This window comes from Amblyomma mixtum, chromosome 3 (genome assembly GCF_055824585.1).
Source record: "Amblyomma mixtum isolate Tamu chromosome 3, ASM5582458v1, whole genome shotgun sequence".
In the NCBI taxonomy this organism is placed as follows: Eukaryota; Metazoa; Arthropoda; class Arachnida; order Ixodida; family Ixodidae; genus Amblyomma; species Amblyomma mixtum.
Window position 1 is genome coordinate 103,750,619 of NC_143014.1, and position 72,089 is coordinate 103,822,707.

At 48.8% G+C, this 72,089-nt stretch overlaps 3 protein-coding genes across 3 annotated transcripts in view; all 3 read left to right on the forward strand.

Annotated features, from left to right (window-relative positions):
* Positions 1-22,648: 22,648 nt before the first annotated feature.
* LOC149351222 (lewis-type alpha-(1,3)-fucosyltransferase-like) lies at positions 22,649-23,929 on the forward strand. The gene has a single exon (XM_089575596.1). The coding sequence runs from the start codon at positions 22,649-22,651 to the stop codon at positions 23,927-23,929; it is 1,281 nt and encodes a 426-aa protein (XP_089431722.1).
* A 17,242-nt stretch (positions 23,930-41,171) lies between these two features.
* On the forward strand, positions 41,172-44,177 carry LOC149351223 (uncharacterized). Its single transcript, XM_089575597.1, has 3 exons — positions 41,172-41,183; positions 42,783-43,762; positions 44,049-44,177. Exons 1-2 carry the CDS (start codon positions 41,172-41,174, stop codon positions 43,722-43,724), a joined length of 954 nt encoding a protein of 317 aa, XP_089431723.1. The 3' UTR covers positions 43,725-43,762; positions 44,049-44,177.
* A 27,230-nt stretch (positions 44,178-71,407) lies between these two features.
* Positions 71,408-72,089, forward strand: part of LOC149351224 (uncharacterized) — a 2,023-nt gene continuing 1,341 nt past the window's right edge. Inside the window, exon 1 of the mRNA XM_089575598.1 lies at positions 71,408-71,419. Coding sequence (XP_089431724.1) covers positions 71,408-71,419 — 12 coding nt within the window. The remainder of the gene's footprint in view (positions 71,420-72,089) is intronic.

Sequence of the window (72,089 nt, forward strand, 5' to 3'; positions counted from 1 at the left end):
TTGGCTGGTGGGCGACGGAGCGACAGCCAGCCGTCGTCGCCGCGCCGCCTCGGCGCATCGCTTACTTTTTCGCGTACATGGAGATCAGTCTTATGTTACAGCACCAAACAGCCCTCCCCAGGTTGACTGTAGAAATTCGTAACGCCCATCTTTATTTTTGTTTTTTGAAAGGAATCGTTTTTTTATAGGCACGAAATGGCCACACCATTCTGTCCAGCAGGGATTTCAAGAGTACTGACAACACTGGCTTCGTGAAAACGGCTCTAGCCGCTACGAAACTAAGCCTCACGCTGCGCGTAGGGGGTTATGAAAGAATCCAAGGAGGTGTATAATAAAAAAAAATATTATGCTTTTCTGTCCTTCGAACAGGAGCACTGTACCATGGCCATGGTAGTTATTTTCTTTTTAAATCATTTAATGACGTAGGTACCAATGTAGTAAACGAAAGCGCAATAAAAAACTGAACGGATAACAGCGCCGCGAAAACAGATGGACGACGGCATTGCCCACAGGTGACAAAGAAAAACTTGAGAAAGTTCAGTCCTTGGCGGCTCGATACGTACTTGGTAAGTCATGTGAACGCAACTTCAGTGCAACAATAGCAAAAAAAGTCCTTGTTTGGGAATCGCTAGAACAGCGGAGAACTAAGCAGAGGCTCAAACTCTTCCATAACATATACTACTCCCACATTGGCATTCCACGCGAAACATACATCTTCATACCACATTACGTATCCGCACGCCTTGACCATGATAAAAAAGTACGTGAATACAAGTGCAGGACGGCAGCATACAGCGACTCTTTTTTTCCGAAAACCATTCGTCAATGGAACCGTTTGCCGGCCGTTGTTACTTCCATCTCATCAAATGCATCCTTTTATACCGCTTTGAACAGCGTCACGTCATTTCATAGCTAGACGGTGCGTCGTTATCTGTGCGCTGCTTCTTCGTTTCGTGCGTTCCACTGTGTATACCTGTGTCTTCCTGTCAGTGCGCAGTATACCTGCGTGAAATATATGTTTGGAGTTTTTTTTTTTTTATGTCTACTGCGTTGGTGCTTTCTCCTAAAATGCACGTTTATTGGGTGAACAACACAGTTGACTTTCTTGTACCCAAATTCTGTACATAGATGCGCATTGCGTCAATTTTGTTCTTTGCTTACTTTCTGAATGCTTGGGCTGCTGTTTCTCTTTTTTTGTATTTACCTGCATTTATGTGCTGTGTTGCTGTATCAACCCCCCCACTGTAATGCCAAATGGCGCTGTGGGTAAAAGATAAATAAATAAACAAAAACAAACACGCTTTGCGCGCTTTGTGTGTGAGTGAATGCGCATTTTCACGCGCGCATTCACACGCACACGCCGAGTTTAGCTTCTTTTATCTTCCCCAATACATCAAGGGTAACCGCAACGAGTACAGTACCGCTCTGAATGAAGTCAACTCACCTTCTCCGATAACGCCGACGCAAGCTCAACAGAGGCGCAGTGAATCGCATGGTGCAATCCTTGTTACCGTCAGCTGCCTATATTTCTGACCCGAACTGACCAGAAGAAAGATAGAGGGCAGCTCCAGATCTTTCATGGCACCGTTTCGCTTCGATCTCGTTCTCACAGGGCTAAACACTTTGAACGTTCTGCCAACTCATTCTCAACACGAATCGTCCAGCTGCATCGTCGTTACGGAAGGCCTGTTTACACATAACGTATCCGTGATTCGGGTTCATCAGATATATCGACTGCGTTTATGCTTGCAGAAATCAACTTTGAGGTTGTGCTCGCATGAAGGCTGAATTAAGATGACTAAGGGAAGGAAAAATTCCTACACCTGCTGGGATGCTGGTAAGGTGACGTGGCACAATATAATACTGTGGTGTGCCAAGCACTGAAACCGTGATCAGAACGCCGTGTCTTCTTTTGTGTGCGCGTGTGCGCGTGTGCGTGTGCGCGTGTGTGCGCGTGCGCGCGCGTGCGTGCGTGCGTGCGTGCGTGCGTGCGTGCGTGCGTGCGTGCGTGCGTGCGTGCGTGCGCGACAAGCGATAAGTACATATAATAATGCTGTGAGCACTGCTGCGCACGTGCGGAGGGGAATGCATTTACGTCACACTCCATCAGAGCAGGAGCGTCCTGAAGGAGGGCGTATTGTACCAGAACGTGATTCACATATGACTGCAGCGGCTGAGGGACTAAACGCGGGTGGCAATCGAAGTAATTGAAGGTATGTGGCCTGCAGCATTGCATATTTGCAGCTCTAAAGTTGTCTGAGACACTCCTGAAGCTCTTTTAGTAGTTGAAATGTGTTCGCGAAACATTGCTTGTTTTCACGGGCTGTGATAGGAATATTCGCGTTACGCGCAACGACCGGCAAGCTTACAGTTTTCATTGAGGGCGAGCCCTAGTTCCTACCTTTCTTGCCACCTTTATTAGGACACTTCTGCTGTTTCATCAGCAGGCGCAGCTTTACTTCTCGGTGCTGTATGGAACAGCTACAGTCCAGCAGCCTTCAAGTTATTACCCTTGATATTGCATTGCAGGCAGCTTCCCGGTAGCTGCGCAGCAGGGGCCCCATGGACTGGCGGCGCATGGAGACACGGACTGGCATTGCGCTTCGAGTGGCCACAAAGACGTTTTACCGTTTGCCTTTCATTGTGCGGTTGCTGGTGGCCGGCTTCATCTTCATGGTACCTTTCTTCTTGGTATTATACTTGCCTCACATCAAAGAAACGTTCAAGTTCGCCATCCACTGGAGACCGTGGTATGAACGTCGCCTGCCGGATGTGTGCCCGCACGATGAGGTAGACAACCCTCGTATTCTTCTTTGGTCTGTGCCCACATTTGAGTGGGAAAAGAGCGAGTCGTTGCCGCTGCGAGCTGAGCGCGTACTGCAATCATGCCCACCTCGGAATGACAACAGGACTTGTTTTGTTACCAGGGAAAGAGACTACCTAAGACGGGCAGACGCCATCCTTTTTGATGCCGATAGCCTGAACTACTACGATTACCCAGTGTTTCGACACCGAGGGCAGGTCTGGGTTATCAGGACTCGAGGTGAACCTCCGCTGAACCCCTCACACGACCTGTTAAGTATGGCTGCGAAATTCAACTGGACAATGTCGTACAGCATCGACGCTGACGTCACCGTGCCGTACAGAATGTGGGCTCCGCCGCCGATGAGGTTCTCCTACGAAGGCCTCAACCAGGTCATCAGTAAAAAAGACAGTGCTGCCGTGTGGTTGGTCAGCGAATGCGAGGCCGACCGGATCGCATTCTCAAGAGTCGAGGTCATCAGGAACGACTTCGAATATGCGACTTTTGTCTCGAGTATCATGAACACCCGTATAATCAGCCACTGCGGTGGTGAACGGTGCAAAAACCGCCACGAGTGCTTGAAAAGTCTCGAAAACGAGTACTTCTTCCTGTTTGTCGTCGAGAGCTCCCCATGCTTTGAACACCCGCGTCAGATAATGTTCGATGCTCTCGAGTACTCCCTCATACCCATCTACTTTGGAAGCTCAAGCCTCGGAAACACGGTGCCACCGTCCTCGGTTGTTGACGCCACCGCGGCTGCTTCAGTGGCAGATGTCCTGAGCTCACTTCTTGACATTTACAGCAGTGCCGAGCGTTACCTAAATTACATGAAATGGAAAGAGAGGTACCGAATCGCCATGCCCATAAATGACCTTTGCGCAGTGTGCGACGCCCTCTACGAAAAGAGGAACCGGACCGCGAATGACGACGTCGTGCAATGGTGGAGAAGGGGTTCGAAGTGCAAGAAACTTCCCACTGATAGGGAGTATCCCTTTTTTAGTTGAGACTCGTCGCGACACATTTCTGCCAAAGGGATGGCGTGAAGTGAGTGGAACTGTGCATTGGAAAATGCTGCTTTTATTCTAGCCACAGTGGAACCAACATGAAAGGGCAGTTCCATAACGTATATGGGTTTTTCAACAGTATGGCGTAATGCTCGCGTAGGTGGTTTCTATGTATGTGCTGCCCTCTGCATGAGTTTATTGGTGTTCATATATGTACAACTCTTTTAGTGCTTATGGGACAATGTCTTATCCCAATCTCCATTTGACAATTGCTTCTGTGTGCCGCAATAAAAGCAATGTCATCCGACTTAATAGTATTATGTGCTATACAATGGAATTAGCGTATTTCGGTATTTCCTTCGCGACCCGATGAAACGGGCCCCGCAGAAAAGGGGGAAGGTATACACTACACCGGTGCGCGACGCCACACCCTTTACTTTTCTTGGCCTCTTTCATCCTTTGAATGGCTGGGCATACCTGTCTTAGCTTGATGGGGGCTGAGACAAAAACACTAGCACTAGATAGAAACAGTTCACAGCATTGTTTCATCAGGCACGTGTACTTTCCAACCACAAGGACCAGCAACGCGGGAAGTGGCTGAGGCTTTTCCATATCGCAGAGCAGAAGTGCATCAGCAAAACGTCGGTTTTTCGAAGTGATAGGAAAATCTTTGAGAACGTTTGAATGTCGCGCGCATCATTGAGTGGTTTTTATTGTTTTTATTGCTGTGTTTTATCTGTATCATCACTATTCATGTCCTTGAGTGTTCCTTTATGTAGGAAGTTTTTAGCAAATAAACCCCGTAGTTGTGAGTCAGCGCTTGTCTTGTCTTTTTCTTTCTCTGGTCCCTTGTCTTTTGCGCTGTTTACAATGAATCTTTTCTGTTCACCAACGGCATCCATTGTCGATGTAACGCGGGGCCGGCGGGAAAGTGTGAACAAATAAACATCGCATCCGCATTCTTACGTCGGCATAAAATTTTGCGCGTACGCACTGAACTCATAGTTTTCATGTATTTTTGTTGGCTATGGCCGCAGCCCGCGATAAATCTCAGCTATCTGGAGGAAATTGACGTTGCGTGCAGCATTGCAGCTTTTGTTGTACAGACGCAAAAAACGCTATTTAGAGTTAGCTAAGCAGCCGGATGTTGCTCCGCACGCCGAATGAACAGCCCAGAGGAGGATGGCAACATTAGGGTGTAGAGCGAAGTACAGATGTTTGAGAGTATTTCTCTCTCTCCTGCCCGCTTCTCGTAAAATAGTGTATAGGTCACTTGGGACGCAAGGCGACCAATCAGCTAGTCGCAGCCGACTCCGCGTTCCTGCGTTTTGGTTTGGTGGCTGTGATGCAGCGAACACGTGCGCAGATACTCCCTCCGGCATATTCATATGCACATTCACCGTTCACTTAACGACTAGATTTTGTCCCTCTAGGGCATAATTTTTTATTTGTGTCATTTTCATACTGGATGAGAGGAAATTTTCAGATCAACTGGCCGTGGAGAAGCAGGTCGACGACTGGCTAAGCGCCTAATTTAAAGCCTAAGTGGTGCTTCTTTTCTCAAGTCCGCTTTCGTATGGCTTTCATTGGCGTCTATATCTTCTGAGGCATTCTACTTGAGCTTGTGTTTATCAGAGACCGGTCCTCTGACTACTTCCGCAGAACGTTGTCGGTTGGGTATTGGTTGATTGTTCTTTACCCTACTTTGTGGACTGTGGACTTCTGGAGAAATACCTTGCGTTTAAACCTCTGCATTCGAGTAATTTTGCCAATAACGCTCGCGACATTACCGCGGTGATGAAGCAGCTGTTGCTGGCAACACTTGCACCCGTTTTCTATTTTAAAATTCACCTTAATAAGTTTAAAACTACCTAAAGAACTAGAATCCTACCATAATTTGCGGCGTTATTACTCGACCAGTGCGGTCAAAGCCTTCGACGAAACAGAGTCGATTGTCAGTAAAATATCCGTGCCATTGAAAAAGAGCACAGTAAAGACAGGAATAGCTTTTTGATCAGGTGACCCGGCAACATGACAGGAGGGTCGCAATGAGTTTCTCGGAGCAAAGCAAAAAAATAATGGCCGAGAGTACCCCGCATTTTTGATACACTCCAAAAGAGCGAGCGCGCAGCGGTGAGGCGCTGCTAAACCCTTCCTCCATCTTGTGTTTCTCCGAATATAATATTGCGCTTCTTATGAAGCATACGGTACTTTCGGCGTTGTTCTGAAGTCCGGAAACACGCTGTTGCTGCCCTGGGTTGAGGGCAGCGTCCGTGCGGTCAATAAGCAGTGTCTCTCTGCTTTCGTCTCAGAGTACAAGGGGAGGAAGAAACAAATCTGGGGACACCTAAGCTCCACCTTTAAGGGTATGACGCCTGAGCGTTAATGTGTCCCGACAGCGACTTCACTTGATCTCATAGCATATTACCCACTCACATGCTCTAATAATGTTACCAGATCACATGAGGCATGACTTTCATGTGACAAAAGCATACGGTCGTTCACGTACCCGCACCGCTCACCAACATTCACTATGCTACTCGCTTAATTACTACTATCTTTATAGTGCCTCTCTAATCACATATAGTCAGGAGCATACAGTCGTAAGCTATCACCTTATGTGAGAGACCACATGACATGCATATAAAACCCCGCTTTAACCAAGCCGCACTTCCGTGCCTGCGCGGCTTTGGGGTTGTGCGCCTGACTCACAGTCCGAACCTCAGGGGTGCGACTGTCCACTAATTACCCCCATTTCGATATCAGCGAAATTCATTTACTTTATATACTTACAACACATAATGACGTTTGAGACATGTTGCAACCTTGTAATCACAATTTATGTAATGTTTTAATCGTTTTTAAATCACGCCGCTCCTCGTGTGACATCAAAATTTTCGACCAAACCGAAGTTCCGCGACTCAGCAACACTGGACGTCTACTGGACGATGCCACCTTTTGCGCCAGACGGTACCCTCACACTGTGGCGTTAACACTGCACGTGCGTAGAAGCGCTAACGAAAGTGCCCACTGTTGACGATCCCTTGAGAGTGGCCCGTTCGGACGGTGTGATCAGGTTCTTAAAAGACAACCCTGAGAAGAGCTGCCGATAATTTTCGATTGACATCAAGCCTTTATACAGGGTGATAAAAATTAACATTTATGAATTTATTAAAATTAGACGCTGAGAGGTACGTAAAATACAGATGTGCACGCAAGTTATGCGACCACGGAAACACAAAGTTTGGTTTGGTTTATTGGGGTTTAACGTCCCAACGCGACTCAGGCTATGAGAGACGCCTTAGTGACGGTCTCCGGAAATTTCGACCAACTTGGGTTCTTTAACGTGCACTGACATCGCACAGTACACGGGCCTCTAGAATTTCGCCTCCATCGAAATTCGACCACCGCGGCCGGGAGAAACACAAAGTGAGCTTATAATTGTCATCGTCAGGCGCAGATTAACCAAAGTATATTAATGAACTTTTTAGCCCCTCTGGCTAGCGCCATTGTTTATATTGGAAACAAATAGAGGCTCTCGCATTTCTAGACTACTGTATTTGGTAGAATTCTCCTACAAACTCCTGTTCCCAGATAGTCGCCTCCAAAGTTTGAGCTGGTTTTGCATAATTCCGCTGATTTCTGGATAACGCAGTGTATCTTGCCGAAAGCCACTTACGCTGGCAGTATGCGCGCTGTGAGACCGAAAACCGTTAACAACGCCTTTCTGTGCCCACACTAAATTTATAAAGCAAGAAATAATCAAATTCTGCTTCATGAATGTTTTGAATATGTTCTGCGTGCAAGTAGCGACGAGCAATCTTTTGAAGCAAGCAGTGCGCTTGAAGGACGCTGGCAGCAGGCAGCATCACATGTCACCTGTGGTAGAATGCACACTGAAAAAGCGAACAAGAGCGGAGACAAGGAGTCCGGCAGGGCACAGAAGAAGGCCGTGGTCGTTCCCTTTTAAATGTGTATGATCGCGCATACCTTGAAGAAGGTTAGGAAGAGCGCTGATATCGAGATTTTTTTTTGGCACATAAAGAGCTCTGTCAGCTGCCCAGAACGGTCAAGACCGAAAGCGTTGAAAAAAGTTGCTGAGCAAAGAAACTCTGTCGTCGCCTCGTGACTTTTATAAAAGCTGTATTTTAGCCGATCCCGCTATCTCGTGGCGCTAGCTACATCGGGCAAACTTCTGGGTGCCTGAATTGATGCTCAAGTTTGCAAATAACAACATCCAGAGGTTTGGCAGAGCATCTCCACGCGCGTTGTCGAAACTGTGGTTGCCATCCCGCGTCGAGTGAATGTTGAGTTTTGCAAACCGTGGTGACAAGGTCATACGGGCGATCATAAAGCATTAACGCAAGAAAAAAGGGTTTACGTACGCGTTTCATTGTCGTCTTTATCTAGAGAAAAAAAAAGAAAATCCACTTTCTGAATGGTGAAATTAACTCAGATTTAGGGCCTCATGGTTTTTTGGCTTTTTTTTAGTGATATCGGCATCTGTTTATAAGCCATCCTAGAATGTGCTAGGTACGCCTTTCCTACAATGCGTTTCGTGTATACCCCTACTCCTGACGACGGGATAGACAAAGCGACAATGAACTGTTGCGATTGGGAGCCCTTCTGGAGAAAGCAGGTGCGTTGAAATTACAACTCTTCGTTGACGCGCGTCCCTGAAGACCTGTTTGTATATCAGTGTTTTCTATGCTTAAAACAAATACCGTTGCATTTCAGGGGACCACCAAGCAGGAAAAAATGTGGCGTTCGGAACACAGACTAGAAACTGAGCATGTCGAACTCTCTCGGCGCGCCTGTTCAGGAAAGCGGCCATCCCCCGCCGCGGTGGTTCATACGGCACTCGGCTGCTGGCCCGAAAGACGCGGGTTCGATCCCGGCCGCGGCGGCCGAATTTCGATGGAGGCGAAATTCTAGAGGCCGGCGTACTGTGCGATGTCAGTGCACGTTAAAGAACCCCAGGTGGTCGAAATTTCCGGAGCCCTTCACTACGGCGTCCCTCATAGCCTGAGTCGCTTTGGGAAGTTAAACCCCAATAAACCAAACCAAAGCGGCCATCAGTGCAATCTAACCAAAAGAGCGCCTCCGTTTACTTCTTGCAAATTATTCTGGCAGCGCTTACGGGAGGAGCGCAGTGAATGACCTGGAGAAAATGCGTCCATAATGAAACGCCGTGCAGCACAGGCTTGTTCCGGCACCGATAGGAATATTGGAAGATGGATGCATGGTATCGGCCTCTCCTTTAAATCGGGGCGGTGGTGGGAGTCATCTTGCCTAGCAAATTTAAGCGACGAATTATTCACGTAATGCTCACGCCCACGTGGCACCGTAGACAAGAGGGGAAATTTTTTTCTAACAGCGTCCTATTCTATGTTATCATGTTATCATTACGCCGAGTAGAGTGACGTGTTCAGTTCTAAAGGACTTTAAGCTGTTTCTAACACAGTCCTGTGGTATTTTTACATAGTTATTTTATATTTTTAAGCCTCGGCGTTAGTCTGATTCTTCCTTTGCTTTTTTTTTTAGTAGGGATCCCGTCTAGAGGCCGCCAGTCGAAAATACAAGTTACCAATGTGGCAAGGAGACGCGAGAGGGCGCAGCCTTTTTAAATGCGTTTACAAAGGCCGCTTTGTCTTACTTCAGGGCATTAATTAAGAGCAGTGCTGCCTTTGTCTAGCTAGCTAAAATCTGCTGGAGCCACTCTTACACGTATACAATGCCGCGCAGAATGTTAGCAGTGGTCGCTAAAAGCGGGAACGCTTGAGAACAAGACTACGTCTTTTCGACTGTCTTAGATACGTGCAGGGATCACATGTGCATCTGTGTGGGCCTCCAACATGCTAGCAATGCACCTAATTATTGTCCCGCATTTCCTTGAACAGGTCGGACAAATGCCGGCCGTGAACGAACAGGCGCAGTGACACAACCCGCAGGGTATCCTTGCGAAAATGGACTCACATGGCAAAAGGTTCATTCTGATTCGTCAGACAGCACGTGTTAATGTCTCGACGCGTGTGAAGCTGTTCATGCGACACACGCCAGAGCACAAGCTGCTCACTTTGACGTAAATATCGGCAGTTATCTATGGCATGAGGGATGTCTTTTCTTTGCTCCGCTATCTTTCAGCCACACCCATATTCCCTATTTCTAAAATTATGCCGCATCTTGCTTACTCAGCGTCAAAATTACCTAGTTGACCTCCCTTATTTGTATACCGCTTCCGTTGGGGAACGCAGAGATATGAACCTACCTTTTTCTTATTTACCGTGCTACGGTTGGCCCTACAGCCGAGCAGCCACCGACATTTTTTGTTAACGTGCGTCGCACGCTGGCGTCGTTGACTGCCAGCGTGCCCGATCTGGATGTTGATGAAACCCCGCCCTCCATGATGTGTGAGGCACTAACGGTCGCTCAATTGACCCGCGAACAACTCCAGAAAACGAGACGGGCGCGCTGGCGCTAACTGACCTCAGCTGCGCTTCCTGCAGATATCAGGGACTTTGGCTGGTTGCGAGGCTGGCGGGTCCTGCCCACAAGAGATCGCCTCGCGGCATGGGGCGTGGCACCCTCCCCCGATGCCCGCATGCGGTCTCTTAGAAACACTGCAGCACGCAATGTTCGACTGTGTAGTGGCGCGCAACTTTTGGGTACTAGTGTCACGCATGTTCGTAACCCGCCTGGAAGCGCGCACTAGTTCACGCGAAGTGTTTGTAAACATGGGCGTCCGGAGGGGGGGGGCAAGGGGGGGCGGCTGCACCCCCCTGGAAAATCACTCCCTCGAACCGTGAGTGATGGCCGCACGCCAGGGGCCGTGGTGGGCTCAGCCAAAAGGGTAAAAGCAGCTCCGCTTCCACGCTTTGGGTCACATCTGCGAAATGCCGCGTCCGGGCACGCGTCTTTATGCCGTTTTCAAACCACGCCATCGTTAGCTCTGTTGAAGGCCGACCTGTTGCAGACATACAGCGGCACCGGCGAGCATGTGTTTCAAGCCGTCTTGAAATGGGTGCCTGTTTCTTTGATCTCTAGACAGATAGCGACACGGAGGCAGACAGTGCACAGTGCATCTTGTTTTCGCCTTCGTTATGCCGGCCACCGATGAATTCTTCAGGAGGGAAAGACAAATCAGCCGTGTCCACCCCCGCTTTGTCGGGCTGCTCATGGGCAAGCGGGCGATCAGTTGGCGCCGCCGCCGCTCGCTGTGCCTCCGATCCACGGGAGAGCGCAGTGCGGTAGAAGCGCCGCTATCAGAATCTTCGGCAAAGGAGATTAGCATCTTTTGTTCACGGCGACGCAGTCTCCAGAGGCGCCCCCACACCAGCGTCCCTTGCGTCTTCTCCGAAAACCAGCGCCTTTGGTCAACGCAGCCCGATGGCGCCTGCCTGGCTCGCCTGTCACCTCTGGCTGGGCCTCAAATGACAACAGCGCCCGTGTACTGTGCGAGGTCAGTGCCCGGTAAAGAGACCCAGGTGGTCGACATTATCCGGAGCTCTGTACTACTCCGTTCCTCATAACCTGAGTCGTTTTGGGGCTCTGAACCCCATAAAAACACACAAAACAAATTTTCCTACCGGAGTGGCGAGTGTCCCTTCCCCTTGGAAGTCGCACGGAAGTAAGCCCTTGCACGTGTGCGCGCCTCTGTATTTGTGCTTCGGTGTTTTTAGTGGCCGTTTGTCAACGAAGCTGAGAATGTTGTGTTTCTACACCCCCCCCCCCCCTAACTCTCTTTGTGTGTTCCCGTCACACCTGTGTCCACTCGGACCACGTGGGCCCGATCATGCAGCTACCGTGAACATTCATCGAGGCCGACAACCCCGCGACGGCGGTGGGAGGTGGGATGCTTGGAATGCCCCTCCGAGCCTCAGCGGATTAGTGTAGCAGGAATGCAGGAGGTATTGTTCGAGCGACCACAGAGGAGGCGACGGGCCGGCGCCGGTCACGCTGGCGGATAATTGAATTCTGTGGCCCCGACTCGCGTTCTGGGCATTCGGCGGGGAAGCAAGTTCAGTCACCTGCTGGAAGACTTCGGGAGATTCCTTTCCCGCAGGGCTGGATGAGTCGGCATCTCCTCCTCTCATCGACCCAGCTGCGGGAGAGGGGAAAAGCTCGCACCTGCCCAGCCGTGGGTGGTAACAAGAACGTCCCCTTCGGTCCATCCGATTGGACAGTGCTCGTCGACCATTATTCCCCAGCCAGGGATCTGGGGAAACCGAACGATATTTAACTCGGCCGTGAGTGTGGCCGAGGGAAGCCTGCTAGCTCCAGTCGACTACGGTTGACGAAGACGTCGCCCTTCCACTGAGAGCCATTCTCAGTCCCGCTCTTGTAAATAATGTAAATATGTGAATACAGTTTTTTTTTCCTTCACTTCTCCTACTCCCCGTCTCCGGCCCACGTTTCCTTCCTCTTTCGGCAATGCGGAGGTGATCCTGGACCCGATGCCTGGTGGGACACGCTACTAGCACGGCAAAATATATCAAGAACAACCAAGACAGTGGACGAGAAAACTACGAGCGGCGAGCAGTGTGCGTGCGGTTGCTCGACTGTGCGGATGCGCGAGGAAGATGGAGCGAGGTGTATGAAGCTGCGAGCGTGCATTTATCTTGTAAATAAGTTTTCGTTGTATGTATAGACATCTTTTGTTTTCAACGTGCGCGTTCAACCGTTTTTCCAATCAATGTGTGTGACGAGTGTGCACCGAGAGCGTGTAATGAAGCACAGAAATGAATTTATCACCCGTGTAATCACGCAATTCGCCCAGAAAAATCCGTGGTGTCTACAGTTGCTGTTCAAGGAAGACTGACTGAGTGACTGTAGTTGCGTGTTTGTGACCATATTGTGCTGTGTGCTGGTCATCAATCCGGGTGAGTCGAGAACCCGTATGCAGCAATACTGAGCACTCTTCTCCACGAAGTGACAGTATATTTTGGATTTTTTATTAATTTTAATTGTTTCTTCGTTGATAAACTGCAATGTATCTCTCCTAGCCACACTTTAATTTGCTGTTTGTAATTTTTATTTCATGTGTGTATTTCACTTATTTTTTATTTATATATAAATAAATAAATTCATACCGCAAATAGTGCCTTTTTGCTACGAACATGCCCCCCCCCCCCCCTCCGGCGCCAACAACCAATGGGGCCCCCCCCTGCAAAAAATTCTGCGGACGCCCTTGTTTGTAAATATGCTCTTGTGTGTGTTCGTTGTGTGGCGGCAGCGTGGAGTGACTTCCTTGAATGAACGTCCGCAAAGTGCGATGTTTCCAATGTTGCAGCGCCCCCGCACGCGCCCCTTTGAGCAAGCATGCGTGGACGCACTGTCAATGAGCGAGGCTGAGTTTTTGCGCAAATGGTCGACATACTTCATCGTCCTGCGCGGCGGTCGAGTGTCAGCCTCATTACTGCCCTACTGACGTGCACAGTGCTGCGTCGCAGTGCATGGGCTTGAATGTATAGACCACTGAGTAGAGCTGTTTTTTTTTGCATTTTTGTATTTTTGTTGCCATAGAAAAAAATAAACTTCTCTTTCCACGGTTAAAAGCGCCATCATTCCCTTGGTTCAATCGAGTAGGTAAGGACGCATGAACAGGATTTTCATCTCTGTGATTATAAATGCATATCTTAGTTGCGAATAGCAATTAGTGATAAGCTGCTCGCCAATAGCGTGCCCCATGAGGAGACAAATGTTCTCTACGCGAGGCGATGTATGTGCAGACGTGCAGCCTTGTTGGTTTATTCCGATCGTTCAAGACTCACTGGTTCGTTCCATTCGGCTGTTCACCAGCCCAATTTCTTGTTCCCCCACGTATCATAGTATTAGGTTGACCACTGATTCGATTTCCAGCGTAGGTATTTTTACTCTTAGTGATAAAATTTGATGTCGATTCGTCGGTGGTTTTCTGCGCGTTTTTTTTTTTTTTTACTATGTTTTCTATCCATGGAAAAGTTCTGCAGTGCTCACTTCAATAATCTGGTCTTTCAAGCCTGCTGAACCTATTCTCCTCTGAGCACGAGCATACGTGTGGTGTGCTAGATCTTTCAATTAGCGACGCGCTCGTGTGGCTTCTTCCAGGTGTTTCTAGCAGCATGGACGCTCTATGTGAACGCATACTGGCCGCTGAAAAAATCGTTGCGGACATATTGCGAGGCCTTTGGGTACGCTTCGATGAGTGGAGGTGAGGCAGTCCGCATTTGTCGAAGTGCATTCAATTGCTCATGCTGCTCTGGTTTACCTTCGAAGTGCAGTGCTATGCGCGAGCAATTCCTGAGATTACCGTGGATTTCCTCAAGGACGCAGACGTGGAACATCCTCGGCCACCGAAAGTGTTGATATGGTGGGATCACATGTTGCCCTGGACCTTTCCGATGTTTTCAAACGGCGAGGGCATACTGACGTCACCATGTCCGCCCATCGGAGCCAATGACCGGCGCCAAAATCAGTCATGGGTCTTCTTTGCGGACGGTGCCTGTAGCAGACGGCGTCAATCTTCAACTGGACCATGGCGTTCAGGGAAGACGCCGACATTGTAGTCCCCTACAAAGCCTGGAAACCTGCATTCGGTATCCCAAATGTATCTAAACGAGTTGCAACCACCAGGGTGAAAACAAGGACAGCTGTCTGGATGATCAGTGAGTGCCAGAAACAGAAATTAGAAATTGGTGAAAACTCTTCGCTAGCCGGTAGTCCTTGGAGTGGCACGGGGCGTTTCATTAACACTGTCTTAGACCACATTGACGCTGACATCATTTTCGACTGCGGCCGCCGTTTATGCGCCTCGAGACACGAATGTCTGAACTTGCTGGAAAATGAGCACGATTTTGTATTCGTAATGGAATCGTCACCTTGCGTCGAGCATCCTGCTCAATTCATCTACGACTCGTTTTACTACGACATTATACCGGTGTTTTTCGGCGTGGGAGACTTCAGACATCCTTGCCGCCTCAAACTTTCATCGACACCTCGAAGCTGGAAGATCCTAGCGACGCCGTTGACGTACTAAGTAAAATTAGCGGTTCCCCACGAGCGTATGTTAATTTCATCACGCAGCGACAAGACTCTGTGTACATGATAGCAGTGAACAGTATGTGCGCCTTGTGCAATACTCTCTATGCGCCAACGAAAAAGCCCCCACATAACGATTCTTTATTGTGGTGGTGAAGCCGCTCGGACTGTTCAGCACACCGTATAGAGCAGTAGTCTGAAGCGTGAAGCACCGCACGTTTAGAATAAGCAACAAGGTCGTTCGCTAGGAAGAACTTATAGTGCTCGCTGTGACGATTACTATACGGCCAATTTCCCCACCGTTCACAACCGCGACTCTTCAAGTCGAAGCCCCGCTCGCACGCGACATGTATTTTTTTTTTCGCACTTTCGACGTTCCGGTTTGCCTTTGTTTTAGTGCTAATTAATTTTGTCCGCCTTCGTGTGCATGAAACATTGCACACGAAGTTTCCAATAAATTTGCAAAAGAAAAAATACCAAAGCGCAAGAGCATCTTCTTTTTTTTCCGCTGGTTAGTAAAGGGACCGATGCATAGGATGACATCCCCATTTCGATTAGCTTTCCCTTCCTCTGTTCTTCTTTGTCTCTGATTTTTGCGCGATCAATTATGCAGCGTTCGCTGAATCTGAGCATGACTACATATTTCGATACCGGAGGTATATTATTCACGTTTGCCTATCACGTGCTGGGATAAACTTTCATTTTCAGTTTTACTCAGTTCTTATCGTTTCACATGTTTTGGAGTACCTTACAGTTGTCATCTCGAAAATTCCGGTTGCCCATGGAGCACTTTCACAATGGTGCGTCATTACGCAAGTCTCCTTCGTCGCTCTCCACGCCTGTGCTTAAGAAGAGAACAGAGCCCGTATTCCAAGTTTCGCGGTTTTCGGAGCCGTCATTTTCAGCCACACCCGATTTGTCGAAACGCCGGAAGCGGACGTAAGTTCGGCTGCGAATGCAAGCGGCGGCAGGATGTCACGGCGCTCCAGTTGCCGCAGCGAAACGCCCAGCAGCACTAGTGACATTCGCCGATAAACGGAACACGACCAAGGAAAAATTCAGCCACATTAAACTTAGTTGCGCATCAGATGCCACAATAAAGAGGTAATCAAAAGCTGCTTCATTCACCTAGGGAACTTCAACAAATAAAAACAATATTTCAGGTGCTGTTTCTGCACCGTAAAGGTTGGAGGTGTACTCAAAAAGAAAATAATGTACGCAACAACGCATGGCTTTGCTGTGACGGATGACGGCCTTTGCAGCCGCCGATCGCCGATGGTAAATAATAGATAGCTAGCTTTTTCGCACAATACGGTGTTTTACATTTAGCTTCAGACGAAAAAGAAGCGGAGAGGATTTGTGGCGGGAACTCACTCGCTACACAATGCATGCACGCTCGCTGCCATGCTGGACCAGCAAGTCGCCGTGACGAATTGCCTGCCACAACATCGCTAAACGTAAGTTGCTGCTGTGATCAAAGCTCTGTCCAGACGGCAGTCAACGTTTTTCATTACTTTTATACAGGCACTGCAAGAACCACGAGAGGCCACTGTTAAGCTTTTCTTTTTCCTGCAGTAAATAAATAAAAGGGATGAGCTGTAAACTCGCTGCGTTTCTCTTCATGTGTGCGATGGGAGGCTTCGCAGAGGTTCAGAGCTTTCAGAGGTTCCTCCGCACGCCCGTGGACGCCTGAAAACTAACTTGCGAGCTAACTCGCGAGCCCATCGCAGAGCCACAGCACCACGGCACCGAGAACCGTAAGTGACGCCGAATAGCCACCTCTTGCATGTCAAACGCGTCGGCGTAGCGACGCGTCGCTCGCGACCGACCATCCACGTTATGAGCGAGTTCATGATATATCTTACACTGCACACGATCATGTTGCTTGGCGCTCCGACAGCTAATAGATAGGTCTAGAATAGCTAATACACGCGCGCGTTCAGTAAACACAAGCATTTCGCGGTACAATACGCTTTACGGCACATTGTTCAACGTACGTAAATGCAGACGTAACGATAACTTCGGTGATAGTTGCGCCACCTGGTTTACATGAAGTTAATCATTTCTGCAATAAATCGAGAGAGAGAGAGAGAGAGGGAAAGGCAGGGATGTTAACCAGAAAGGATACGCAATAAATCGATGTATCTCGTTAGGCCTAGGAGCTACTGAATCGTCCAACGAAATAAAAAACCATCACATTTGTTACAGGCAAATAAGACGAACCGAAACTCTTTATCAAATTTATAAACAGATGACATACGGAAAAATGCAGTAACACCGAAGAGTTCACTCCGAAGCCTGCGCACGCCATTTTGGCTATTTATCTCATTGAGGTCCTTCAATATCTGCTATAAGGACGTGTGCCAGGGGTGCGAAACTCCGGTTAGTTTCGGTTTCAACTACATCAGCGCACCTGGCGACTGGAGGTGAACTGATTCTTAAAACTGAAATTCCTGCTCACGCTCTTAGCGCGATAAGGCTGCGGCCATGGCTGAATTGTCTGAGTGACCGGGACAAGAAGCTGCTGTTTCTTCTTTGGCGTTGGTTCAAATCCCGCTCGGGGTTGAAGTTTTTCCTGCTGGATGCCGTTGTCATAACGACGATACGGTGCTCTAACTCGCTTCTCTCCAGCCGCTATCGCTATCTCTCCACCGCGACGGCCCAAAGGTTTCAATTGAGGCAGTGTATTTTCTTCTTTTGATCTACTGGCCGCACCGGCATTCTGCCCACGGAGGCCATCTGCAGCAAAACATTGATTGTACATGCAATAGTACATGCGTTATTTAAATCAGGAGCCTATTATCAGACACGTATGTTTTCATTTCGTCGATCGATCTGTATTTTTTGAAACCAAGATGCAAGTAAGGGCCAGTAAGCTGCACGATGGGGACATCATCAACCCCATTATCATAATCATCGTCATCAGCCTGACTACGCCCACTGCAGGGCAAAGGCCTCCCCCATGTCTTTCCAATTAACCCTGTCTTTTGCCAGCTGCGGCCCCCGTATCCGCACAAACTTCTTAATCTAATCCGCCCACCGAACTTTCTGCCGTCCCCTGCTACGTTTGCTTTCTCCTGGAATCCACTCCGTTACCCTTAAGGACCAGCGGTTATCTTGCCTTCGCATTACATGCCCTGCCCAAGCCCATTCCTTCCTCTTGATTTCAACTAAGATGTCATTAACCCGCGTTTGTTCCCGGGCTCAAACCGGGCTCAAACCAGCAGTGTGCCTGACCGCTCTGTGTTTGATGCATTGGCACTCACAAGAGACCTGTTCACATTTGCCAGCAGGACGGGCTTCAGCGGGTGCTTTGTTTCGCTTGATCAGGCGAAAGCATTCGATCGGGTGGAACACTCGTATCTGTTCGGAGTCCTTGAAGCCTTCGGATTCCCTCCGCAAATTGTCAGCAGGCTGCGCTTACTTTACGCAGACCTGAATGCTCGTCTCTCTGTAAACGGCCACCAGAGCGCTCCCTTCTCAGTCACCCGGGGCATAAGGCAAGGATGCCCTCTCTCCCCAACGTTCTTCGTGTTATGCCTGGATCCCCTCATCCGGCGCATTAACGACAGCCCATCCATACGCGGCTTCCCTCTGCCTGGCCAGGGCCAAATCAAAATTTCGGCCTACGCCGACGACGTGTCGCTTTTCCTCAAGGACGAGGATAGCTACGCAGCCTTTTCGCGGCTGTTTCTCGAGTACAGCGAGATATCGGGGGCCCTATTGAACAGGGGAAAAAGCAAGGCGCTAAGGTTTGGCACCTTCACACCGAACCTTGCGGGCGAGGTGGAGTGGGTGCAGGGAGTGAAAGTCCTGGGAGTAGTATTCCTCGCCAGCGGAGAAGTAGCCCGCGAAACCTGGACTAACCTCCGCACGAATGCTGAGAAACGCCTCTCGGTGGCGTCAACTTTCCGCCTTTCAATGGCAGAGCGCAGCTATGTAGTTAGGTCCACAATCCTAGCCGCATGTTTTTTTGTCGCCCGCGTCGCAAACCCACCGCGCACGTTTGCTCGCAGGCTAACCTCGGCCTGTGGCTCTTTCGTTTGGGCGGGTAAAACCGAACTTATGTCACCAATGTTCATGCGCCTTCCATCGTACATGGGTGGGTTTAGTATACCTTGCATCCGCACCATGTGTAATGTGCTCGCCTTGCGAGGAGTACGCGATCTTGTGCGCAACCCAGACTATCCCGGGAGAACACTCATCGCATACTTTCTGGGTACAGCGCGTAATGTGTTATTTACACAACACGCGGTTGGCCCTACAGCCGAGCAGCCGCCGGCATTCTTCGTTAATGTGCGTCGCACACTGGCGTCGTTGTCTGCCAGCGTGCCCGATCTGGATGTTGATGAAACCCCGCCCTCCAGGGTGTGTGAGGCACTAACGGTAGCAGAGCTCACCCGCGAACAACTCCAGAAAACGAGACGGGCGCGCTGGCGCCAACTGACCGCACCTGCACTTCCTGCAGATATCATGGACTTCGGCTGGTTGCGAGGCTGGCGGGTCCTGCCCACTAGAGACCGCCTTGCGGCTTGGGGCGTGGCGCCCTCCGCCTGATGCCCGCAATGCGGTCTCTTAGAAACATTGCGGCACGCTATGTTTGAGTGTGTAGTTGCGCGCACCTTTTGGATACTGGTGTCACGCATGTTTTTAACCCGCCTCGAAGCGCGCACTAGTTCACGCGAACTGTTCACAAATACGCTCTTGTGTGTCGGCATGTTCGTTATGTGGCGGCAGCGTGGAGCGGCTTCCTTAAATGGGCGTCCGCAAAGAGCAATGTTTCCGATGTTGCAGCGCCTCCGCACGCGCCTCTTTGAGCAAGCATGCGTGGACGCACTGTCAATGAGCGAGGCGGAGTTTTTGCGCAAGTGGTCGACATACTTCATCGTCCTGCGCGGCGGTCGAGTATCGGCTTTCTTATTGCCCTACTGACGTGCTGAGTGCAGCGGCACTGCGCATGTGCATGTGCCATCAGACCTTTGAGTTCAGCCGTTTTGTTTTGTACTTTTGTTGACATTATAAAAAATAAACTTCTCTTTCTACACCGAACTTTCTGCCGCACCCTGCTACGCTTGCCTTCTCTTAGAATCCACTCCGTTACCCTTAAGGACCAGCGGTTATCTTGCCTGTGCCAGCCGCGGCTACCTTATTCCCCCATAGCGACATAGTACAACCCACGTTCAACCGTTAACAGAAATTGCTTAATAATAGCAAGAAACATGTTAAGTATGACATTACAGAAAGAGCGATTTCGAAAACAGAACACTGTATAATGCTCACCGCTATATAGTCCGTAGAGAACGATATTGCAACACTTAAGCATGCATAATGCGCACATGAAATCTAGCGCCAATGCGTGTCACTTGCTTCGATACCGGTTGCAGGGAGCCCGCGCGACCAAAGGGACGAGACTGCCTCTTCTCTCGCCTTCCTAGTCGGCAATGTGCTGGCTGCTGCTTTTGCCGTCAAAAGCGATATCTGCGGTGGCGCCCGCGCGTGAGGCAGTGCGGCTGAGAGCTAAAAAAATATCTTAGCCATCGTGCTCTAAGATGCCGTCTATAATTATGAACCTGCGACTGCAGTAACTCCATGTGAATGTACTTGGCCTCTTATATTCATCAAAGTAAATTCATGCTCACAGAATGACACTACTTTCTGGGTAGAGTGTTACACCCCCCTCGAGGGAGTTTTTCACGTGTAGTCATCCCAACTTCGTAGCTACAGCCCGGCAGGCCGGAGCCACCTTCCGTTGCTGGCCGTATTTTCGTTTCTCTCAAAACGACACGATCCAAAGAAATGCTTCGAATGAAAAAGCCGTTGACGCTTCAAACATCTCCTATTGTCGAAAAGAGTCTGAAAATTTGAGCGTGTAACGTCGAACTCCCTATTTCACAAAAACAACATGAATGACTCAAAAACTCGTAAGAATTCGGGTACGCTCCGCGCTTCCATGCTCACGAAATTTCAGCCGCATTTTTCCAAAAAGCAAGAAACAAATTAGGAGGACGCTTAAGCTTAGACTTGAGAGGTAGACGCGATAGCGCTTTCTTCTCATTTTTCTATTTTATTTTTATTTCTCTTTTTTACTCATTCACACCATTTGTTTCAGTACAATGACGCACCATAAACCGCCTTTTCATTCCGCGAAATTTGTGACGCCAAAATAGCCTACTATTTGTTTTTCTCATACTTAAACATCTCTATACGTCCCAAGCACACGTTACTGAGTCATGTACACCATAACACGTTCACTGGTTGCCCCATTAAGGCTTCATCCAACGACCCTTCGCGGCCTTTTCATACACCAGGCCAGGCCACTAAGGCTCGTTGGATGAAGCGACTTTGAAACGGAGTGGCATTCTCTCCTGGTGAAGTGTCAGCCTTACCTCCCGTCCAGTGCTCTGTTACTCTGTTTTAAAAGGCGCACACGGGCGCCTTCTTGCTCTCCGCCTCCATCGAAACGCAGCCGCCGCGGTCGGGTTCAAACCCGGGCACTCCGGCTCGGTAGACGAACGCCTTAACCACTGAGCCACCGCGGAGGGTGATTAGTGATGGTTAATAGTGCGCACACTTTTTATTCACGCAACCTGCGGACACGTCCGGCGGGCGCCACTCATGAGCCAAGAAATGCTTTCGCATTAAAAACGCATGCGCGCACGTGACCAGCTTTACTTCTTTTTCCTTCAATTCTTTCTTCTTTCTACTTCCCCTTTCTTCTTTTCTTTCCCCAGCGAGTACAGTGGCGCTCTGAAAGCAGCGAAGTTAGCGAAGTCACCTTCTCCGATAATTTCGTAGGCGACACGCTTGCGCAAGTTCCACTGCGGCGCAACGACGCGCATGGTGCAGTCCTTGCGGCCACCAGCTGCCTATTTTTGGCTTTTTTATTTAAGCCCGCTAATCGGGCTGACCAGATAAGAGAGGCAGGGAGCAGCTTCAAATATTCCGCAGCAGCGCTTGGCATCGGACTCGTTCTCGCGATATTAAATCTTTGCTGCGGAATGATTCGCAGGCCGAATCATCCATCTTACACCTGTGTTATGGACGGCCCATTTACACATACTGTATCCCTTCAATCGTGTACTGATCAGATTTATTGACTCCTTTTATGCCTGCAGAAATTAACTTTACAGTTGTCGCATGAAGGCTGGATTAAGATGCCTAAGGAAAAGAAGGATTACAAAAACCTGCTGGCATGCAGGTGAGGTGACGTGACAGGAAATAGCACGCCGAGTGTCAAGCACTGATACAGTGATTATTACGTTTTTTTTTTGTTTTGTTTTTGTACCGAGTGATAACTACACCGAATATTGCGGTTACAATACTACGTATCGTGTGCGCGGGAAAAAGCATTTCCGTCACACTCTTTCAGAGAACGAACATCCTGTACGAGTGCGTGTTGTATCGCAGCGTGGTTCAGTGCGACGACTGCTGCTGCGCTGCAAATAAAGGCAGGAGGGGGTCAAATTGACTAAAGGTATGTTGCCCGTGCTATTCCATATTTCCAGCTCTCCAGCTTTCTGAGACACTCGCGCAACTCTTTCTTTAGTAGCCATACTGTGTTCGTGAAACACACCTTGTTTTCGCGGCCTGTGGTAGGAATGTTCGCGTTACGCGCAACGACCGGCCAGCTTATTGCATTCAACGGGGGTGACCCCTAGTTCCTCCCTTTCTTGGAACCTTGATTCGGACATTTCTACTGTTTCACCTGTCGCGAATCTTCACTTTTCGGTGCTGTATGGGACAGCTACAGTCTAGCAGCATTCAAGTGCTCTCCTGTGGTATTGTATTGCAGGCAGCTTCCAGATAGCCGCGCAGCAGGGGCCCCATGGATTGGCAGCGCAGGCTAGAGCGCCGGGACGTATTCTACTGGTTACACTTTGCTCTTCAGGTGGCTGAACAGTGGGCTTACCACGTGCTTTTCATTTCCCGGGTGCTCATGACCGGCTTCATTCCTTTCATACCTATCTTCATCGTGTTCTACTTGGAGGACGATGCAGAGACGTCCAAGTTCTACGCCCACTGGAGACCATGGTATGAACGTGACCAGCCCGGCGCCATTCTGGACGATGAAGTGTACAACCCTCGTATCCTTCTTTGGTCTGTGCCCACGCTTGAGTGGGAAAAGGACGAGCCGCAGCCGCTCCGCGGTGAGCGCGTACTGCACTGTCCTGCGTGGAATTACCACAGCACTTGTTTTGTCACCAGGGAGAGAGACTATTTGAGACGAGCCGACGCCATCCTTTTCGATTACGATAACCTGACCTACTACGATTACCCGGCGCTTCGACACCGAGGGCAAGTCTGGGTTATCAGGACTCGAGGTGAACCTCCGCGGAGCCCCTCGTACGGCCTGTTAACCATGGCCTCGAAGTTCAACTGGACAATGTCTTATCGCATCGACGCTGACGTCACCGTGCCGTACAGAATGTGGGCTCCGCCGCCGATGGGGTTCTCCTACGAAGGCCACAGCCAGATCATCAGTAAAAAAAACAGCTCTGCCGTGTGGTTGGTCAGCGAATGCGAGGCCGACCGGATCGCCGAGGCCGCAGCCTCGGGAGTAAATTGGATCAGGAACGACTTCGAATATGCCAATGTTGTCGCGAGTGCCACACACGCCCATATTATCAAAGAGTGCGGCGGTAAAGCGTGCAAAAATCGCCACGAGTGCTTGAAAAGTTTCCAAAATGAGTACTTCTTCTTGTTTGTCGTCGAGAGCTCTCCATGCTTTGAACACCCGCATCAGCTGATGTTCGACGCTCTCGAGTACTCCCTCATACCCATCTATTTTGGAAGCTCAAGCCTCGGAAGCACGGTCCCACCGTTCTCAGTTTTTGACGCCACCGCGGCTGCCTCAGTTTTAGATGCCCTGAGCTCACTTCTTGACATTTACAGCAGTAAGGAGCGTTACCTCGATTACATGAAATGGAAAGAGAGGTACCGAATCGCCGTGCCCATAAATGACCTGTGCGCAGTGTGTGACGCCCTCTACGAAAAGAGGAACCGGACCACGAACGACAACGTCGTGCAATGGTTGAGACGGGGTTCGGAGTGCAAGGAACTGCCCACTGGCAGGGACTATCCCCTTATCGCTGGGAACGAGTGGTAACACATTTCTACCAAAGGGACGACGTGAAGAGAGTGAAACCGTGCATTGAAAAATGTTACTTTTATTCTAGTCAACAGTGTAACCGACATGAAAGGACAATTCCACAACTCATCGGCATTTCGAAGGCGTAACGTCTTGCTGGGGAACGGCTTTGTATACGAGTACGCTGCTTTCTGCATTAGTTTATCGGTGGTTCTGTGCGTACAACTCTTTAGGTTCATAAGGAACAATGTCTTGTCCCAATCTCCATTTGTCAAGTGCTTCAGTATGCCGCAATAAAAGCCAGTTCCTCCAACTTTAAAACATTATTATTCGAAGTTCGTGCATGGCACTGGGCTGCTATCACTGCCGCGTGCTGGTTCTGCTAGTTCATAGCCGCCTAACGCGGGATGCGGTTGTCACTCTAATAGCACGCACCACGAAAAGGAAAAATTGGCTTTTCGTTTGCGACCAGTATTCCGTTCGAAGCCTTCACATCGGTGGGCGCGGCGGAAAGTTGCCATTCAACCTCCCACTCCCCAAGGCAAAATTTGTGCCAACACTTTCGGCACCGCCCTGTCATGGACAAGCTAACCTGAAATAAGAATCGACGACCGAAAACAAACGATGACTCGGGGCTGCCTTGAGAATGTCCCCCAAAGAAGAGAAACGGCGGCGTATTACTGCCTGTATTTCTTTTTGTGCAGAACGGCTCGGCGATGGCAGTCCTTGTCAATGCACATTTGCGAAACCATGTGACAGAAGCAGAGCATTTAAAAAAACCCGGCTATGGGTGGATTGAGACACATAGAAAGAGAAGTTTATTTTTTTCGAAAGGAACAAAAATACGAAACAAAACAGTTGAACTGAAGTCTGATCTTTCAAGCACATGCGCAGTGACGCAGCACTGAGCACGTCAGTATGGCAGTATGAAAGCCGACACTCGACCGCCGCGCAGGACGATAAAGTATGTCGACCATTTGCGCAAGAACTCAGCCTCGCTCATTGTCAGTGCGTCCACGCATGCTTGCTCAAAGAGGCGCGTGCGGAGGCGCTGCAACATTGGAAACATTGCTCTTTGCGGACGCCCATTTAAGGAAGCCGCTCCACGCTGCCGCCACAAAACGAACATGCCGACACACAAGAGCATATTTGTAAACAGTTCGCGTGAACTAGTGCGCGCTTCGAGGCGGGTTACGAACATTCGTGACACTAGTACCCAAAAGGTGCGCGCCACTACACAGTCGAACATTGCGTGCCGCAATGTTTCTAAGAGACCGCACTGCGGGCATCGGGCGGAGGGCGCCACGCCCCACGCCGCAAGGCGGTCTCTTGTGGGCAGGACCCGCCAGCCTCGCAGCCAGCCGAAGTCCCTGACATCTGCAGGAAGCGCAGCTGAGGTCAGTTGGCGCCAGCGTGCCCGTCTCGTGCCACCGTGGCAGTCAAGGCGAATCTGACCTCATGGTCCCACGTTCCCTTTTAGTAGCACTGATGTAGCGCACACTTCCGCACAGCCCCCGTAGCCGTATTCTTATCCACTTACACCGTTCACTCAAGGCGACCATGACGACTAGCTTGAGTCCCAGTTGTGTATAACTTTTATTTTTGTCACTATCAGGTAGAATGACGAGAAATTTTCGGATCAGCTGGCCCGGGAGAGGCAGGCCAGACTTGCCTGGCATTAAAAATTTAGGGGACAGCATTAATTTAGGGACAGCATTAATGCTGTCGCATTACGCGACAGCATTAATGGGTCCCTTCAGCAAACTCTGCGCATACAGACACGGACACTGAACAAGGACGAGGCGCACTTTATGCAGCTCGCGCGCCATCTGTTGGTGTAGCGGCGTACTCCAGATTGCGGGGGCTTTCCGGCCATTACATGATCACCGACCGAACGACAGAACTTCCCCTTCCCATGATGCATCACGAGCGACCTAGACATCATGGAAGTTTCCACGGGCACGCAAAATGTCTGACGCTGACTAGCATATTGCCAACCACATGACACATCAGACCGGAAGTGACGTCAGCTAAAATGACAGCCAAAACAGGAAGTGACGCGGTTCGGTTTAGAACGGCGCGCCTGTCTCCCAGAATTCTCGAATAAATGCGGGGCCGTTTGCGTTCGAACGTGCGTAAGATGTAGCACAAAAGTGATTACGGCCTGCACCTCTGGGGTACTCCGGATCCACACTGAGAAATCAAACCATGACGCGCAGATCGACTCCCGATTTTCTGTAAGTAGAAATCGTTTACTTTATAACGTTACATCGTTCGATAGCGTCCTCGATCACCTCGCACCGGGGTGGCCCCAAAACCATAGTGGTGTGCTTTCCACTGCGGGGTGGCGCACTGAGGAGGGTCAACATAGGTCAACATCGAGGACAAATTGCACCCCGTGGGTGTTTGCATGCAGCGCCACTTTGCCTCTGGCGGGCAAAGCGCGCGCATTCGATCGTCTGCAGGTACAGAGCTTCTGCGGCAAGTGCTCAGACTTCACAAACTGCGTGTTCCGACATACCTGTTTGCAAGCAAATACCAATGAATTTTATAACTGACGACAAGATACAACACATGGCGGTGCCAGTGGTTGAAATGAACGAAGTAATGGCGAGTAAGTATTCGCTTGTAACGTGGTAATAAGTGAATTGTCAGCAACACAGCGTGGTGCGCTTCCACGATCCGCTTGCTTCTGTTGCCTCTGGGACACGTATCACATCCAAACTGATGCTGTCCAAAAAGCTCGTACGGTCGATAATCTTGCTTACGGTGCTTTCCGCCACCCCAAATATGACGGCGACGGCTCCTTCGCTATAGTTTTGTTTCCCGCAAACCTGACAAAATAAAACCATTTGTCATGTACTCAACTAGAATTATTTATAAAGATATGGGCGCAAAGAACACACAAAACGGAAGAATGTGTTCTGCAGCCGTCTTCTGCGGATACGGGCTTTCTCCTTGGTGCTTGGAATAGTAAGCAGACTTTTCGTAATCGGCAATTAATTGAAAGGAGACGCTCCTGCTGGACGGAACACAGTCTATGTTCAGTAAAACATATGTGCCACTGAAAAAGAGCACAATAAAGACACGAGTCTCTTTTTAATAAGGTGACCAGGCAACATGACAGGATGGTCGCGATGAGTTTCTCGGAGCAAAGCAAAAAAATAATGACCGAGAGTATCCCGCATTTTTGATGCGCTCCAAAAGCGCGAAAGCGCAGCCCTCGCAATGTTCACAGGTGCAGCGATGCCGCTTCGGCTTGTTGAACCCTTCCTCCATCTGGTGTTTTTCGATCATAATATAACGCTTTTTATGAAACCCACTGCACTTTTACCGTCACTCTGAAGCGCAGAAACATCCTGTTGATGGCCTAAAGTGAGGGAAGCCTACGTGAATTCAACAAAGAGGGAGAAACATTGCGCAAAGCGCTAACCAAAATGCTCGCTCTTAACGGCCCCTAGCGAGCGAGTTCAGATTATAGGATCACGTTGTTAAAGAACAGCCTTGAGAAGAACTGCGAGTATTTCGGTTTGGTTTGGTTTTATGGGGTTTAACGTCCCAAAGCGACTAAGGCTATGAGAGAGTATTTCGGTTTGGTTTATCGGGGTTTAACGTCCCAAATCGACTTAGGCTATGAGGGACGCCGTAGTGAAGGGCTCCGGAAATTTCTACCACCTGGGGTTCTTTAACGTGCACTGACATCGCACAGCACACGGGCCTCTAGAATTTCGCCTTCATCGAAATTCAGCCGCCGCGACCGGGATCAAACCCGCGTCTTTCGGGTCAGCTGCCGAGCGCCGTAACCACTAAGCCACCGCGGCGGGGGCCAGTATTTTCGATTGACATTAAGCATATGTACAGGTTTCTTAAAATTAGGCGCTGAGAGTTACATGAAAGACAGCTCTGCACGCAAGTTATGCGGCCACGGCGACCCAAAGTGAGATTATAATTTCACCATCACGCACCACATTATCTAAAATATATTAACTTTTTAGCCTCTGGGGCTAGCGCCAATGTTTATATTGGAAACACAGAGGCGGTCGCATTTCTAGAGTTCTTCATATGGTAGAAACTTTTCTACAGCATAAGTGTTCTGAGATATTCGCCGCGAAAGTTTCCACTGATTTCGCGTAATTGCTCATGCAAGGTGATGGCAATGAACGCGAATCGCCCGTCCTGTGTGACGCAGATGTTGCGTCGGGCGTTTCTTCCATTTCGATAGCCGAAAGTGAAAGGAAAGCAGTTATCAGCTTCACCGGTCGCCGTTGGCACACGAAACGCCGCGTCACGCCGGGACGAGTTTCGAGCCGATCGTCGCAGCCTCGCATGCACAATTACACGGATTGGCCTGAAAAAATTTGAAGCGAATGTCTCGGAACATGCATGTGCCATGAGAATTTTACAAATTGATTTGTGTAGGAACACGACTGTTTTTGGTTTTCGTGTATAAACGTGCCCACTCACTGCAGTCACTAAAAGTTCATTATTCGATCTTAGTTCATTAGGTGCCTGACGGTGGCAATTATCATCTCACTTCGCGGCCCATTGGACGACACAGGACGCCTTTTTGGCTGGCGACCCATTTAGTGCTATTGCACCAAGATGCATCATTCGTGCACATGCACGTATCCCGGACAGGCTGCGTTGATGGCCGATTTGGCTGAACCACCGGGAAACGAAGCTACTGTTTTCGCCTCCAACGGTTCGAATCCCGCTCGGTTATGATGTTTTTATTTTTTCTTCTCGATATCGTTGCCATGACAATGACACGACGCTCCAGTTAGCTTTCCTTCTGACGCTATGGCAGCAATTGGCGCTGACGTCTGGATGGGCCCGCTTCTTACCCCCTGCCAACGCTTCGAGGCACTCAATTTTAATCAAAGTGCTATAGAAGTCAACATTCAGGATGGTTATGTCCCGTCTACTTAACCTGACAGGTCACGCTTTATTTTTTTTGCACTCGTGAAACGCTCCCCCTTCTCTTCATTCCACCCGTTCATTGTGCCATTTACATTTAGCTTATCAAAGACCAGTTTAACTTCCGTCCTTATGCTCGTTCTTCTGCTGATCTCAAAGTTTATTCCTTGTCATCCGATATTGAAAATCCGTTTTCTTTTAGTTTCGCACAAGCGTTCAGTATTGATACTTTATCGCGGTGGTTGAGCAACTGAACGAGCTGTTGCCTCCCTTTTACCAATTCTGTGACGCCTTCCTATATTGTTAACAGTTTATAGTCGAGAGTTTGGCGGAATACCGTCTGGCGAGGAGCGAACATAGCGTAAATAACAAACATACACTCGCCAACAAATTCTTCAAAAGGACACGACGTTTCGGGGCCCGTACGGGTCCCTTTGATCACATAGAGCGCTGCATGGAACGACAGTGGCTTATATACGGTTAAAATTTCCTAGTGAGCGATTGTACATTTCCCGCAAATTACCACGTATTCTGTTAAGAGCATGTTTTGTGCTATGTATATGGAATGATTCCAAAAGGAGGCGCGATGACAAGTTTTTCTCTGTGGCAATGATAGATGCTTCGTCCCAATCAATGGGGTGTCCTGTTGATGCGTTGTGTTCCGCCAAAGCATTAGATGTAGAGCAGCCGTTCATGACGTAATTCTGATGCTCTTTGAGCCTTCGTCTGAAATTTCCAGTTTCGCCGATGTAGGCAGCGTCACAGCCTTTACGTGGTATCTTGTAAACCACACCAGGGTATCTTGAGCGTTTTAGGCGGTCTTTAACTCGGGCCAGCTGCTGTTTTAACTTGCTGGTAGTCTGATGAGCAATTTGCACGTGCTATGACGTGCACATTGCTCATTAGGCTACCAGCAAACAGCAGCTTCACATTTAACTTCACATGTTTACATTTTGTTATAGATGTATGCATTTATAACGAAAGCTTCTATGAAGACGTGGAATCTAAAATGAACAAAGTAAAGTCGAAGTACACACTACTAATGGGCGAATTCATTGCGAAGGTAGACAAGAAGCAGGCCGGAGACCAGGCGGTAGGCGGCTATGGCATAGGCTCCAGGAATAACAGGAGGTAGTTATCAGTAGACTTCGCAGAGAGAATTAATTTATGGATAATGAATACCTTCTTCCGGAAACGAAATAGCAGGAAGAGCCCCTATGATGAGACTAAAAATGAAGTAGACTTCATACTATGCGCTCACCCTGGTATCGAGCAGGATGCGGAGGTCCTCAGAAAGGTGCGTTTTAGCGAACACAGAATGGTAAGGTCTGGAATTAGATTAGATCTGAAGAGGGAACGGAACAAATTAATGAAGCGGAAGCACATTAACTAGTTAGTGGTAAGAGGGAAAGTAGAGGAATTCAGGATATCGCCGCAGAACAGATATTCGGCTCTAACTGAGGAAAACGACCTTAATGTTCAAACAATAAACGATAATCTGGCTGCTATCATTACGGAGTGCTCAGTATACACGTAGGCGGTAGGATGGTTCAACAGGATACCGGTAAGCTACCTCAGGAGACGAAAGATCTGAGTAGGAAACGTCAAAGCATGAAAGCGTCCAACCCTACGGACAGAATAGCACTGGAAGAGCTAACAAAGTTAATAAATAAGCGCAAGGTAGCCGACATAAGGAATTTTAATATGGAGAGAATCGAGCATGCTCAAAAGAACGGAGGTAGCCTAAAAGCAGTGATGCGGAAACAAGGCGTAGCTAAAAACCAGATGTATGCTCTAAGAGACAAAGAAGGGAATTTCATTAACTATATGAATAAGATAGTTAAAGTAGCCTAAAAGTTCTACACAAACCTATACATTAGCTAATGCAATCATGACGTTAATGAGAGAGGCACTAGCGCACAGCAATGGGGCATTCCGCCAGTAACGAAGGAGGAAGTAAAGAATGCCTTATAAGAGCAATGCAAAGGGAGATAGCCGCTGGTGAAGATCAGGTAACAGCAGATCTCTTGAAGGACGGACGGGAGGTTGTGTTAGAAAAACTGGCAACCCTGTATACGCAATGCCTTATGACCTCGAGCGTACCAGAAACTTGGGAGAACGCTAACATCATCTTAATTCATAAGAAAGGAGACGTCAAGGACTTGAAAAATTACAGACCGATAAGTTTGCTGTCCGCTGCCTACAAGGTATTTACTAAGGTAATCGTGAATAGAATCAGGAAAATTTAGACTTAATTCAATGAAATGATCATGCAGGTTTTCGTAAAGGATACTTGCCAATAAACCATATTCACAATATCAATCAGTGATGGAGAAAAGCGCAGAATATGACCAACACCTATATACAGGTATAGCGTTCATTGATTACGAGAAAGCGTTTGACTCAGTGGAAACCTCAGCAGTCATGCAGGCATTGCGGAATCAGGCTGTAGGAGAGTCTTACGTGCAAATACTAGAAGATATCTATAACGACTCCACAGCTACCATAGTCCTTCATAAATTCAGCAATAAAATTCCAGTAAGGAAAGGTGTCAGGCAGGGAGACATGATTAATCGCCTCTTTACAGGTGTTCCGAGGCCTGGATTGGGAACAGTTGGGGATGAGAGTTAATGGAGGATACTTAAGTAATTTGCGATTCGCTGATGACATTGCCTTGCTAAGTCACTCAGGAGATGAGCTGCAAATCATGATAAATGAGTTAGACAGGTAGAGCAGAACGAGTGGTCTTAAAATTAACATGCAGAAAACCAAAGTAATGTTCAACAGTCTCACCAGGGAACAGCAGTTCACAGTTGGTAGCGAGGTGCTGGAAGTGGTAAGGGAATACGTCTACCTAAGGCAGGTGGTGGCCGCTGATCCGGATCATGAGAGGAAAATAACTAGAAGAATGAGAATTGGCAGTAGTAGCGGTACTAGTGGTGGACACTTGGTCGCTCGTAATGGCTTGCTCATAGCTAGCCCATATCCCATAGTCAAATATATATATACAAAAAAATAATCCACTGAAAATTACGCAAAGCAATGACAATCGCATTCAGAGAATTCCTTTTCAGCGTTTTCTGTGATTTTTCCAATTTTTTTTCGGTATTCCTTTAATGTCTCGATGCGGCTGACGGTGCCGAGCTGCGCATACGCTTGACCATAAATCGCGCATTTTTGGCGGAGTTTCGGCAGCATATGTTGAGCGCTAGCGAAAGGAGCTCGTTCTGCTGAAAACCCGGCGTCGTCCTGTATCAGTGAGAAGAAATCCCAGAAATTTCAAATGAAGCTGATGAATCAGGAGAGGGTCCAAATGAAGCCAAACTTGGCGAGGAGGTTCTTCTAATCGGGGCATTTCAGAACATAGAAGTAACTCATTAAAAGAAATTAGCCGCCACTTGGAGTAGAACCCAGGCGCTCTGGGTGCCAGGCAGGCACGCAAAGCGTAGGCCGCGGTTAGAGGGGCACCTAGTGAATGCAGTGTCGTGTGTATGACTTGGCAACGTATGTTTAAGATGTGTGTATGAGTATGTAGTGGCGTAGTATGTAGTGAAGTGTAACCTAGATAGTGATCGCGAGTGAGTACCATTAGGGGCACCGTCAGTGGGAGCACACTAATGCAACTTACGTGGAACGTGCCCATCCCGAAGGAATAAAAAGAGAAAAATAAAAGGAGAATGCGCTATCGCGTCTACTGTTAAGGCGAAGCTTAACCTCAACCCTAGTGCCACACCCACAATTCTTATATTTAGGATCTCACCGCATCTTCGTCATCAGGCGCCAAAATACTTCTCGCTCACCTCCTTTGAATACTGCTGCCGCAGTGGAAAGCAGCGACGTAAATTTTCGCTGGTGTTTTTTCTTACATTGCTTTCCGCGAATGGCGCATGAACATGACTTTTGCCTTTGGGGTGATAAATGGACATCATAGTGACGATTACCAATTTATGATAAGCTTCCGGCCAATAATGTGGCACATGAGGAAACAAAATCACCGAACGCAAGGCGATGCAAGCTCAGACGTACAGCCTTGCCGTCCGCTTCAGTCGTTCGAGGGCCGCAGGTTCGTTTCGCTCGCCGATTTAACAGCGCAACTATTCGTTCATCTCCCCCCCCCCCCCCCCCTTACGCGTAGCATTAGGCTGGCCATTGATCCCATTCGCAACTTACAGTGATACAATTTGCACGCCACTTCGCCGGCAGCACTCTGCGTGCAGAACTCGCCGGCAACGCTTTCGTTGTCGTTGTCTGCTTTGAATTATTCCTACCATGTGTTACGGCCTGCAGCGCTCACTTGAATGACCTGTCGTGTTTGCCTCCTGAATCTATTCTGCTCGGGGTACAATCCCGCTTGTTGCATGCCGACACTACCGTTTACTGAAATGCACTTGTGGTTTCTTTCAGGTGTCTCGCAGCATGGACTATCTGGGCGAGCGCGTGCAGGCTGCTCGAGAAATTGTTACAGACTCCTGTAACAGATTTTTGGCGCGCAATGACCGCTTGCGGCGATGCTGTGCGGGATTCTGCAGATTCGTTCTTTCTTTCTGGCACATCTGGTTATTCCTGCTCGGATTCTGCGTTTTGACCTATATGGTATGGAACTATGTAACTCCTTACATAGTTCAACCCTTCCCACATCTCAAGCCACAACAAGTGTTGATATGGTGGGCTCACACGTTGCAAATGACCGCTGCGAAGCTGCTCCGCAACGATCTACTGACGGCGGCATGCCGCGCTTCCGAGTACAAGACCTGCTATGTTTCAAAGGACCGCGGTTCCATAAACACAAGTGACGCTATCGTATTCGCCGCTCAGAACGTCAACTTGACGGACCTTCCGCACCACCGGAACCAAAACCAGTCGTGGGTCTTCTTGGTGGAGGGTCCCCCCCAGTGGCCTCCTTCCCAAGACCTCTTGGAGACGACGCCTCTGTTCAACTGGACCATGGCTTTAAGAGAAGACGCCGACATCGTAGTCCCTTACAAAGCCTGGAGCCACGTATCAAATAGGCCACATCTATCTCGTCAGGCTGTACCCCCGAAGCCAAAAGCCAACAAAACGAAAACAGCTGCCTGGATGCTCAGTGACTGCGAGCAACAGCAACTGAAAAACGCCAACAAATCTTCGCTAGCCGCCAGCCGTTGGAGAGGCACGGAAAGCTTCATTACAGAGGTGATGGAGGGTATTGATGTCCACCTCATTTCGGACTGCGGCCGTCGTTTATGTGCGTCAAGAGAAAAATGCCTGAGCTTGCTGGAAGATGAGTACATTTTTGTCATTGTGATGGAATCGTCACCTTGCTTCGAGCATCCTGCCGAACTAATCTACGACGCATTTGAATACGACATTGTACCCGTGTTTTTCGGCGTAGGAGACTTCACGCATCCCTTGCCGCCTGATAGTTTCATCGACACCTCTAAGCTAAGGCGTGCTGCAGAAGCCGTCAACTTCCTCAAAATGATGATCACTCACCCACGGGCGCACCTTTCTTTCTTGGCGCGCAGAAAACTCTTCATTCTCAGTCCAGCAGCGAACATGTGCGCCTTGTGCAGAGCCCTGCAAGCGCCGCCGAACAAGACCGTGCACGACGATTTTTTGCTTTGGTGGCGAAGCCGCTCGGTCTGTTCCCAGTACACCGCAACGCAGCTGCCTGACGCGGGCACCACTCAGTCCCCTGGTGCGAATAGCAGCGCGCATTTGTGATTCGTTTGCACCAAGCTTTGAGGCCGTTCACAAAAAAGTACTTCCGCTGCTGGCAGCGACATTCGCTTACTAGTGTTCGCTGCCGCGGGGTGCTCATGGTACTAGACATGCCTTTCCTTTTTTTCTCACGCTTGTGAAGTTCCTGTGATTTGCCTAGCCTGCTAAATCTGGGTGCCCTCTTATGCTGGAAATGTTTTATAGCTTTCAATAAACATGCAACAAGCTGCTGTTGAGTAAGTGAATATTTTATTCCCGTGTGAGCCTCTTTTTCCTGTCATTACGTTTGGATAAAAGTCATATCACATTGTCATCCAGATTAAGATTTTCATCCACAGCTTGCTTATTAGAGGCTTCGTAGACGAAGGCATATTCTTCACTGTTGCCTGTCACTAGCAGTAACCCTCAGCCGTCAGAGGTACCGGAACGTTTCGTTTCCAATATTTCCGAGCCTGCCAATAGTGCCATTTCAGAGCGGTGGCTCACTGTTGAAGCTTTTCCTTTCATTTGACCGCTTCTAGCCAACGACCTGTGCATAGTTGCGCTGTGACGTTCTCAGGCTGGCGCAACTTCAGTCGCTATCAGCCTATACGGCACTCCTGTGTGATGCAGATAGCTACGTTCACAACGTGGCGAATGATATGGTTAGAATAATGTTGCCTGCTTTGAAATAGTGCCGTTAATTATGTTGTCTAATTATAGTCGTTACCAGACAAGAGAAAGTACCTTTCCTTCGGTCGCAAATGATTGATATTGTCTGAAGATTTGCCATGGTCTCGCCATAGGAGGCCGCAGCTTGAAAGTATACTCTGACGAAGAGAAGATGAGTAACGTACAGAAAGAAGCACACAGTGAGCCTGAAGATAAGAAATTTCATAAAATAAAAAAGGACAAGAGGTGTAGAGCACGCACACGTGGCTGTGTATGCGACACCATTGTTATGCGGAAATTATAACATTGGATAAACGGGACAGTCCGTAAATCAACGCCAGTTGGACAACGCTTTGCAATCCACTGGTATGTCCGTGCCTGCACCGCCATATTTTCTAGCGATCGAATTTTGGCGAAGAACAAAATCGATCTGCCCAGCGGTTTTCTGGAGGCTATGGAAATCGCCGGAAGAGCGAACGGAGGCGTCAGTCCCGTAGCCGTAGCCAAGCAGGAAAGTCTTCTTTCTTAGCACGGGCGCAGCAAGCTGGGCATGTAGATAAGGCGATGTCGTCTACATCAAGATAATCAGCACCAAGAAGCGCAGTTCCTGGTCTATAAGGTGGACAAGGAGCGCAGCGTGGTGGCGGAACATTGCGAGACTTGCGACCGCATAAGTGACTTCGGCGGGTCAGTATCACTTTCTGCTTGTCGGTGTCGCGATCTCTTGTGTCATACTTTTTTTTTTCATTTTTTCTTCCTGGTGAGGGCGCAAGTGGCCGAGGCCCTCTTCTCAAAAACGCATGCGCAATTGGCAGTGTTCTTTTTTTTCGGCAGAAGAGCAGTAAGGCAGACAAGACCTGCAAAGCAGGATTTACATGTTTATTGTCGTTTATGGGCGAACGCCTCATGTTCCCTGGTAGTTTACCTAGTAACTTTGTAGGATTTAAAATTATAAAGTATTTTAGCGAATAAAAGCCAGTCTTTGGTAAACCGCCACAGTTTGCTGCTGCTTACTTGGGGGCCGTGCGGTCGGGAATAACCACCTCTTAATATGGAACGGAGCATACTTCACAGTGACGCAGGCGCTGTGGGTAACGTTGAATTCAATTAGAACTACAAAGCCAGACGACACAGACAGTGCTCAGGAAACGGAGTATCAGAAATAAAAGAGGTGAGCGTTAATTTGGGGTTGGGCACGGATTTACCTTATCCGTTTCCGTTCACTTGACGGCCGCGAAACTGCTTGCGTGTACACTTTGAAAGCTAGCGGATGGCCAGGCTTTTTCCCTTGCGGAGGGATACAACCGGCACGTTGCCTCGCACTTTCTTTTTTTCTTTTTTTGCATCGCTCTAATCTCTACTCTCGTTATTCACCGTCATTCACGATCGCATGTGGGAGGGAGGGGGTGGGGAGGGCACGCCGCTTGAACTGAGATAACAGTACCTATATCGATTTGCCTTCGCATGCAAGATACACAGCGCACACCGCGAGGGCGCTTGCGTGGGTCCATAAGACATGGCAGCGTAGATCACGGAGGCTGCGGCGCCACCGTCAACCTCTGACTCGCGGTACCGTGGCAATGTCTTGTCGGAGTTCTGTTGCCCTTAGCCTGCTGCCTGTGTATTCTCCGTTTCACGGTGAGCACTACTGGTGAGTAGTCAGAGTGTGATCTGTTGGTTTGATGGTCGCTATCCCCCCCCCCCCCCCCCCCCTCCCCTCGCCTAAACGAACCAGCGTCGCAGCGCTGGTTTTTACGGAAGCCCGTCTGGTTTCCTGTCTGTTCAAAAGAAGAGGTATTTCAGAGTCAAGAAAGCCCCCGAGCACAGCAAATAACGTCTGTTTCACATAGAAAGTGACCAATGGCACTCGCAAAAGAATTCACAAAAAGCAGAATAGCAGGAATAACTGCGATCAAGGCAAGAGCTACAGATACAGCAGCGATATGACATAAATTTAACGCTCCGTTTAGTGGATTGAGTCTTGCGCCAAAGCCTCACAGCTACAAAACAGCCCTGGTAACGTAATACATCAAGGCATTAAAATAAACGAACTCGATGTTGCTCAAACTTACGGATTCTCCCGAGACGACGCAAAATGCAGTGGCTATTTTAGTGATGCGAGTCCCAATTTGGAAGCGTAAATAATTGTTGAGTCACCCTGAGCAAAGCTCGCTTTAACGTCCTTGTGTAATCAAGTCTGAGCAAAGTTCGTGTTATATAGAAAAAAACAACAAATGAATCGGCATGCGCTTTAAGTCGTATGCGCAGAATTAGCCTCTCCTACCTCTACCTCTTACCACTTGCCTGAAATCTTCGGGCGAACAGTGGCTCGAGTTCCTGTCGGTGTTTTTGATGTCGCTAGTAAATGAGAATTTTAGCGCTGGCTTCGGGTGCAAGACACACGACGGGGGCCCCGAGGCGCGCGCGCGTTACGCCCGCCCCGCTCTTGCGAGGAATCGAACGTGACCGAGACGCGCTGATAACCGCATAACGAGGCTGGCTGGGCGAGCTTTCCGGCACGCAACCATCGCGGCGGAGCCGGAGTAGCAGCGCCGCCTTATACAAACTGCAGGCGCCGCACACCGCCAAAGCTTTCTGCTTTTCATTCTGCACATGGGCCGAAATTATGCCCTTCAGACAGATAGTGGCCAGCTGCAATCAGCAACCTATTCGGGAGCCCCATTAAAACTCGTTCCGGAGCTTCGCTACCGATCCGTATTTTCGCACGGCGACTTTTATAGGCGCGTCTATAAGCGTCGGTGCACGGCGTCGCGGGACGACGGGCGCCGCTGCGGGCTTTTCCGATCGGCGAGAGCGCGCGGCACGGCCAAAACTGTCGCTGCGTCAGGAGGCACAAACAACACACGGTGGAAAGCAAAATGGGTGCAAGAGGAAGGCCGCCCGTACGCACAGTCGAGATAATCTGCGCGCCGGGAGCTGCGCGAGTTTCCAAAACGAGACGTCCAGTCGCCGCCGGAACGGAGGAAAAAAACAAAATCGCCAACAGGAGGCGCGGCTCTTGGGTGACGCGTACGAGGGCTGCGCGCGAAAACAAAAAGAAGAAATGAAAAGTGTGCTGCAGGGCGAGATGACTAACGAGCAACCTCACGGTCTGTTCCGGACACGCTGCTGGCGTCGAGTCCATGGATAGTTAGCCTGCGAGGAGAGTGTTGCTAAGTGACAGGCGCGTAGCGAAGACGACGTGCTAACTCTCACGGTGGCCCACAGAAGGCGAGGAGCAACGGGTCTCTCCGTAGCCATGAGTAATGACTACCTTCAGATATGCCATTCAAACGCGCACTTTAGTCGACAGGGCCCTTTGTTCTGTAATTGGCCAGCACCAATTGTGACGGAGGAAACGCGCGTGCAATCCTGCCCGAGGTAACTGCGTGCGTGGCGGATATCGAGTCTCTTGGATACTGGGCAGAGTGCACAATAATATGGCGGATGTGCAACGTAGAAAGCACACGGAAGCCGAGACGAATTAAGCTGGATAGGTCCAAGAAGCACAGCGCTGGAAAGGCGTTGTTAATGATGCAACACAAAACTTTCTTTCGCCCGGAAATAAAACGACTCTTTAACCATTTTTTTTTTTCCTTGCGCTCACTTGCAAACATGATCTGGAGGGGATGCCGGTTTATGTCAGCTGCCTCGGCGCGTGGACCACTCCTAATGGCAGGATCGGCCATTAACACCGCGACAGACGGGCAGGGAATTTAAAACGGCGGTTTGAATATTCAGCCATCCCCCCTCGCCTCATCCCTCTTTATATTTTAAGGGCAGACAAGCCACTGTGGCTGTTTCAGCTGGCTGACCTGAAGCAACGACGCTATTCAAATGATTCGTTTTATTTTCGCGGCTTGGGGGGAAAACAAAAACCACAAAGCACTTACACTATCGCACGAAGTATGTGACAGCGACAAGAACCTGAACTCAAAGTCGCCTTCCCCTCCCAACCCACTGAAGGAGTGGCCACTCCAAGGCCCACTTAGATCTATTAGCTTATTCCCGCCCACCTCGTTCCCCTGCGCACTAAGATATCATTCTCACAGGTATTCGGGGTCACGTGACAGATTTCTGCGACGCTTCACAGCGCCGGTAAGGGAGCATTGCAGAAGCGGCATTAACAGTTGTTGCAGAAGAAAAAAAAAGGTCGCCGCGGTGGCTGAGTGGCTATGGAGCGTGGCGAAAGACGCAAGTTCGACACCGGCCGCGGCAGTCGCATTTCGACAGGCGCGAAATGCTAGAGGCCTGTCTACTGTGCGCTGTCAGAGCACGTTAAAGAGCCCCAAGTGGTCGAAATTATTCGGAGCCCTCCACTACGGCGTCCCTCATGGCTTGAGTCGCTTTCGAGTGTTAAACCGTATAAAACCACAAAAACAGAAACGAGGAGGTATGCGACGTTTAACGTGCCGCAGCTGCGCGTGGTCTGTGAGGAGCTCCGAAGTGGAGGCCTCCGGATTGATTTCGACCATCTGGGGTTCTTGAATTTAAGAGATGAATGTTATTGCCAGTTTGAACAAAACTTCCACCCGTACGCAGCTTGGATAAAAGGCGTGTCTGAGCGATAAGGCTGGATATTTTAAATTCCACGTCAGCCGGCTCGGGGAGGTGCCAAGTGAATTGAAGCGAGCATCTACTGTCAAATCACTAAATGGTGTCATGGAACATCGCGAACTTTTACGCGTTCACATGCCTTTTCTTTTCGTCATACTTTGGCGTATCTCCCTCTGTAAGATCTCTGCGCTCGACCGTCTTCCAACTGTCGGTAATGAAATGCTCATGCTACACGCACGTCAGTCCTGGAACATAACCGAATGTCCGTCTCTCTGTCTTTTTTTTTAATGACACTAGTTAATTGGTGAATGCGATTATCTTCTCAACCATTTTGATGACGTACTTCCCGCTTCTTTCTTTCCCTGGCTTCAGTGCTTCCGTAGAGTACTTGCGCTGTCATTGCCCGAACGAAGCACGCGTGCATGTATCGCGTTTTTCCTGATAGCTGCTTGCGGTTATCAACACGAATTCTGTGAGACGGTTTTCTTCTTTTAGTATTGAATAACTTCCAGTATAGCCCACAATACTGGTCTAGTTTCCTTCAGCTGCTGTGTGGCAGCTCGTGCAGTCGAGGGAAACTAAAGGGAAACAAGTAAGTGAAAGGCGGCTGCGAACTTTGATGCGAGAGCTACTGTCTGTTACTAAAGGAGGAACGCGCACGACGTGCATTGGACGAAAGAAAACAATCAAGTCTGCGCACGTGCCGACGAAGTGCCCGAGATACCCACGGCCGTCGATCGTGTACGTGTATACAAAATACTATCGCAAAGACAAAAGAGTCGGAAGAATAATGCTCGAGGCGTGCATGCCGCGCCACCGAGGAAGGCGCTGCGGAATTCGCCGGCGACCGCGGCGGCAACAATGGACGCCTCGCTTCCCCGTCTTAATTAGGCGCGCCTGCCGGGCGTGCGCCGTGCTCGTCCTCGGCCGCGCTGCGCCCCGATCGCGCTCAGGGAAAAAGGGGAAGAGGTGCCCGCGGAGCAGGCCGGCCCGAAACCAGGGCGTCGGACAGCTGTGGGCAGTGCGCGTAATGAACGCGCTGATAAGCCGTATTTTTACCATCGCCGGGACGACGAGCAGCAGCGGCGACGCGGCGCTCCTCCCCGTCGGCTCCGTCGGACTTCCGTGTGCAGGGGAAGCGAGAGAGAAAACTCGAGCCGGGAAAGAAAAAGTATCGCTGCTGCGACTGACGATTCGACGCGAAAGCGCGCCGACTCTCTCTTCTTTTTCTCAGCGCTCTTGGGCTGGCCCCTCCTCGTCTTGCTTTATCTGTCTTTTCTTGCTTGCGTGTGCGGTTCCGGCTAGGACAAAGCTGAGCAAGACTGGGTCGTCCGGCGTTATCCTCGATCGAGAGGCGATCCCTATAAAAATGCACCGCGCGGCGAGGTGTGGTCACACTTGGATTTGCCTCTTCCCACTGACCAGGATACCCAAGATGAACGCTCTTGTAAGTGCCACCCGCCGCTGCTATTCGCGGGGAGCCGCCGTCGACCAGCTCCCCGACTGCGGCACTTGCGGCGAGCGTCCCGATCCGCGCTGCGTGGGCACTAGTCGTGCTCGTTGTGGTGCTAGACTCAGCCCGTATAGGTAGCAGCCCTTTAGAGGCCCTAATCGCTTGTTAGGACTCTGGGCCTTGCCATTTATAGCTGTGTTAACTAGCACTATCGAGCGACAACACTCTGAAAACTACATGTGTAAAATTGAAGCAAATAGGCCTCTCTTCTTTTGCAGGATAAACTTGCTTCAAAGCATGCAATACCCGTTCAGTTGTAGAAAGATTCATGCACGTTCTGCTCGTCTCTGCTTGAATTATTTGTAACGAAGTGACGCTATCGTGACCTCGGACGCTCTCATTTGAGTCTCGAAACTCCATCGCAAGAGAAGATGGCCTCAGAACATCGAAGCGCGTGATTTCAGAGAATGACTCCATCGCAAGAGAAGATGGCCTCAGAACATCGAAGCGCGTGATTTCAGAGAATGTCAAATGATGATGAATCTTGTGGTGCTCCTTGTTCAACATCCCTTGCTCTCGCCTCAAGGCAAGCGATGTTCGACAAGGTAAATCACGGGACAGCATGTACGCTTCCCTGAAATGGACGTAGACTCCAGATAGCAGCGGAACGTTAAAAACCTCCACGTTTGCGCACTTTATATCCCAAGCGCGACATCTAGCTTCGTAGTTTCATATTAAATCTAGCGTGACTGCCATATTTCAATGACAACCAATCGAGGGATGCGAAAGTAATTTGAAAGCACGCGCTAGAAACAGAGTGCTCCAAGGCAAGGCCATCTGAGGCGCTCGTCTACAGTATAGAAGTTGTGATCTTCAGAGCAGCACAGCACCCACTGCTATATTTCAATCCGCATTCTCGGGAACCGCATGTTTTAGCTACACCGTGAAACACGTTCTCCTCAGGACCCGCCGCGGTGGCTCACTGGCTTTGGCGTTCGGCTGTTGATCCCAAGGTTGCGGGTTCAACCCCGGCCGTGGCGGCCGTATTTCGACGGAGGCGAAATACCAAAACCGTCTGTGTGCGCTGTGATGTCAGCGCACGTTAATGAACCCCAGGCGGTATAAATTAATCCAAAGCCTTCCACCATGGGGTACGTCATAGCCCACGTGGAGCTTCGGGACGTTAAACCCCACAATTTACATTTGCAAGTGCACCTCTTGCTATCCTCAAGAGACGTCAGATATCGCTCTGCATTTGGCTAGACAAATCAACAGTTCCTGGTTACAGAGCTTCAAGACGGAGCACTTCAAGATTAAGTTTCAGAACTGCAATGTCGAAGCATCAAAGCAAACGATGTCATGTTTACGAGCAGGACGTTGATATCACACGAACGCTACGAAAACCTGCTTTATAATCAGTTCTTTTCTTTTGCCTTTAACTTGATCCAAAGACCTTTCTGCTTTCCCTTCTTATGTAATGACCCTGAAAGCTGTAATAAATACGTGTAACGCATGCGTAAATGCACTGAAGCTAGTAATTCATCGCGGACGCACCGATTTGGTGGCTGAGCGCCTCTCTGCTCCTCTCTGCAGGTACTCGTCCTCGCGGCCACGGTGTCTCAGGCGCTAGCGGGCGGCTACGCCGGCGGCGCAGTGGGAGGAGGTGGCGCTGCCGGCAGCGCCGTGGTCGCCGGGGGCGCGGGCGTCGTGCACGGCGGCGGCGGTGGCGTGGGATTGGGACTCGGCGGCGGCGGCGCTGCCCTCGTGCCCGCCCATGTGGCCGCTGTGCCCCTTGGTGGCCACGGCCCTGTGGGCCACGTCAAAGTGGCTCCCGTCAAGACCGTATCTTACGTCAAGAAGCCCATTGTGAGCGTCAGCTACGTGACCAAGCCCGTGGTTAGCTACGTGAAGCAGCCAGTGACCACCGTGTCGCATACAGTCCAGCCTGTAGTCACGCTTAGCCACGCCGTGGTAGGAGACCTGGGCGGCCTTGGAGCTGGAGTCGGAGCTGGAGGCGGCCTTCTTGGCGCAGGCTTTGGTGGTGGCCTAGGAAGCCTCGGAGCCGTCGACGGTGGTGTCAGCGTTGTTAGCGGCTACGGCCTCGGAAATTACGGTCTGGGAGTCTACGGCGCTGGCACTGGCGGCGCTTACGGAGGCCTCGGATACGGAGGAGGCTATGGCGGCGGATACGGAGTTGGCCTCAAGGGCACTGTGGTTGCCACTGACGTCGGTGCACTTGGAGGTTACGGCGGCGGGCTCGGCTACGGAGGAGGCGTCACCTACGCTACAGGATTAGGCTACGGTGGTGGCTACGGCGGAGGCTACGGTGGAGGCTACGGTGGAGGCTACGGTGGAGGCTACGGAGGCGGCTATGGCACTAGCCTAGGAGTCGCTGGCTACGGCGTAAAGGGAGATCTCGGTGTAGGCGCTGTTGGTGTCGGACTTAAAGGCGGCTATGCACTGGGTGCGGGGTACGGGGGCGGACTGGCTGGTGTCGGGGTCGGAACAGGCTACGGAGGCGGCTACGGATGGTGAACTGCCGCACCCTCATCTCATCCTCACACGTCACACTAGTAAGTGATTGGCACTGACAGCAGGTGATCTATTTCACTGAGTCGCACTGCTAATTCCTTCGGTATACTGCTCCAGCTAGAGAATGCTGTCTGATTGGGCTCTGACTGGTGGAACAGTCGCAGCGATTAAATGTGAAGTAAACGAGAAACGAATAATCTAAATGCAATAATGTATATCCACTGTGCAATGCATAGTATTCCGCACAAATGCACAGTGCTTAGCGCCACAAAGGTAGCGTTGACTCTCCATTCGCTCATCCCTTCTGTCGCCTTCTCTTCGATACAGGTCCATCCTGGAAAGCAGCACGAGTCCTCAGGAGCCACATCACCACTGCCCACAATACGCGCCTCGTGCGCCGCCTGTACAGATTCGGGGTCATCGTCTATACCGAATAAACCAAGAGCGTTTTATGAACGAAGCGTGCCGCGTTTCTTGCTTGGGTAAAATCGACAATAGAGAACTCAGCAGGATGTAAATGGGCAGGCACAAAACTCGCACACCGATGCTGCCTCAAGAAATGTCCATTGCACTAAATCACTTTATGCAACACTTGGTCACTATATTTGAACGCTGGGAAAAAACAAGATCTCTAGGAGGTGCATTGCTTACACTGGGCGTTCCTGGCCAACGATACTTACACGAAGCCACATTTCCACTGCCCAATATAATAGCCGCAGCCCGTGAGGCTATTACTAGACACAGACAAAATCAGTGCATATATGGACTGGATCTGTCTCAATTTGGGACTGTGTCAAGCTTGGTTCGCGAGGGGAAGGTTACTTTCAAATTTTTCTGCGATAAGTTTGCCTCATACTGTAATGACGTCCGTTTAACCTTCAGCTTAGACATACCTTGTCTCCGTTGTATCAGCCATTTCTTCGTCTAATAAGGGCTCATAGCTTCATTCAACAATGAAACGTGCGTCCTTCAAAGAAGAAAAAATTGTTAAATGGGCTTGGCATTAGAAACGTTATAATTTCAGGGCAAATACGGGCACACAAGGCATCTACAGCTCAAGAGAATCATTTTAGAGATAGGCTTCCTGGCATAAAAGAACATTGCAGCACGAACTTTTTACCACACGTTATAACATCCAAACGCTTAACCAGTGGTAATCACTGGCCGATATACTTCTGCAGGAAAGTAGGTATCAGTTAATGTATTTCTTAAGGCGTTCGAGAAGACAGGCTATCATCATGGTAATTATAATTAGCCTTGCCGCAAGCCTATGATATGTGTCATGTCAACAAGATGCAGACCGAAGTGGCACGCATGGAAGCTCCCAGAACCTCGCTGGGACATTGTGGGGACCTGAAGAAACTTATCCGCTTGAAGTACTGCTATCACGGACATACGAAGCTTTCACGTACATTCCTATGCAAATGGCGGCTCGATCGCCACTGATAGCCGAATGAAAGCGAATAACATTACGAAAACGGAAACTGGTGCCAGCGAACAGCAGTAAAACGCATAAATCCATCAGCATAAACTGGGGTCAGCAACAACGCTCCAGGTTTCTAGAAAAAAAGAAACGTTTACGGTGGGTAATTTTAGCATAATAATTTTCAATAGCACCGTTCGCGCAAGTTCATTCTTCGGGACTCCTGCTGCCACTATGCATAACCGTGCTGTGTGTAAGGATCACGTTAGCACCAGTGTAGAACGCGCTATTTCTTCAGGTTCTGGGATTACCTCGGTGCCCGGTAAGTCACCAGGTTATTAAGATAGGTTCCTTGCAGCAGACTACAGCTCAAGCAGATACAGACAAACAGAAGTGGAACAGCTAAAAAACGCTGTGTGGTGTCCTTGCTCGCTTTTGCCCGTGATGAGAAGGCACAAACGTTTTCGAACAAAAACCAGCGTATGCTGTAAAACTAGTCCGCCAGGTAAAGCCCATAGTCCTGCAGCGTTTGCCAGTCTCTGCGCGCGCTAAAATGCGATACCGACCAGCCAATCAGTCAGTGCTTCTAATTCAGACAGCTTAACTGCATTATGAAACAGGCACGGCTATAGAGTAAGGTTATTGCAGAAACTGCAGCGCAGCTAACGTTACAGTTTCGAACAAAACTTCGTAGCTAACGTTACAAATGTCACATGGTGCGTCTCATGTCTGCGCAGACAAACTGGTGGTTTCCGCGTTTAGGTCCAAAACTGATGCATGACAAGAACTGTGCCGTGCGCATCGACAAAGATGTACTGAAAGGCGACTAAAACAGAAGCCCGATATCGCGTCCCAGGGATTCCGTTCCCACATGTGTTTGTAGTGTCCGCTAATGCATACTGCGAAGAAAAACGTCTCATTCCAAGTGCCGACAGGAAAAAAAAATAACACAAGCGTAAGTGTACCCGGTCTCCGCGTTTCCTCGCTTTTCTTGTTTCTGCACCGAGAACACGATACACATCTCAGTTACGCGCAAGGAGCCGACGGGCGTTGTCCGCTGTATACTGGCGAGCGTGTGTATAAATAGAAGTGGCGCGCTAACAGAGTGGACTTATGCGCGGGCCGCACGAAATGGGCGGCAAGATTAACGTGACATGAGCGAAAGAGAAAAGGCAGCGGCAACGGCACCACTGGCCCTCTCCTCCACCTCCTCCTCTTTATAAAGTCCTCGCGCACTCTGGCGCCTTCTCCGAACGGGCGGCCCATGAGAGAAATGCGCGGCGCCTAAAACGAGTCGACCGAACTGGCGCGCGTGAGAAAAGTCACTGCGTGCGCGCAGAATGCAGAAACCAGCGGCGCCCTCCCTGTAACTGGGGAAGCTCGAAAACTGTTTTTCCCTAGGGGCCCACCATTGAGTGCAGCCGGCGTTAGTGTAAAACTATTTTTAAGAAAGCGTGCAGGCCCCTCGGGTGCAATAGCGAGCCAAGCTCTGGCCCCACGCCGTTTGCATTTATCATCGCCTGCTAATCGACGATCGTCGCCGATCGAGGAAACGTTTACGGTTTGTTTGCATCGCCTCTTGGTCGATGGCTGGGAACGCCGTATTATTCCACGCGCGCGCAACACCCGCTGTACACTGCATATATGCGGGGAGAGCTCTGCGCACCTCCGTTTTTCCTTGCCAGGCATTAGAAAATGGCCGACCCATAATGGCAGCACTTCGGTGTCCAGAAGAGTTTATAGTCACGACGCTTCCATTACTAGGCAGCGCGTGTGCCACGCGCGCGGCCGGCGGCGATTTTATTGGCGCAAAAGTGAAACCAGCAGGAGTAGCGGAGCGGAAGAAATTACGAAGGCAATATTCGATTGTAGCTGCGTGCACGAAAAATTCCTACGCTCACAATTAGTAGGGAAAATATAGCGTTCGCTAAACAGTTCGGCAATTTCATCGGGAGATCAGGTACTTTTTAATTGAACCACCCATGGTTGCTACTTGTGCGAAGAAGCTGCCGAAGGAGGATCTAATGGCTGGACTGTTCAGCACAAAACCGTGCGGAACTTTCTATCCTTTATAGCCCACCCCTCTTTACATACACTGCAGCTCCCAGAACCAGTTTCGCCGGCACACGATCCCTATTTAAAGCGCAATGAAACTGGCGCTGAAATGAACTGACCTGCGACATCAGGTTTGCTTAGCTCGGTTATTTTTGGTCTTGTGAATCTCACTTTGTGTGCAGCAATGCCTTAGCAGCCCAAACCGCAGAAAAGTGCATTCATAGATTCGTTCATTTCGCTCTTAAATATGTCGTTTTTAGTGTTATGTTTATGTACACCAATGTTTTCCAACAACCAACATTTTTTTTTTTTTTTTTCAGTTTTGATAGGAGTTGCCACAGGAAAGTGGCAGCCCCTGACAGCAGATTTCCAACGAAAAAGAGCGACGGCCGTAGGTATTGAATATGATAAGTCGCGCGGGCTTGCTCCGGAGACTCAAAATGTGCAATTCTTGAAAACCAGTACTTCTTTTTTTGCTACATTTTAACGGTGTTTAAAAAGAAACTCAAGTACACTGCAAATTTCAGTAAAGCGGCTTAACACAATGGCTAAGTTCAAGATCTTTCAAAGCTCGAATTAACACTGCGCCTAGACAAAATGGCATTATTTTCAAAATCTCTCAAAATCTACAAGTGTTCACAGTAGTGGAGCTTCATTGCATAAATACTTGGCACGCGATTACGTTTCGCATTGCGCTTCTAATCTGTGGTTATTAATGCGAAAGCATTATATGGCTCATCAGTCAGAAAATTCGTATTTGACGAGAAACGGACCGAAACCCCCACGTGGCCTCATGGCGTCATCGGCAGTGTCTTCATCATCAGGAAAGAAAGAAAAATAAAATTTCTTCCTAAGTTGGTATCGAACCCAGTCCGGAGCGAACAGGTCAGCTTCGCCTGCCACTGCATTACAACACTACGCCACCTCCGCTCTTTTTTTTTCTTTATTGCCTGAGCGTATACATGCACACAACAGATGAAACAACTTCAACACAGTGAACTACGCCATCACCGCAGCACAACAGCCAGCGCCCTGAACTGCCAGTCTCTCGCGCTGGGATTGGGTGTAGTCGTCTTCCTAAACTTGCATTCGGGCGGCGCGAACACATCAGCTTCGCTGGCCACTGCATTAGAGTACTACACCCTCGCCGGAGCCGAACACCCCGCGTGCATTCTTCCGCGTTCACAGCACGTAAGTAGTCTTACGTGCCCTCCGTAATTTTGCAACCACTCAAAGAACAGCCTCAGATTTGTCAAGCTTGCTGTGTAATTTTTTTTTTATATCCAGACACACTGAGTGGGGCCTTTTTGAAGATGTAATTTAGAGGTGCTGTGAACGTTCATTGCTGTCAGGAGATAACGGGTATGAAAATAATTAATAATTAAAAGATGTCAATTTGTTTTTTCTGTCTTGTTGCTGTAATGAGACAAAAGCTTTCAAATCATTGATGCTTCCTTGTAGGAAAGGTGCCATGTTTTCGCAACTGTCCACCTTCTCGTTCAAGTTTTTGAAACTGAAACACAAGTATTTTTCTCATAAATAAAAATACCAACAGCCAAGCTAAAACGTTTCCTTTTCATAGCCACACTTTCAATCTGAACATTTCCATAAAACATTGAGAAATTGGCCATTACTGAGGAAGTACAGACGTGGGGTACAAAGGGCGCACATACACAGAAAAGATCTCAAGGGCGCCGCGAAACACTTTTCTTTGGCTTTGCCTTTACCTTGTCATCAGGGCTTTTCCTCCCTTGAAACACTGAAGACAGATGTGCCCTGGCGGATTTCTCTTGTAAACACTGGAATACAGTGTGCATGTTTCAGTGTTTACGTTTTGCTAGTTTACATCAGTCTATGCGCCTCCAGCACGTTCATTAGGGGCTGACAGAAAAGTGTTAGATGCACTCCCAGGGCACTCGTCTCGGCGTCTCCAATTAAATTCTCTCTCGCTTTCTACTCCCGAATTTCTACCATGCTGTATATTATAAAAATTAGATCTCAGCATAGTGTTACGTTTAGTTTTGACTGCGGTTACATAGTTCCAGGACGAACCCGAGGCACAACCCGACAACATGCACGGCCCAGTGGAGCACGTTCAGTACTACTCCTGACGCTCGACAAAGGGTGCTTACATGTGTTTCTTAGCACGTTTGAGCACTCTGCCTGGATCCAGAGAAAATTTGTTCCATCGGCCCGCACTTATCAAAAAACGCACCGTGGAGTTTGCATTCTGGGATATCCAGCGCGACTCTACAGCTTCCCCAGCACCCAAATATTTGGAAGGTGTGGAGAACTTTCGCGTCACGGGTTCAGATTTTTAAAGTGGCAGGGGTGCCACTAGACCCCCTCCACATGTCTCAGTGTTGCGAATTGAGTGACGCGTCCCCGACTGCCGAAGGGGAACGCTATTGCGTGCAGGTTCGAAGAAGAAAACAAACAGATCAAACAAAACAAAACGAAGCCGTGTTTATGCTTTATAAGAAAGGAGCCAATAAAAAAAAACGAAAACAACAAGAAAACACACTCTCAACACGCGTACAACACTACAGATAAAAGGAAAGAGTTCACCAGATGCAGAGCGTCCCAGGTGAAGCGGGAATACCTTGCAGGCAGCAAGGACGCGGGTTGATGACTTGCGATGCGTCGCTAACGTTGCGTCGAAGGAAGCGGCGGTAGAGAGCCAAGTGGCAAGAAGCAGATCCAACAAGCCCAAAAAGCCACTCTACAGAAATGAACACGGGAAGAAACTGATGAACTCCAGTCAGCCGCACCCAAGAACTTGGCAGCCTCAATCTATCGGCTACCGCTTCCAAACTTGAAAGGGACGCAGTAGGCCTGCGTCGGTGATCCAAGGGAAGTCCCCAGCAGCACGAACCCAACGTCCGACGGCTGCCACCTCCACGCTTGAATGACCAGACTTCCGCTGCGGTGTCTTCCTTCACACCTCGGTTTACTGACCCGTCAGCTCTCCACTCCTCGTGCCCGCCTCGCAGACACCATTTGCACGTGCACACGCGCTACGCGGGGCTGGCACGCGCGGCGCTCCGCTGTCCGACGCACCACTGTCGACGCACCACGTTCAACAATCCCTCGAGGGTTTCGTGTGCACATCACACTCAGCACCAAATACCATGTACTATTGCCTGGAAAATTTTTTAAAAGGACACTGTGTCACAAATAGTGAAGAAACCTATTCGGCGACACTGAACGAAGCGTGTGCAATTAGAAAATTACTTGGATCGAACCAGGGGCCCCGCGCGTGTGCGAGACCAAAGTATAACAGAATACGTCACGGTCACCATTCTTTTTATCGCGCTCCAGTGCCACATAATGTTAACGAAAGGAAAAATGTTGCATTCTCACATCGTCTTGCGAGATGAGAAAAATGTTCTCATCATGTCAAACTAGAAGTAATATAAAGCAACTTAAGCCGGACAGGCGGGCACCCTTCTATAGGATGGTGACAATGAGAGGATGGTGACAATTTCCCTCAGCTAGTAATTCTTAAGGTGCAATTCTCTGTGCCTATTATGTATCCCTCTTGGCTGAACTACTATTTTGCTCTACTCCATCAACCTTTTAATCATACCTTGTTTCCACCTTCTGAAAATCGGCCACACTCTCGCCGTTTCCAAAACCCAGAGCATCTCGGAACCTTGTGGGGATCTCGTGCACTTCATGCTGGAGGGCGGTACACAAGATAAGCATATGCTCCATCGTTTCCTTGTCTTGCTCACAGCATTTTAGCAAATATCACCAGTTGCGTCAAATTTTTGCCGGTAGCATACCACCCGGCCCTTGCCTCGAAAAGGTAACAGCTCTCTAGGAGTGGTCGTAAAAGGTTTCCTTTTTATTTTAGAGTTCCTGCGGAGCTCCAACTTCGGCTTATAAAACATTTTTTTTCGCCAGTAAGTATTTTCTGAATTTCGAGCTGTCTGTTTCAAGGCTACACTAGTATCTTTTCGTTCCGCTTGGCATTAGCATTTACTCGAAGGCAATGGAGTTCTCTGTCTCTACGTACAACTTTGATAACACAGCTCTAAAAGCATCCGAAAACTTTCTCCACCCATGGCTTCTCCTTCCTTTGTCTCGGTCATTCTTTGTACTGAACTTTGCTTTTCGCCTTGCGGATAACCCCTTATCACCCTGTAATGCTTTGCAAGTCGTACTGTCATGTAAGCCTAAAGCAAGCATTCAGGAATGTCTCTTAAGCACGAAATTCTTTTAGCTCCCATTCTCTGCAGTATCAGTCGAACATCACCTCGGAATAGAGGCAAAGTTGATACCAAAAGTAACGACGAAACCAACGGGAATTTCCGTCCAAAGTGTTTTATTACCAAAACAAAAGAGCATGTACAGAGCTTGATTCGAACACACACCGTAGCGGAGGTAGCAGCCTGCCTGGTTGACTACCACCACCTTAAGCCTCTCGGTCATCGCTTTCTTTTTAATAAAACATGGTATTTATTGCACATTACCTATTTACGAAGCCTGTAGGAAGCGTTATCAAAGCCATCTCAACACAAAACACCTTGAGGCAACTGAAGACCTCAAGGTCCAGTGAAGCCGGGTACACAATGGTGACAGTATGGATACAAGCATTCCTCTGGCCTGGTGCTCAGCGTATTTGGGTGAAATGCTTGGGAAATGGGTCTTTGTCCACACCTAGAGTAGACGCATACCGTAGAATTCTGGACACAAGCATTCTTGAACGGGGACCAGTTTATGAACGCAATTTTGCATATATTGTAATATTTCATTATAACAATCAATAAAACCGCAGATCTCCCGTCGGCAGGATTGAATTCGTTTGCTATTAATGTTTTTGCTCTCGCCAAAAGCGTCCCCCATTAGTTTTCTACGGCGGTCTTGACTGCTGGATGCGAGTGATGGAGACACTCTAAAAGAAAGATTTTGTTACGCATCGGAAGAATGGATCATTGCCTTCTATATTTACATAACAATACCTTACAATATTTCAATCTTCCAATTTTTTGTTCAAGAATGTTGGACGTGAAAACATCTTGTGCTATGGCGCTCTTTGCCCACAGATGTCCTCCCGCTTAAAAGCTCATCATCATCGTCATCATCATGAACACTACAAGGGAAGCAAAGCCAACGTTTCTAGATAAAGACAGTTGGAAAACTCTCTCCGGGTATGCGGTCCCTTTCTGTCGCCGATTTCATCTCAAAGAGATGCGAGCGCCATCTCTTGGGTGGTGGGAGTACCGCATTTGTTTTCCATGGCCTCCGTGACCAGCTCAAGCATCGGTACTTTTAACACCGCGCTTGATCTCAGAGGCCACGATTTCTCTTCACCGCCGCGGCGCCCATTGACTGCGCTTGGTCACTGTTTGCTGCGCGAATGATTAACGTTAGTTCGCGCCTTGCATCGTCTGCGCCGGGGGCGGCTGCTTCTAGCCGCGCTCATCTACGAATTGCGAAGTCCGCATGCGCTCCACGTCTGGGGTACGTGAGGGCAGGATGCTCGAGGTTGAGCTTTTGGCTGTAAATATCGGAAAAAACTGGAAGCCCTTCTTTCCGCAGTTTAGAGAAATATGACGTACCGCTTGCCTCTTCGTAGTTTATGTTGATAATATTTCTCGGGCGGGTAATATTCCTTAAATACGTTGTTTTTTTTTTAACGGACGCGAGCCATCTCCTTCCGACGCTCCTCAAGCTGGCAGTAGCAGACGACGCGCTCATCCTAAAGCGACCGCAGCGCCACCGCCTAGACGGCGATCGCGTGGGGCCGCTCTGCTCCCTGGCTCGGCGGTGAAGTTTCCCAACTGTCTTTATCTAGAAACGTTGGCAAAGCTGAACACGTCACCAAAAGGGAGTGCCGGTCCCGCCTCTATAGCCATACACTTCTCAAAGATGAAAAACCATTTCATTGAAATGTGATTTTGTTAAAACAACAGATTCACAATTCAGGTCCATCATACGAGTTTTCTACAGAGTGTACAGTCCAATAGAAAAAGAACATGCCTAGGAGCTCAGCAACATAATGCAGTGCAGATATCTGATTTCTGATACAAAATATCTGCAACGTGAGCCACTCATTTTCATTTCTTGTTTGTGTTTTCACAGATTCATAACTGACTGAAATAATATTGCTTAACGCGCAAGATCCACGGCACCAAAAGGTCTCCCGTAGTCGCCGTCAGTGTCGTCGGTGTCGTCCGGTCCGCAGCGCGTCTTGGGCTTGGCGCTGCATTCGTCGCGTTCGGTGGAACATGCTTGTCCGTGTACAGTTACCTCACGCAAGCATCAAGTGTTGTTCCAGAAGAGGCCGAATACGGGCTGGCTGGTACATGTTTCACGAATTGGAAAAAAACGTCAGCGCTGGTGTTTGTCCTTCTCTTGTGTCGTCTTCCATTGTGCTGTTTTTTTTTTTCAATTCGTAAAACAAGTGCTATTGTTGTCGTTGTGGTTGTCCTCAAGATAATGGCGCGTACCCACTGTGGGGGATTGGCCAAGACACAGGCGGCGACTTACAGAGGCTGAAAACGGAAATAAAATTAAAGAAAAGTTTTAAAGGTAATAATAAAAACACCAAGAATAATAAAAATAATAACAATAAGTAAATAAATAAAAGGAATTAGATTCTCTTATTTCAATAAACCAATCAAACACTGTGAGTTCGGTGGCTGAAAGAGGGAACGGGGCTAAACGGGCCGCGTTTAGGAAGCTTTGGTTACAGATAAATTTTGAACACGAGAAAGAGCTTAGAACGGCAGTCATTTCGTGTCTGAAAGGAAAGTTTGAATGGCGGAGAGCACATTCCAGTTACTGTGCCCAAGGGAGGAAGCACCAAGAGACAGAGCAACCCCAGCTGACAGACGTTGATCAAGCTGTCGTAACGGGTGCTCGAGCAAGCGCCTACGTAAAGAGTAGTAGCTGCGGCAAGTCAACAAGAAGTGATCTATCGTTTCGGATTCAGCGCAGAGTGGGCAGAATGGGGACACCGCCAGACCAGATCTATGAAGGAGCAAGCAGTGTTTGCGTACATTTCTAAAGCAACAAAGACCAATAAATAAATGAATGAAAAAAAAGTTTAATTGAGGCACGCGGCAACGTAGACGCGTGAAAGAAACCGCAAGTGCATCGCCCCTCGTGCTAACTCACCATTGCGTTAATCACATCGCGAGACAGCTAGAGCTGAGCACTCGTCGTACCCTCCGGGCAAAGGCTGTAATTTTTTTTTGTGTTGCCTTCTCGTCAATGCTAAAACAGCTCCGCACTGCCGCGGCCCCTTTTCAAAAAGCAACGCGTTATCAGCGGGCATCGCAGCGGAGTGTCTCTGCTCTCTCATTCGTCGTTCCTCCTTCCTTGGGTTGTTACCTTGTTACGCTTGAAAGTAACTCTCTACAGGAATCTTTTCTTCTGCTTGTTTCATACGTCCTCGAAAGTCGTCTTTTTCGTCTTCGTGTCTCCAGAGGGCAGCACTATTACACACTCTGCAGCCGATCGCCGGCATAGGCGCGCGTTTTGCGAGGAGCCCATGCGACGCTTCAAGTTAAATTATTGTATTTTTTACGTCCAATATACCCCATCCGTGCTGCGGAAGATGCTGTAATGGAAGACTTCAGATCACCCCGACTACCCGGGGCTGCCGGGTCAGGGAATCGAACACGCAGTAATGTTATGCTGGGAATGTGTTGCAAATTTTCTGTCTGGCAATACTACCTAAAATTTTCTTCGGCATTAATTTCTAATATTTTGCTTAATATCGCAATGTTAGAAATGAAGGAAAATTATGTCCAAACCCGATCCACTAAGAAATCGTCGCTTCCACTGACTAGAACAAATTACGGTAAACAAGCACTTCATTTCGTGATATTTGATATTCTTAACAGGTAGGAACCTAGCCGATTTAGCGTGTGTAACCTCCCGAGACATGATTTCAAATTGTATTTTGTTAACCAATTTTTATAACCGCTACCTATTGCAGTATGTATGCGCATTCTTTGGCTGTTTCCGCTATCATCGCCTCCCCCCCCCCCCCCCCCCCCCCCCGCCCAGTGTGCAACACTTAAAATGTATTTGTATGACCCTAATTGTGTTTTCTAAGGAGTTTGTTTCTCACATTTACTATACCCTGTACGAGGATCTTTTCTGTCTTTCCTTGCTCATAATTGTCCACCAGTGTTCTCGTGTATGACCTGCCTCCGCTACAAGTATGTCTTTTTTTTCTCACATGGCTTATATAAAGGCCACAGGCATTTTAAAGCTATTTTTTGGCTTTTGGCCTGTGGCCGATGCTGAACATGTACACACACTTCGAAATAACGTGATCTGGTCTTTAATGCTGCGATCTTCTAGAACTATCAGACGAACTTTTCAGGTAGCACCGAAACATTGTATTTTTTCTTTGGTTAAACGTTAATTCAATGTTCTTAACCTTCTTTTTTCGAACGTTTATGCAATGTTACCAATAAGCGTTGGAATAACCTTTCCCTAAAATTAATTAAACATCTAAACAATACAAATAATACATTCGTGAAAATTGTAATGCAGCCCTGCATGAGCATGCAGGCCCCCCACTTGTGGAGGTATACAACTTAACCAACACTTTTCAGGGACCGACGAGGGCGACACTTGAGCTCCCCAATACAGCACAACATTCCACTCATACATACACTCACCTTCGAACAAACACCATGGAGTCAAGCTTATATAGCTATTACTGAGGGGTGTCCCATGAGTGATAATGGCGAATAGGTAATAAACAAATAAGGTTTTGGCGGGCGAGTTGGTTGGTCTGTGTTCGCGCTGTTCAATAATAAGCAAAGCTTTCTAACAAAACAATGGGGATGTGCATGCAACTTATATGGCCGGCAAAATCGAAGAGATTTAGTTGCGAGTAGTGTTTGGTGAAAAACATCTTTATTGTAAGAACATTGGGAGAAGTTCTGCGATCAAGTGCTGGAAATATACAGGGTCTGTACTGAAAGTAGTAGGACTGGTTTTTTCCTGGGTAAACGGGCGGACGACAGGCGGTCTGCGCGTGCAGGATTGTTGAAGGGGGATATTGGGAATGCTGGGGAAAATCGCCAGTCGGCTCTCGGCCGTTGAAGAGAGCAGGTCGCTTGTGCTGTGAACCCCTGTCGAAACGTCTCGTCACGCAGAATCATGGAGCGTTTACTGGATCAGCGATACGCGATAAAATTTTGTGTAAATCTTGGTAAAATGGGCAAAGAGACTCGCGACATGATTAAGGAGGCCTACGGTGACGCTGCCATGGGTAGATCAGGTGTTTTTGGTGTGGAACAAGCGGTTCCGAGAAGGTCAGGAAAGAGTGGAAGACGTCGACCGCTCTGGACGCCCTTCGACCAACAAGACCAACGAAAATGCGTAGCGAGTGAAACAGTTTCTGAACTGTGATCGCAGGATGAGTATCTGAATGATTGCTGATGACATGAGCATTCCTCAAACCGAGGTTTTTGAGATCGTGACAGAAAGCTTAGCCATGAGGAAAGTATTCGCGAAATTGGTTCCGGGAGTGTTGTGAGAGGAGCAAAAGGCCAACCGGAAAGCGATCTGCCAGGATCTTCTTCCTCATGTGAATGAGGACCCCGATTTTTTGCCCAACACAAGGCGGCAACGCTGCCTCAGTCCCCTACAGCCCCAGCTTGGCCCCGCCAGATTTTTTTCTATTCCCGAGAATAAAATCGACGCTCAAGGGGAAACATCACGGATCGGTAGAGGCGGTTCAACAGGCCGTGACGAGGGAGCTAAACAGCATTCCGGTCCCGGCGTTCCTGGAGGCGTACGAAAACTGGAAAACTCATTAGCAGAAGCGTGTAGGTGCGGAAGGGTGCTACTTTGAAAAATTCTTATCGGTTGTACTACTCTCATGAATAAGTTTTATAAAAAAAAATGAGTCCTGCTACTTTCAGAACAGACCCTGTATTTTGAATGCTGTTTAATCTTTATTATTTCAACATTATAATAACGTTTACAAGACTATATTAGGACCACGTTAATCTGGAACATTAAACGTGAGTTTACGATATAACATACCGAGTGATTCAACGAACACTTTCAAAAATTTCAAAATAGGATTTTTGAGGTAAAAATATGGCTTTTACGCACAATATTACCAGTGCTGGCGACCACCAGAAACGGGTGAATCTTCTTAACTAGTTAGCTGGTTAACTAATTTTTAATGATTAACTTCTTAATCATTAACTTCTTAATCGCGTTTTCGAAGTTCTAAAAACTTATATGGTTATTACTAACGAAAGGCTTCAAATCTCTAATTTCAACTAGCCGCCTAACTGTACTAGTTAAAAAGTTCATTATTAAAAATTAGTTAACAAGCTTACTAGTAAAGAAGATTCACCCGATTTCTGGTGTCCGCCAACACTGGTAATACGACGCCACAAAAGCCATATTTTTACCCCAAAAAGCCTATTTCTGAAAATTTTTGAAAGTGTTCGCTGAAACACCCGGTATAACATCATATGTTATTTTCTTGACATTATAATAGCATTTCAATGTCATCGTTTGAATAATGTTTACTTTTCGTGTTAAACTAAAACTTGCGGTACAACCTATAACGTTCTTTGAATTTTTTTCATTATTGCAACGTTCCAATGCAACAACTTTTTTTGCCCGTACTAACGTTTTCAAGCACAGCTTTTTTCCGAGCAATGTGGAGAGTTAGAACTCTTTGCATGGCAACATTCGTGCATTATCAATTCCTGATTTTGCGTCGGCAGTTGAGTCGTAGCATTGTATGATATTGTTTTCAGCGTTTATTGTAATCCTTGTCATGTACCCTTTTATCCGTGGAATTGTTCCACATTTTATGTACTCACTCCTGCTATAGCCCCTAAAGTGGGGTTGCAGTATTTTCAAATAAACAAATAAATAAATATAACGTTACTGCAACTTGTTAAATATAACCTCGGCCCTTTGTTCGTTCAACAGATCAAAAACCCTCTCGACTGACAACCTGGTACCTAACTGCTGTTTATTAAATACGATTGTCGCCAGATTTGCTTTAAATGATGTTTATGATGTACCTAATGTTTCTACTAACTATGGTAAAAAGTGTGTTAATTTTTCATCTGTTGCATTCTGGAATACACTACCACTGGATATCAGATCATCAGGCCCATGAATTGAAAAGAAAGCTCAAAAGATATAGTTTATCCTCTGGTATTACTTAGTGAGCATTTTTCTGTATACTGATATTACTGCCTGCTTTTTCTTTATAATTATTGAGTTGCTCAGAAGGTCTTCAGGTGCACTCCCTGCTCCTTTTGTTGTTTTCTCCACATTTTGTACAATGTGCAATAATAATCATTTTTGATGTTTTATTATTTACGCTTCATTGTATTGCTTTCTACTTATGTTGTTGTTGCCTAATCTATCTAATGTCTTTTCGCTCGTAAAGGAGGCCCCATTTCATTTTTTCACTTCTGGACCTCCTGCCGGTTTATGGGGCTTAACGTCCCAAAGCGATTCAGGCTATGAGGGACACCGTAGTGGAGGGCTCCGGATAATTTTGACTACCTGGGGTTCTTTAACGTGTACTGACTAGTGCACTGCACGGGCTCGGGCCGGCCCAAAAGCCCGGGCCCGGACAGGCCAGGACATGATTTGTTTTGCCGGGCCTGGGCCGGGCCCGGGCCTGAAGTTGCGGGCCCGGGCCGGGCTCGGGCTTAAAGCTGCGGACCCGAGCCGGCCAGAGACGGCTGGTGTCCGACTATTAATTCACTATTGCAGAGTGAAGTACACAACTGCGGCACTGGAGCAGCGACACGGATGAGCTATGGGTTATAGTACGCGCTGAGAAAAACACTAAGCTTTATTCATTGACTTATTTCCCTATTTCCACGCCGCGGTGGCTTAGTTGTCAAGTTTCTTGACAATTGAGATGGGGAGCCAGGGTTTGCTCCTATAGCCTCGGCGGCCGCATTTCTCTTTCGACGGCACGCATGACAGCCATGTACTTTGTAGTATCATTGCTCGTTGAAGAAACCGAGGCGGTCGGAATGATCTTCGATGTCTCTCAAAGCCTGACTCCCCTTGGGCCCTCAAGCCTCAAAAACATAGCTTTTATTTTATAGCCATATTTTTCTCATGAGAAAATTCAGAAACTAAAGCGCGTTTGGTTTTCTTTTTGATCAGCTGACCGGAACATCTTGTAAACGAAATAGCCACAAAAGCTCGCGAGAGTTTGTAAATCTCATCTGATAACTACATCTATCCCCCCTCGCTTCTTCAGCTCCATGACAAGTGTACGTGGTTCGCGCGTTATCTTCTGCTCCACCAGTAACAGTAAATTTCAACCAGCCTTAATTGGCCATTGATCGTTCGTCATCCCAAAACATACCTATACACTATTAGAAATGCATTCGGGAAGAACATATAAGTTTAGGACGCTTATAGTCTTCAAACACACATCGTGAAATGCACAAGCCTTTTAGCTTTTCGTTTCTGCTGAAAGGCGGCCAATTCGGCTATCAGTTCACCCTGAGAGATCGCGTTCACTAAAAAATTGTCATCCGACTGATTGCTAGGCATCTTTAATGTTTATAATTCGCGGGCGGCAAAATATAATGATTAAAATCATGGGGGATTGAAAAGTAGTCTATTACGCTCGTATGCAGCGCTTTTTATTAGGCTCTCGGAACTTCCGAATTTATCTTTGCGCACCTACACGAGATCGCTGTCCAAAAGACGGGCCTGGCGAGCACTACTCTTAATCACTTCCTTCTGGGTTAAAAAGAACCAACTTTCTGCAAGCCAAACTGTGGTTTCAGAACCTTTGTCGGCCAGTTCCTTATCGGTCTAGCAGCAGTCTACTTGCTCAGAGTGAGCAGTATACCTCAAGCGTTACTGTGAAACGGGCCGGGCCGGGCCTGGGCCGGGCCTCACTACGGGATTCACGGGCCGGGCCGGGCTGGCTAAAGCGATAATTTAGCGGGCCTGGGCCGGGCCCGGGCTTGCAGCCGCGGGCCTGGGCCGGGCTCGGGCTTCAGGTATCGGGCCCGGGCCGGGCTTGGGCCTCAGATTTAGGCCCGTGCAGTGCTCTAGTACTGACATCGCACAACACGCGGGCCTCTAGAATTTCACCTCCATCGAAATTCGGCCACCGCGGCCGGGATCGAACCCGCGTCCTTCGGATCAGCAGCCAAGCAGGCACTTCCTGCTGTAATGTTGCTGTTTTATTGTTTTGACGTATTAATAAACATCATTCTGATTATTTGTTATTCACAGATATCGAAAAACAAATTGCCGAATTATTTTCCACTGTCTTGGTATAACACTTGGTATAACGCAAATATGAGAAAGGCAGCTGAAACGGAACATAGTATATTTTAATGAAATTTAAGATTACAAAATGTCGCATTTTGCCCCACCGCATGAGTCAAAATGAGACAGTGCACTGGGTAAAATGAAACGACCTCCCAAAATCATAATATTATTCATCCTTTCGTTGAATGCACACGAAGTTGATCCCATGAATATCTACGCAATCATTGCAAGCCTGTTCGAATGACTGACACTGTACTCACACTGAACCCGGCACTATTTCCTTCCATGGCCCACAAGTCTATGCAGTTCTACTGCCGGGCTCTGCATATAGCCTGGTTGCGTGATGTTTTTGAATTTCCTGCCTTCATCACTTTTTTTTTTCTCTTTTAGTGTCACAGTTGCTGCTCCTTCCCATAGCCGTGTTGTTTGGACATGCGATTTTTTCAGATTTGTACCCAGTGAACATGAGGTTTTGAATGTGATTGTATACGCCAGACCGGACAGCGCTTGCCCTGTTGTCAGAATGTGTTTTCAAGTAGTTGTTCATGCCCACCGGACAAAGTGCGACGCTGAAGCATGCAAGACATTTTATACAGAATCTGCCTTTTGTATTCACTCATTTTCTTCACTGTTCTGTGCCACCGACGCTGCCTGCGTCTCTCCGGAACCCTTTTCATGTTTTCCACGCGCTATCCGGCATTCATTGTTCTTCTCTTGTGCGTTCAGACCATCCTTGAGAGCCGGGAAAAACAGGTAGGGCTTTATAGAATTCAATAAAACTATTACATTTACTTTAGTCCCGCCAGAACATCACAACGTTGCGTTTTGCACCATATGCAGCCTGCTGCTGAAATAATTCTTTCTTTATTACCCAAGGCTCGAAACCAACCCGACATAAAATATAAGCAGCCCGACAGAGAATTCAAGGTCCAAGCAGTACGGGAACAGCGTGACGAAGCCACCCGCTAGCGACTAACCGTATTTTTTTTTATAAGCAGAACAATTTCAACGCATCGGCATAACTCAAAATCATTTCATCGCAACTACATTTTATTGCAGTAGCATCTTTCTGGTCGTATCATTACCGCATGCAAGCGAGCGCATGCATTTCCGCACTGCCCCTTGCAGAATAGTGGTTATCTGGGCCAGTTGGCACATGGTCTTGAACAAATAAACCACTCAAACGACGAAGGACAGAGCAGAGACGAGGCACACACACGAGGAGTTCCAGTCGCAGTGTGTGCCTCGCGTCTCTGTCCTTTGTCGTTTGACTGGTTTATTTGCCCCTTGCGTAATCGCTATTTAATTTTTTTTTTCTCCTAAGTACCTGTCTGTACCACTGTCGCAAGTCCGCCTTTCCTTGCTTGTTTTCGTCGGGCGCAACAAAGAATGTTCGGATTCCGAAAAAATAACTGCACCAATTTATACTTCTTTTGCTTTTAATAATAGTAGTAATATCTGGGGTCCAACGTGTCGATGCGACATGGGAGCTATCAGGGACGCTGTAGTTGACTCCAGATTATCGTATACCAGCTGGGGTTCTTCAACGTGAGCTGACATCGCACAGCGCACGCACGTTTTTGCATTTTGCCACCATCCAAAATGCGGCATCCACGGCCGGGATTGAACCTGCGACCTTGTAATACGCAGCCGAGCGCCACAGCCACTGAGCCATCGCGAAGAGTATTATTTAGTACCTGCTGCCTTAGACAACAAACGCCTCCGAAAGTAAATGTTGTGCAAAGTGGTTCACATATTTATGGTACACATGTGACACAAAGAAAGGCAGGCTATTTTCGCTCGGTGCTTTATGAGTTAGAACAGTGCAAACAAATCAATTAAAACGATGTGCAAACATGTGAAACGGAGAGACACTAATAAACATGATATTTGTTTATTTACTTGGCACCTGCATCACCGATATGCATTACAGCAGGCAGGACACTTTCACAGTCACAAAACATTAAATCATGCATTTAACGTGTAAGAAAAAGGCTTCATTTGATTCAACATTAACAACGTGTGGCGAAGAAGTATTCCATTCACAAACTGATCTGACAAAAATGAATAGCGGAGTACGACACCTTTAAAAAAAGTTCGTAAAGTTTTAAATGTGATCCCTTCACTTCAAAACATAGAAGGGTGGCTTCAGATATTTTGTTTTGTCGATACCAGTCTTAGAGAAGTAAATATTGTGCAAAAATTTTAATACCAAATTTGTTCTTCGAGTTTTTAGATCTGGCCACTGAAGATTGATTTTGCTTTCTTACATACCAAGTGTCCTGTAGTAATTTCTAAGGACAAAACGGACTGCCCTATTCTGAATTTCTCCAGCTTATCAAAAAGTTCTTGAGTGTATGGGTCTCAGCAGATAGACACATATTCAGGTACCGTGCGCACGCGGGTAGAATCCCATCACCATGCCATGACTGACTGCGCCCGCCCTCACGTCGAACTTTCCGTGCCATGCGCTCTGCCATCCGCCGCTGCGTTTGATGACGTGGGTCCTCGTGCTGTTCCGAAACTCCATGTCGCTCAGGACACTACTATCCCACCCGTTAGCGCTGTCCTCGTTCCTCTCTGTGCTGCTTCTACCGCCGACGCCACCGTTGTCTTCTTACCTTCCGACGTTGCTTCCTGCCGCCACCGTATCTCACTGCCCTTCGCCGTGCTTGACTTGCGCAATGGTGCCAGCACACTTCTGGTCTTCAATACACTTTCTTACGCCGTTACTTTGCTTCGTGGAGAGTGCGTTGGCCGTTTTGAGCCTGTGGACGTACTATTTGACCTCGACGCTACCGACCGTTCATCTGCTTGCGAAATTGATGCGTTGACCCCTACTAATGTGGCTTCTGACCCGCTTCAGCGTGATCTCCTCGCCTGTTCTGTTGATACTGCCCTCGAGCCACGCCGCCGCGAGCAGCTTCTTGAGCTGTTGCACCATTTTTCGTCTTCGTTCGACACGCCGCAAGCCTCTTTGGGCCGGACGACGGCTGTCTCCCACCACATCGACACAGGCACTCACCCGCCTCTGCACCAGCGCCCATACCGTGTGTCACCTACAGAGCGTCGTGTCATAGCCGAACAAGTCGACGACATGCTCCACCGCGGTGTTGTTCAAGAATCAAGTAGTCCCTGGTCATCTCCCGTTGTCCTTGTCAAGAAAAAGGATGGGTCTATACGCTTCTGCGTGGATTATCGACGCCTCAACAAAATCACACGTCGGGATGTGTATCCACTCCCACGCATTGACGATGCATTGGACTGTTTGCAAGGCGCCGAATTCTTTTCTTCGCTTGACCTACGCTCCGGTTATTGGCATCCCGGGTGATGGGATGGAATCCACTGTTCAAACTGTTATTTTGCCACCGTAGTGGCTCAGTGGTTACAGCGCTCGGCTGCTGATCCGAAAGACGCGGGTTCGATCCCGGCCGCGGCGGTCGAATTTCGATGGAAGCGAAATTCTAGAGGGTCGTGTACTGTGCGATGTCAGTGCACGTTAAAGAACCTCAGGCGGTTGAAATTTCCGGGGCCCTTCACTACGGCGTCCCTCACAGCCCGAGTCGATTTGGGACGTTAAACCCAATAAACCGAACCAGACAAACAGGCATAGTACTAAATTCCAAAAACACCCCAACAAGAACCACTGAAGAGCTGAAGAATGTAGCATAGCTAAAATTATTTCCGATTTTCTAAAACTGGCCCGTGGCATTACTTTTTGCGAAAACAAACTGCATCATTTTTTTTTCGCTGCTTTATCAGGGGCAATACATTAATATACCTATTTACAGACAAGGCAAATATGGGGGCTGCCGCTGTCTAAGACTGATAGTTTTCAATAGCTTTCGCCCCGAAACAAAGGAGCTGCCGGAAGATACAAACTTTCGTTTTTCTGAGCTCATGAGGCGTGAAAGTCAAGTGCGTCCCTGAGGACTATCAGCTTCAACTCTGAGATCATACAACAACCGATTTCTTACCATGAGAGCGTTCAACAGCTTCTGCTCCAATTTCTCGACACGTACGCTTTGTGAGCCTGCCTCTGTTAGTGCGTAAGCACTAATTCGATGGCTACCAAACCCAAGCAAAATCGTCCGTTGTGGCGTTGTCTGTTCGCAGCTGGCCTACAGCGAGCGCTCTGTCCTGCGGCACTACGCACTCATCGTGTTCTGCGTAGCAGAAATCCGTGCTTTCGCACTGATTCGAATGTAGTAAACATTATCTGCAGTATTTTCTTTAGAACGCCGATAAACGCGCAGCATGTGGCAGCCTGTGGGCCCCAAAACAGCGAGAAGTTTAGGAGTGAAACAAGTCGAACGCTTAATTTTACGCACACCATGCCGTGGGCTTCCATGAACCGTGTCACATAAAAGCATCTTATAACGGCCGCAGTTGTAACGTAGCGAGTTTCCGAAAAAAAAATAAAGAGCATCCGATAGTGTTTGCCTTCAGAATCACATGGATGAGCTTTGGTGAACGTGATCGACGCTTACAGCGAGGAGAGAGAGCGAAAAAAAAAACGTCACTAATGCAAGACTAAGTTAAGCGTTAAGAATCCAGGATCCCTTTAATGTAATTTAATCGGAGGTTTCGTGGTTTTTTTGGAGATACACAAAAAGTTACTCGCACGTGTGTGGCGTTGACTTCCGCCTGCCTTTTCTGTAGCAGCGAGTACAATGAAATCTCGCTTATTCACGAAGTGACGTATTTGTGCTACCCTATTTTGACTAGCACGAGCTCCTGTTTTTCTAGTGGCCCAAGTAGTCAGATCGATCGAAAACAACCACCCGTGACAGCCACTTGCGCATGCATGCAGTTATCTGAAGACGCCAGACTCCTCTTCGAGACCGCTTCTCTATGTCGTCTTTTGTCGCAACTGCCGATATCTGACCCTAAGGCGGTGCGTCATGTTGAGCTGGTTGCGGTACAATGGATGAATTTAGTAAAGAAAAACAAAATAAAAACAGAAGGAGTCCGCAAGGTAGAGCACTCTTGCGTGAATTTCTGTCACCAGGCCTTTCGCTGCTAACCCGCCGAATGCGGTTGGGCGTAAAGCCCTTTCCTGCCGCACGTGTGCGCATGTAGCGCGAGCAAAAAAAAAAGAGGAAAGATGCGAGCATTTACAGGTGCCCGAAACGCGGCCCAATGGACGTCCTTGTCTCTCTCGGTGAGCGAGCGCTGTCCCGAGGCGGTGATCGGGGCGTCACTGAGCGTCATCGGGAAGACCGCGATCGCTTTCCTCGACTAAGGAGGCCGCCCTTGGCTGCGGGGAGCTGGAAATCGCAGCGGGCCCCCGGAGCGGCTGCGTTGCTCTTCACGGAGGCGATAGGAAGCGCGCCCGGTTCCCCGCCGGGCCTGCTCTAGTTCTGCGATGGGTGCGGCCAAACCGGTTGCCTGGCAATGACCGCCGCTGTACGACGCCGCGGCCGAATTCGATTCATTCCTACCGCCACTTACTCCGCCGGCGGTCGGACATGCTCGGCTAGACATGCCCATGGGCTCGGGCCGCCGCTGCGCACCGCTTCACGGTCGCGCGGCGCCTGGCCGGCCCAGTCAGTCGCGCTTCGAGGATGTTGCCTCCGTCGAGCGAATAAACGGCCCGCGATCGCCGGCGCTTCTGTTGTGCCACTGTTCTGCGCTCTCTCCCTCTTCGGCCTTCGGCAGCCTCCCTGCGCCGAGAACAAGAGAGGGAAAAAAGATCTCACAGCTCGCAGAATCTGGGTAAAGCTCGCTTGCCCGTGCGTAATGCGTGCTCGTGCGTGATAATAGCAGGTGGGATAATGACGGCAGCACGTCTGCACGAGCCGACAATTCCCAAACGGCGACTGTAGAACTGGCACAATACGTGGGAACATGCGAGAAAGACATTGTAAAGCGCATGCTTACTGCACTTACTGTTCGTTCGCTTGTCTTCATAATTTTAGACGTGGTTTCATAAGCGTGCACCGTGCATGGATCTCCTGCAAGCTTCTCAAGCACGCACTGAACAGGCAATAAGCAGATGATTCTTGCAGTGGTCCACTGCGGTTTCAGCAGTTCCGGCAAGCGAAGCATAGTATGTGCACGAATCGCAACAGCGGCATCAGTGCTAAATGTGTAGAAACGTATTAATCTGTTGTTGGAATTCGCAACGACAGCAGAAAAGAGAATGGAGTGCGACGTTGACTATAGTGGATGTCGATTTCTACGGCCACAGTGCACCTGTTGAAACCAGTCTGCCTGACAAAGTCTCTGGCATACTCCTACAAGTAAGACAAAGTCTGACAGCCTCCCTGACAAAGAGAAATCCCCTCATCATAGCTTTGTCGTAGGAGTGAGGACAGCAGGAACGCTCACGCCAAACTGAGCAGCGAATAAAGGTCGCTACTAAATTTATGTGCAACGTGCAGACAGCAAAAACAAAAAAGCAAAAAAAAACAACAGGAGCACTTAAATGTTAGCACAGCTATACACGCAAACAAATATGAATAAAAGTGACAGCAGGGAGGCAGAGAAAACAGAGCTAAGTGAGAATCAAACACACAGGAACAAGTCTCCGTGAAAGCCAACAGATTTGGTCGCAAAATACGAGTCTGTCAGGCGACGTTTGCCTCCGGCGCCCAGCTCCGCGTAGCCCCTGCGAGCGTGGCTTTAACGGGACAGATCACAAAGCACTCGCAGCGAAAGCGGTCGACGGAACACCATGCCAAGAGACGCTCCTTGTTCACAGCCACCGGCGGCATTTCTTCTCGTCCAGTCCGAAGCAAACGGAGCCCCAACGCACGCCCCCAGAACGCGTCCCGCGGGTCCCGCGGGCAACGTGCTCTACGGGTCATTGACAGCGCCTTCTCAAAGACGTAGCACGTGCCTAACCATGGCTTTTACCTGGTTTGTCCTCACTCTCCTCTGCCGGCTCCCTTTCTTCGCGCCACTGCAGTGGACGGCTGTTTTCGTCTGCTTTATTTTCCTGGCCCACTTTGTACTTCTGCCCTCTATGGTTATTTTGCTCGGCTCGCCCTCCCCAACGCGGCACAATGCGCAGGACTTTGACGCGGTAGAGAAGAGCCGCACTTCTCTGCCAGTGAGTGGAATAGTTTGCCATTATTCGGCCAGGCAACGCGGAAGAAACGTGGACGCCGGAATGGTCTATGTACCTATCTGGACGGTCGCGACTGCACGGCGAGTTCCTCCTCGTCGAAGCTGTCCTGAAGCTTGTGCGCAGTAAATGTTAGCGTTTTTGCAGTCCTAGTGCCAAAAGAAAGTGTACAAGCAGAATCCAACTAATTACTCAGAAGCCAATACGACATGTCTTTAACGCAGGTGACACTACAAACCCAGAGCGTACAGTGGCTGTTTCGATAAAGCGTGAGTGGCAGAGGGAAGACGGGAGTAGAAATTGTGTGTGTGTGTTGGAGGGGGGGGGGGGGGGGGGTAACTCTCCAAAATGAGGTCTCTGCGCATCTCAACCTTCGTGAGCGCGTGACAGCACACAAGACGCGACAGTTTCATCGCATTCTGGTGTTGAAGCTATGCTGTAGAAGAAATTGAAATAAGCATTGCATTTGCGCCCCCACCGGCGAATTTGTTAAAGGTCGAAGGTCGATACCAGACGGAAATATCAATTCACGCACCAGTGGCGGACAGGAACCGTGTCCACACACCGATGATTGCATCTACAGGAGCGCGGTTGGAACGTGCATCTGGCCATCTGAGTACCTTTATAGAGGCACACACAGTCTCTTCCATTCCGTTAGAAACCCGTACAAGGGTACGAGAAATTGCGAGAAATTGCGCTCGGTTCCCTAACGCTGCGAGCCACGTTTAAGATGCACTGTCGCGTGCCAATGTAATGACATTCCACTTTAATGTCCCCTCCTAGCTTAGTGACTAAGTCTAGTTTAGGTTGTGGTTAGCTACAGGTGGTTTCGCCTTGCATAAAACATGAAGGAAGCCGCCGCAGTAGCTCAGTGGTTATGGTGCTCGGCTGCTGACCCGAAAGACGCGGGTTCGATCCCGGCCGCGATGGTCGCATTTCGACGGAGGCGAAATACTAAGGCCCGTGTACTGTGCGATGTCAGTGCACGACCGCAGGTGGCCGAAATAATCCGGAGCCCTCCACTACGGCGTCCCTCATATCCTGAGTCGCTTTGGGACGTTAAAGCCTATAAAACCAAGCCAAACTAAAACCTGTAGGGAGCTACACCACCATTGCGACGTATTAAATAAATATTGAGGACAAGAAGTTTATGCCGTAGTTCTTTGACCTAGCCAAGCACGCAAGCCCCTACAAGAGTCAAAATTTCACTGCCATCATCTTAAGTTCAGTTCAGTGTCCTATATAAATTGTTCTCCCTCCTAACTGTTCCGTTCCCACGCGGGGAAATAATGCCTTGGCGAGAACCGTGTGGCCCCCATGCACTCTTGAGGGAAGCGAGCAGGACCAGTTTCTCCGCGTCGTTAACTGGGCAACGCATGAGAAAACGACCGGAAACACCACGTGTGGAAAACAGCGGAGATGATGGCAGCACTTTCTTACACATTCATGCTGGAGTATGAGCAGAACCTTTGCGAACGCGGTGTAATAGAGTAGCTGCAGCTCCCTACAGTCTCGTGGTCACACAGGGTTGCCTGGGCAGACTCCACAAGAATCTGAAATGGCTTATGACTGTATCTTTGAAGAATCAAATCAAATTCTCTTTCAAAACGCTCGGTCACCAATGAACGCGCTTCCGCCATACAAGCACTTCGCTTAGCACGAACGCAAGGAATGATCATTGTGCATTCTAAGTGACTTAGACCAATCTCCCTCTACCATGAAACACCTGCTGTCGCCACCATAATTTGTAAGAAGTAACATGTTTAATCGACATAAAATATCTGAGACCAAGAAACGGAGCACTTAACGCCCGCTTTTGGCATGTGCTCAAATAATAGCAACATTCAGGATCGAAATGAATCTGGATAACCTTACCATGATTTCGTGCTGCCCAGGCAAAGAACTGTTGCCGACGCTTCAAAGGAAACTAAGGCCCTTTACAACTTTACAAATTAGTAACGAACTGATCAAATTCATCCCATATTCTTCGGTAAATTTTAGCGCAACATATAACAATCACAGGAAAGGAAGTTTACCGTTTAAAGAAGAATATCACATTTACCAAAGAAAATGCACCAACTCGCCCAGCAACAAGTTTTACTTCAGTAGCTCATCCCATATTATTTATCAATTTTTCGATTTTTACTCTCTTGAAGCGCGGATCTGTCTCTAAAATGGTACGGTGCAGTATAAAAACAAAATATATAGACTGTATGTGATAGAACATCTAATAATGTCATTTTTACAATATAATGTGAACAAAGGGAACGTCGTGGCGCGTTTAGCCGGCATAAGGCGCCTGGCGGCCGGCAATGAAATTAACGAAATTTCCACGCTCTATTGCTTAAGCGATGTGCTGATGTTCAGACCTGGCTGTGCCTATTGTAATGGAACCACAGACTGTGAATGCTATTTTCTGATCAGTGGCCAAGCGCGGCTGCGGCCAAGCTATTGGCAGAAAACTGGTTTGTTAGTTGCATGGAATTCAATATTTTTCGGTATTACAAGAGCATGAGCACGTCAGTATAACCGAAATATTCAAGCTCTGCATGCAGAATGAAAAAAAGGGGCTTAGATCTTGTTTGTACCATGGTTTACATCGTGTAAGCGGAAGACTGCGCGCTTGTCTGATAGTTTTGAAGTCTCGTGGGCAAAAAATTAAAACGGTTCATTAGCAGACCTGGCAACAAAGCGATGGCATTTGCGCGCTTGATTCCTGTTTCTAATCTGATGTCCACGAGACTTATTCCGTTCCTTGCTATTGATCCAGCGTGTGCGGCCAGGAGAATAGTAACGGCGCAAGTCAGGCACTAGAGAGGCAATGAATGAAATGTTGTTTGCTTAATTACAAAAAAAAAAAAGGAAAGGAAACAATCCCACATACTGAAAGAAGCGGAGATGCGGCCTCCGCCTCGGCTCACAACACTCAAACGGACCGCGCTTTGGGTGCTCCCGCCCTGCCAAGCCAGGTTATCCGTGCTGCTGGCCAATTCACGGCCGCCGAACATCTCCATTCAGCTCCGCTGCAGCTGTACACTAGGGCTGCTTGTCTCGTCGCCTAATCTCCGGCCCTTCCATTCTCCCCAACTTTCTCCGTCGTAAGCGCCTTCCAGCCGGAGCAGTCCGCGACAAACAGAGAAATCTAAAATTGTCAACCCTCCGGCTCAACGTGACAAGAGAGAAAATTAAGAGCAGACAACGTACGCTTCTCGCGGCGCCTACAGCCTTGTTCTCCGGGCGCACACTTAGAGAGACGCAACACAAAAGAATGCGAAAAGAAAGAAAAAGCATCGATTCTTGCACGCGACTGAACGGTCCGCTGACATTGGCGCAGGCCGTGTGTATATGCCATCAATGGGGAAATGCTGGGCAAAATTTACTGCGGGGGTTGTTTCTCCGTTGTTTTCTACCCTCACCCCTCTCTGATTCTCACAGTCTCACTGGGAAGATGAGAGGCGGCCTGACGCCCAGCAGACTGCGGTGAGGAGGCGGGTGAGGAGACGCCAAGCGCGGCGCATCACGGCCACGATGCGCGCAGATAAGGGTAAATTATAGAAACACGGGCAGGCTCCCTGCGATCCTTTCCGTTTGCGCGCTGGCCGAGCGAGAAGAATAGCAAAGCGACGGCGGCGGCGGCTATCTCTTTCCCCGCGACGTTCGGGATGTAGGAAGGGGGCAAGCTTCCGCGTGAGAAAATAAATCGAAAGTGATGGCGCGGCCTTGGGAGAGAGGTCCCCCCCTTCTAGGTCAGCCTCGACTGTTCCTCGTCGGCACCTTCTCCCCCGGCTGAACTTGGTATAAAAGCGGCGGCCGGCACGGTCATGGTCACCGTCTCCCGTCCAGCAGAGACCCACAGCAACCATGAACTCGCAAGTAAGTAGCGCGCCTTGCCTCGTCTCCGCACCGCACGGTGCTCGCGCTCCCATCCCGAGAGGAGAGTGGCAGCAGCTGTCTCTACCGCAGCGGATGCAGACTCCGACCGGAGCTTGACCACTCCCTGTCGGAGGCTGCACGCCGGATCAGCAGCGTTTCGCTGACACCCGCCTCGGCAGTGCATGCGATGCATCCTTTGAGCACTACCGGATCTGGCAACGCGATTACCGTCGGCGTAGATCGTGTATGCGTTGGCACACCGAAAGATAATGTTATTCGCGTTCGGCGCTCGACTAGGACCGGCACTGACACAGTTCAGCAAAGCTTTAAGAGATAAATCCAGCAGGACATCGCACGGGTACTACAGCGTTTATTCCACCATTCTATCTTACTTAATCTACGCTTAATATACTTACGTTATGCTAACTCTAGGAACAGATTTCGTTCCCCTTGTATATGCAAGTATAAAAAGAAGAGAGAATGTTCGCAAAGGCACCAGCTCGCGTGATGCAACCTCTCATGTGCACGGTGCATGAATTCTCACAACTTCACCACTGCATCTTTACACCTTCTCAGGATGGTTCCAGGCTAAGCGCTCGTGGTTCGGTTTTCCTGTCCTCCAGAGATGCGGCCGCCGAGACAATCTTCTCTATAACCAGCCCCGATACAT

Bases quoted from the DNA above. Each gene is read 5' to 3' on its own strand.
- LOC149351222 (XM_089575596.1), top strand. From the start codon at position 22,649: ATGGATTGGCAGCGCAGGCTAGAGCGCCGGGACGTATTCTACTGGTTA.